General features: G+C 42.8%; 3 protein-coding genes across 6 annotated transcripts; all 3 read left to right on the top strand.

Annotated features, from left to right (window-relative positions):
• The first annotated feature begins 4,166 nt into the window (after positions 1-4,166).
• On the top strand, positions 4,167-13,288 carry PIGA (phosphatidylinositol glycan anchor biosynthesis class A). 2 transcript variants are annotated; one of them, XM_087757559.1, is made up of 6 exons: positions 4,167-4,198; positions 4,415-5,079; positions 5,509-5,641; positions 6,807-6,939; positions 8,176-8,382; positions 10,091-13,288. In XM_087757559.1, the coding sequence occupies exons 2-6, from the start codon at positions 4,428-4,430 to the stop codon at positions 10,352-10,354; spliced, it is 1,389 nt and encodes a 462-aa protein (XP_087613685.1). In that variant the 5' UTR covers positions 4,167-4,198; positions 4,415-4,427; the 3' UTR covers positions 10,355-13,288. The 2 variants fall into 2 exon arrangements, with proteins under 2 accessions (XP_087613685.1, XP_009474540.2); XM_009476265.2 differs by lacking the exon at positions 4,167-4,198 and having other exon boundaries at positions 4,388-5,079.
• A 3,954-nt stretch (positions 13,289-17,242) lies between these two features.
• ASB11 (ankyrin repeat and SOCS box containing 11) lies at positions 17,243-36,459 on the top strand. Its single transcript, XM_009476266.2, has 7 exons — positions 17,243-17,420; positions 20,430-20,509; positions 23,556-23,663; positions 26,524-26,674; positions 26,881-27,015; positions 27,942-28,133; positions 31,205-36,459. The coding sequence occupies exons 1-7, from the start codon at positions 17,243-17,245 to the stop codon at positions 31,327-31,329; spliced, it is 969 nt and encodes a 322-aa protein (XP_009474541.1). The 3' UTR covers positions 31,330-36,459.
• A 12,350-nt stretch (positions 36,460-48,809) lies between these two features.
• On the top strand, positions 48,810-67,460 carry ASB9 (ankyrin repeat and SOCS box containing 9). 3 transcript variants are annotated; one of them, XM_087758851.1, is made up of 8 exons: positions 48,810-49,141; positions 56,347-56,426; positions 57,601-57,708; positions 58,630-58,780; positions 59,339-59,473; positions 60,877-61,068; positions 64,437-64,602; positions 65,842-65,973. In XM_087758851.1, exons 1-7 carry the CDS (start codon positions 49,048-49,050, stop codon positions 64,559-64,561), a joined length of 885 nt encoding a protein of 294 aa, XP_087614977.1. In that variant the 5' UTR covers positions 48,810-49,047; the 3' UTR covers positions 64,562-64,602; positions 65,842-65,973. The 3 variants fall into 3 exon arrangements, with proteins under 3 accessions (XP_087614977.1, XP_087614976.1, XP_009474545.1); XM_087758850.1 differs by lacking the exon at positions 64,437-64,602 and having other exon boundaries at positions 65,842-67,460; XM_009476270.2 differs by having other exon boundaries at positions 64,437-65,973.
• Positions 67,461-71,014: the final 3,554 nt, after the last annotated feature.

The raw sequence follows: 71,014 nt of genomic DNA on the forward strand, positions 1-71,014 counted from the left end.
CAATGCACTGTGAGCAGCTGTCCTGTACTGGTAAGGACAGAGACGTGACCTGTGTGTCAGACCAGGGGACTGGACTATATACCCCCCGACTGCTCCCAAACCCTTGTGCTCCTCCCTACCTTCACCGCCCTGATCTGAGCGGGAAGGAAAGCTGGGCTGTGGGACGGGAGAGCGTTGTAGTACACAGAGGGCGACTGAGTGATCGAGACCTCGGGGCGTGCGTGAGGGGCACTGGTTAGATGTAGTAACACACATAGACCTGCCGATCAACTTCTCACTTCTGTTAGTAAATTCATCTGCCACAGATGAATTCCAACCTTCTTGGAAGGGAGACGCGCCTGTAAAATGGAAACTACCTTATTTTCTGGCATCTAAGAGAGAAATCTGGCTTAAAGAAAAGAAACCCTTTTTACAGATTGTATTTAATGGTCATTAAACACACACTGCAGTTTGTTAACCTTTCAACTTGAAACCTTTGTTTTAAAAGTACATTAACATGTCATTTCATCCAGCTTCTGTGGAATTTCACGAATACAGGAGAAAGACTGTAAGAAAACGTAGGTGCTTGAATAAGAAACGTATGATTTTTCTTGGCTGCTTTCTGGGTGGTATTGCAGCGAGATATGGGATTGGCTGTACGCAGTAGAAACCAGGCAAAACCAACCTTTTTAAGGTACTATAGAAACCTGTTACATCCTGGTTTTAAATCCTAGTACCAAAAATAACTGCTGAGGTAGGCAGTTGGGCCCTCACTCCCTCTTCGCAGGAGTCTTAAGAGAAGTAACAGGCTGTCCAGCCTTACCATATGAAAGTAAACCAAACAGAAAGACAGTTCATCCTTTCCTTCAGGACAAAGATTCCAAATATTGCTTTCCTCCTCATTTTGGAGCATATTTAATTCCAGCAGGATCAGAAACGGAAAACACTGTGGTTTTTCAAACAGGGTCTTGGGCTGTCTCTGGCTCTTTCCTGCTTGGTTTCACTAATCAATCTCGCTCTATGCTTGCACCCACAATTCTCCATCCGGCAGTACTATTTTTCACTGATGTTCTCCATTTGGGGCTTCCAACAGTTTCTGCTTTCCTGAATCCTAGGAGAGAAAATGTCCTTCACTGTGAGCCAGCTGTGCACTCTCACAGTCACTATTCCATGTCATGAGAGTTCTTCTCCAGGAACGCTGTGGCTCCCTCGCCGTGGCATCAGGCTCTGGAGCAGCACTGCTTCGCAGCTCTCTTGTGAATTACTTTGTGAACAACTGATCGCCTGTTTTTGCCCATTACTGATGTTTTGAAATAATAAATGTGCATGCTTTGGGCATATTAAATGTAAACAAATGCATTAATTTAATACACCAGCTTATTACACACAGCAAAGCCACTTCATCAAACTGATACTTTTTGCTCGACAGACATGCAATAGAAGCAACTTCGTCCACCAGGCTGGGGACAGAGTAGCAAACTCAGCATGAGAGGAGGCGGAGAGGGAGATGACAGAGCAGAGTACCTGGCAGAAAGATTTCCTGCCTTTTCAAGAACACCAAAGCGGCCTCCTTGAGGCAAGATGGCATATGCTACCAGAACAAAGCCACGGGAGTCTCTAAGTCTCCCTCATCTTCTCTCTCCATTAACTCGATTTATGAGGGTGCTTTAGGGAGTGATTGAGGACCAGGCTTGGAAGCAGTAATTACTCTGCTGTCACTGGTTTAATGTCTTTACTCTCTACTTTACATATCCCACAGTCTCACTCTGACTTTGTACGTGCTTTAAATGAGGGAGTGAATGCACCCAGTTCAGGCATGTAGAAAGGAAGAAAACTTGATTCTCTCTTCTGCTGTTGGTCCCTTCACAACAGCTTCACCTCAGACCAGGGCAGGACACACTCTGGGTCTGCCCAGACAGTGACAATTTTATGAATACACAACACAACAACACAGACAGCAAAAGGTGTGTGGTACCCCATCCTTGTGAACCAGCCGCAGACAGAAAATTTAGCAGCACCTTTGCCAGCTTCGCAGTGGCAAAGATTCCTTTCCTTTCCATTAAGGTTTTTCCTAGGCTTCTTGGTAGACAAATTTGCCAAGGTCATTTGAACATGACAACGGGAGGAGCCTGCTGATATAGAGGGACTGAGTTGGACTACTGACAGGTATGACATTAAGCACAACTAGACACGTTTAATGAGGAACACAGATGTCAGACCACCAAAGCTAACATGCCAGGCCAAAGGCAGGAAGACTTGGCCACAATACTTTTCCTGACCTCCTTCAGGAAAGATGTTCAGAGCCTATGGCCGGCTGCTGAAAAAGCACCAAGTCCTCTCTGAAGTTTAGATCAACATAGAGGGCCAAAAAATCACAACTGCTGTGGCATAAAAACACGTTTCTGAGATTAAGTGGCTCTGTCCTGTATAAGGTTTTGTAGGTCGGTGCCAGTATTCTGGATTTGCATAGTGGTTGGTCAACAGCTGCTTATGGAACATGCCAAATCCCACTTCTTTTCACTGAAGAGAGGGGCTGCTATGTTGTATAGCAGTTAAGATTTCTCTCTGGATTTTTTTAAGCTTGCATACCAAGAATTACAACCTCTCTAGACAGCACACAAGAAGAACTAGTCTAAAAAAAAATAAAATCATTTTCCAAATAGTTTAAACTATAAGCATTGTTCTTCTGACAGCTAAAATTGGAGTGACTAGGACAGCTTGAGGTCACCACCATCATTTACCAGCGATCACATCATGGGGTGCTGCAACTGAGAACCTCCAAGTGCTTTCCTCCTCCTCCTGGCACTACTTTGTTTTTTTTTTCCTAGATGGAACTTAAGGCAACTGCTTTACACCCAGGCTCCAGTTTCTGCTGAGCACTAGGATCCCTATGGCCCCCTGGTCCCCGGTCTCTTCTTCTTTCACAGCAGGATACCTGCCGCTGCAGGTGAGAAGCCTCCTCCCTTCTGGCCTCATACTCAGCTTCTCATCCGGAAATTCAGGTTCTTGCCACCCTGGAGGAGCACCTGATAATGAAGTCAGATTTGCCAATACTGGTCTCGCCTTTCTGAACATGAGAAAAACTCAAAAAACAAGCAGTGTTTTTCTTATTCAGCACACTAACATCTTTCACATCTTTCAGTCCCAGAATGAAAGGCCTGATTTCCCCCTTGATCCTTCTTGGGATCAGCACCTCCAAACCACATCTGGCCAAGCTTCAGCCTAACCAGGAATCCAGCCAGCACTGCAGCCTAGGTCAGCTTGTACTGTCACTCATGGCACACATATTTGCATAGGAGCGATGACAGAATCAAATCTGACAAAATTCGTATCAGAAATTTTGGCAAGGAGAAGTAGCTGCCAAACATAGTTTTGGGAACGTATAGAGAAGGCATGAACACCCCCAGCCTGGTGAGGTAACATCTTTTTTGGCGGTCACCAGCAGTCTGGCTGGTGCTGGAGCTGCTAACAGCTGATTGCAAAGCTCCTTGAGAAGACCAGCAATACACGGCCAAGCGATGCCAGCCTGGGGTGTCAGAGCACAACTCACGCAACCCAGCTGCATTTCTCTAAGTTCAAGCTCCTGGACTTTCTGTAAAAATCATGGTATTTTTACTTTCATTTAGAGAGAGCAAGCTTCCAGCACTTGTGGTGAGAGACTTGAGGACATTTTAGGAGTTCCAGCTGTGACTGACCCAAAGAGTACACCAGAAGAGCTTCTCCACCGGGGGCACGGCAAAGCCTGTGTAGTTTTAAGGCAATGCTATCACTTTACAGCACACAGCTCACTTTTTTCATCACGTTGGACTATGCTTTTTTGCATACAAGCTGGTTCTTTGGACAGCAAGCGGCCGAGGCGGCCTTCCCACGACAGCAAGGGCAGACAGAGCGGACAGCCCGCTGCTTGGCGGCCGTCATCACGGCCAGAGAACCACCAAGACGCCTGAGGCGAAGCCCGCCGCACCCACGCTCCCCGCCCCTTCTCAGCCCGGCTTTCGTCACGTCCCTTCACCCCGCAGCCGTTGCGATTGGCCGCTTCTTTTCCCGCGAGACGCGGCGCCGGCCGGCGATTGGCTCCGGGCTGGAGGCGGGAGCGGTCGTCTGCGGGGGGGAAGGGGAGGGCGGGGAAATAGCCGTGCGGTTGCCGTGGTGACCGGGCGCCCCTTCCCGGAAATGGGAGGGCGCCGGGAAGCGCCCGGGAAGCGCCGGCGGCCGGCAGGTACGTGCAGGCGCGCGCGCGCGTGGACGCAGGCGCCCCCGCCCCCCCCCCCCTTCGCCACCCCTCCCCCATTCCCTCAAGGAGGTCGCCGCGGGCCCTTTAAGCGGGCGATCGCCCCGATCGGGGCGATCGCCCGCTTAAAGGGCCCGCGGCGACCGCCCCCTGAGTGCGCTTTGCTTGCCGGCGAGTGATGGCGCCTTGTGGTTCCCCCGGCAGGAACGGGCCCGGGATGGCGGCGGGGGTCCCGGCGGGGAGAACGCACAACGTGTGTATGGTGTCGGACTTCTTCTACCCCAACATGGGGGGCGTGGAGAGCCACGTCTACCAGTTGTCGCAGTGCCTCATCGAGCGGGGCCACAAAGTCCTGGTGGTCACCCATGCCTACGGCCATCGGAAGGGCGTCCGCTACCTCACCAACGGGCTGAAAGTCTACTACTTGCCCCTGAAGGTCATGTACAACCAGTCCACGGCGACGACGCTCTTCCACAGCCTGCCCCTGCTCAGGTACATATTTGTGCGGGAGAGGGTCACCGTCGTCCACGCCCACAGCTCCTTCTCCGCCATGGCCCACGACGCCCTCTTCCACGCCAAGACCATGGGGCTGCGGACGGTCTTCACGGACCACTCCCTCTTTGGGTTTGCAGATGTCAGCTCGGTGCTTACCAACAAACTTCTGACGGTGTCCCTGTGCGATACGAACCATATTGTTTGTGTCTCCTACACAAGTAAGGAAAACACGGTGCTACGAGCAGCTTTGGACCCTCAGATAGTCTCTGTCATCCCCAATGCTGTTGACCCTACCGACTTCACTCCAGACCCGTCACGGAGGGATGACAGTACAATAACAATTGTTGTTGTCAGCAGACTTGTTTACAGAAAAGGTAATGGGGGCTAAAATGTAAGTTTTTGTTTATTTTTTTTTTCTTTAGGGTATGGTAAGAAAGGTCTTCGTTAGGTACCGCTTATGCTGTATCTGTGGTATGAATTGGACCTTAAATGGGAGTCATAAGGTGACAGTTCTGAGCTTTTATCTCTGTGCATTGAAGAAGAAGAAATGTATGTTTCAGTTGCGCCTGTTGGGTTCAGAGGTGTATTTCTTCTGTAATACTGAAGATATTTAAACTTGAAATTTGTAAAATGGAAGGTCTGGCTTATATTGGGGATATGATTTAGGCCCTAATCCATATATTCTGTTAGAAATGTTTTAACTGTTTTTTTATTTAATCAAGCTACAACAACTTAAGTGGGTTTTTTTGATAAGTTCTAAAATCAAATACAATAACGACTTGCCCTAAATCTTGTACTCTTAGGTATAGATTTGCTTAGTGGTATAATTCCTGAGCTCTGTCAGAAGTATCCAGAGTTACATTTCTTAGTTGGAGGAGAAGGACCAAAACGAATCATACTGGAAGAAGTCCGGGAAAGATACCAGCTCCATGACAGGTTTGTTCTGTGTATGTCTATGACCCTTCAATGTACTTTAGGGATGGGGAAAACAACATCAACACCCTTTCTGCCTGGCCCCCTCCCCCTAAAAAAACCCAAACCCCAAAAACTTGAGGCTGAAGAAGATGAGGACTGTTGAAGGCAAGGCAGATAGACCAGACACTAACTGAACACTTATGGAGTTGGACTATGATCCTGCAAGTTAATTCATAGAAACAGACCCTGTATGAACCTTCACTCGAGTCAGAGAAAAGCTGACTTTAGACATAAATTTATCATATTCCTCTCTGAAACTGTGATGCTTGGATCACATATTACCATATGGCATATGGTGTTAGACAGCTAGTTTGTGTCACTACTGCTTGTGAGGATCACTGCTAGAATTTATTTTATTATTTCAGCATGAAACTCTTCAGGGTAGTGCTTATCTAGTATGTGTTCTTGTGGTACTACGAACATGTTCCTTTGGTGCTACTGTGTTACCAAAATGTTTCTGTGATGCATATGTATTTGTGTATTTCTTTGGGGTTTTCTTCTTGTTCAAAGACAGTTTTATGTGGCAAGGACAAGGTTCTTAATTTTCCATTTCCTTTTCTCTGTTTTCTGTTGCCCGTTCTGTACTTCAGTCAGTGATTCTTCTGGATGGACAATAACGTTGTTTCTTAGTATCATTCTTATTTTGCCCTTTTCTGATTCCCAGTATGTCTTCAAAATAATAGGTCCTGATCATTGTACCTAAATACTTTCCCCTCAGCCCTCAGACTTTGAGATTGATCAGAACTCACCTTGAAAATTCAGATAATACATCTAAAGAAAGAAAGGATGACAAATCTTAATTATTAACTGCATGAAGCCGTGTTCTCTTACAGAACTAGAAAGCTCAGTAGTAATGTTTTGAAGGCAGTTGCCATCGAAACAAAGAAAGCAACTTCTCCCTCCAGCTTTATTTTCAGAAGTTTCTTTTAGTGTGAAAATAAGAAGCTGAGTCTTCTGTTTCTTCATTGCTGGAAAAATTTAGAGAAAATGGAGCAAACATGTCTGTGTTCCTTCTCTCGCTATCTAAGCATGAACCATTGGTACATTTTTCAGAATATGTGTAACATTATACAGCATTATTACAGTCCAAATCTAGTGAATGTCTGATTTTTTTTTTTATATGCAGGGTACGTCTCCTAGGAGCCTTGGAACACCAGGATGTTAGAGATGTTCTAGTCCAGGGGCACATTTTTCTCAACACTTCCTTAACTGAGGCCTTTTGTATGGCAATTGTGGAAGCAGCAAGCTGTGGTTTGCAGGTAATTAAAAAAAAAAAAAAAATCTCAACTATCTATAATGCATGTATCCAATTTAAACAAAGTTTATGATTAAATAATACGTGCTTGTAGCATTTGATTTCATCTGAGGCTTTGTCTTTATAAAGGTGAGAAATATTATCCCCATTTACAGATCACCTGGAAGATGAGACAGAAGGGTTAACTGAAACTGCTTAAGCTCCCAGAAGAAACTTGTGCAGAATTGGGAATAATATGTAGATCTGCTAACTCTCAGTTCTCTAAACTAACCAGACTGCCTCTCCAAAATGCTATTTTGTATGTCGTTTTCTTATATTAACTGAGGATGTATTTGCCTTACCATGTCAGGATTCAAGATAAGAGTTGGAGAGAGAAAAAACAGTAAAAGCCCTTTCTGGCTAATTTACAACTCAGATTGACAACTCAAAAAAAAAAAGTTACATCAACAGCCATAAAGAACTTAGATTCTCACATTAAAATATAAAGAAAATTTTTTAAAAATACAGACTGATAAGAGTATCTAGTATAAAAGAAGTATAGAAAATGTGAGGGACTTCTTTTTCCACTCCAATATCTTTTGACAGTAGTTACTACCTAGTTATGGTAGTTGTTCCTTTGTCATCTGTTTTCCTCTCTAGAGATGAGGAAGTTCTGCAGTTTTCTTATTGTTGCCTGCTGTTTAGAGGTGATTGCATAATGTAAGTCTTAGTGGTTTCTGATTTCCCTTTAAAAATAATAATTCAGATTAAAATTACTGAACTTCTAAAAAAAATCTTGTAAATGTTCAGTAGCCTAGAAAGCATAAATTAAAGGTGGATGTGGTAAAACTGTCCTCTCCAAGTAAAGGTAACAGTTTTTATGAGGGACTACAGAGAGGAAGTCCAAAATCTGGTTCCACAGATTTAGTTGTGTACTGTGACAAACACCTTTAGGAAAGATGTCTCATAAAACACTCATTAGACCAAGTCTTCTGCCTTATCATGCTGCCAAAGAATCATTCTGAGCATCGTTTAAGGTAATCTGCTGTGCTAGGTCTTTTCTAGGGCCTAGACCTTCAGGTCACATACAGGTAAAATTCCCAAAGCATGGTATCGTCTTTGCCTTCATGGCAACCACTCATTTTATTTTTTTTTCCCCCGATTCATCTTAAGTGCTGCATCTAAACAGTGTAATAGCACTGTCATCACTCTATTTTATTGTTATGCACCATATGTGCTATTTCTTTTGTTTCTTTCAAAGGTGGTGAGTACAAGAGTTGGCGGGATTCCTGAGGTGCTTCCAGAAAATCTCATTATTTTATGTGAACCCTCTGTGCAATCATTGTGTGATGGATTAGAAAAAGCTATTGGCCAGCTCAGATCAGGAACACTACCATCTCCAGAAACTGTTCATAATAAAGTAAAGACATTTTATACATGGAGGAATGTAGCCGAGAGAACTGAGAAAGTATGTATGACCACTTCTTTTAAATTGTCATAAAGTACATTTCGAAACAGCTGCTGCTTTGAAACATAACTATGTACGTTCTCTGTAATCTTTCAGTGTCATTTTTCAGCGTGTTTCCTGTCAAACACACATGGTTTAAAAAGGTTCAGAAAATACTTCCTTTTTTCCCCCCAAATACATCACTAGATAGGTGGGGTTTTTTTTCTGTTTGCATTTTTTTCTATTCCATAACTGTTGATAAATATTCTGAAGAGCAGTTTAGATCTTTAGTTACGTTTCTACTCATATATTTTTTTCCAATCTTCACATTAAGTGAACTTCGCTGGCATAACTTGAAAACATGCTGTATAAGATGTAGGAAAAGGAAAGGATAGAGTTCATGAGAAAGTTTTGTGTGCCACGTGCTAACAAGTGGTTTAAAATTATGAGAGGTAGTTTAATGCCGGTAGGCTGAACATAGCTGAATTTATATAAGCTATGGATGTAATGGAAATAAATGATCACACTTTAGAAATCGTATTTCAGAATTAGAACGGTGCTTCAGCATAAAAGCCCTGCCTCTAGTGAAGAAAGTTAACTGCAATAATGTTATAAATGCCTGAGGAGATCTGTTGCTTCTGACTTCGGCCCCTGTGTTTTAGGCAAGGGAGTAGCTGAATCACATGCCTCGTAATTACATTGTAGTGTACTCAGATATATATCTTTTCTAAGTCTCCTTGAAGTGTCATGTACGATCAGTTTATTGTTTTCAAGTACTGTTGGTACAATTCATTTTATGGTTTTGTAACTGCAAGCAACATTTCAATTGCAAAGTTTTTATAGAAGTTAGTTTACATTTCAGTTTCTTTTATAGCCCTTTCTTAAAAAAACAAAGAAACAAAAAACCCCTCTGTGAAGGAGAACATTGGAAGAAGTACGCATGGAACTTACATTGTACAAAAGACAGTTGTTTGTTAGCTCATTAAGTTACCCGTAGGATGAAGCCTGTAATGTTCTCAAGGAAAAAGCCCTGTATCCTCTAAGCCTTTTTTGAGCTGTGTGTATTGAGTATTTATGTTTCTGTTCTATGAAACACAGGACTATAATTTTTATTTTTCTTTTAGTGGTTGTGGTCAATAGGTATATTAAGTCACTAGTAGCATGTATTTGCTTTTCCCATTCATTGAATTTTAAGGATTTTACTAAGAATTACTAGTGTTTCTTTAAATAAAAATCAGTATCCTATTATGATTTGCTTGATTGTTCAAATACAGAGATTTGGAAGATTGCGAACTCATCTATGAGTTCATCCATCTTTGTGTTGAAAATCTAGTAATTGCATGTTCAGAGTCTTCCTATGACTGGTGTGAATATGAGATTAAAACCCACTAATTAATTAAAAAAACCCCAGCCCTCTCTGTATAACACTACATGAGAGACAAATTATGTAGCCTTCCTATTTAATGAAATGCTCTTGAGGTCTGTAAAAAAAAAAAAAAAGAAATAGAGCATTTATTTTCCTTTTTCTCCTTAAATTAATGACATTCCTAGAACAGTACTCATAAATCAACATTTAAAATCTGCAAAGCTTTTTTGCGGTAATATTTGTCCCATCTACTAGTTAGGAATAGATAATTTATTTTGCACACCGATGACAAAGTACTGCCTGATTTTTGAGGTAGAAGCAACATCGTTTTAAGATCTTACTTTCTGTCTCTTTTCCATTTAGGTGTATGACAGGGTTGCAGATGAAGTGGTTTTACCAATGGATGAGCGACTTAACAGACTAATGTCTCACTGTGGTCCAGTGACGGGGTGTATTTTTGCTCTTTTTGCTGTTCTGAACTTCCTTTTCTTGGCGTTTCTGAGGTGGATGACTCCAGATTCCGTTATTGATGTTGCAATAGATGCCACAGGACCTAAAGGTGCATGGACTAAACAGTATGTTTTTGGGAAAAAAGGAAGAGTTAAAGAAGAACTTCCAAGCTCCTAAAATGCTCAAATGGAGAGGAAAGAACGCATCAGTCACTAAAGGTTTTAATGCTTGCTGATAGAGACATTACTCTTAAAATTCTGCAGTTTCTTTCTGAAGTTCTTGGAAAGAAACTTGGTTAAACGTGCTACCTCAATTCAGGATTATGTTTTAATTTAGTTTTGGATTCATGCAAATTTATGGACATCTCTTTTGCACTTAAAGCTGGGAGGAGAACATGGGTTTTTACGTGGGTCAAAAGCCTTTGAGACAAAAATACAAGATTTTTCTCAACAACTTGAATATTACAGAAAGTGACTGTAAACTTTAGTGGTATTTCGGAAAGCAAAACACAAATTATTAGCTTGCAGTAGTCCCTGCTATTTCCTCATATTTACTGTGATTCTTACTTTGAGACCTATTTAAAAATATTTAATTAAAAACCCAACAAAACATACCTTTTCTCTCCTAAGATGAAAACAGCACTTGAAATTAGTCATGAAGTCCATTACCATGGAAATGTCAGAGACTTAGTTCTAGCAGTTGTGTCCCAGTGACAGTGTTTTACCTGCATAGCATTATTTTGAAGTTCTTCCCTAGTCAAAATTGGATCATCCTGTTGCTAAAAAAAACCTCCATAATGAATTTTTGATATTTTCAGAGGTGCTAAATTTGTCCTGTTCACTTACATGTGTGAAAGTGATGTAAAGCTTATGGTGTTTTCTTAAAGTACATAGGTGAAGACATTATATTATTTAGAGATAACATAGGCTTCAGAAACAGCTCAGGCCTGAAAACTCCTCCAGCAGACTATGCCAAAGTGTGAAGTAACACACGTGTGTGTTTGTGTGTGTGTGTGTATGCATGAGAGCGAGAGAGAAATCTGTGAAGGGCTTAACAAGCACCATTGTGCGCTCTTGCTCGCTCTCCTCTCCAACCTTCCCCTTTTTTTTCTCTCTTCCCTTCCCCACTAGTTATGACCAAAATGGCATTTCAGTCCATCTCGGGGAGGGACAGTGTTTAGTGTGCATGATTTCACTTAGAGCACATCAGAGACACTGTTAGGTAGGTTCTGCAAGTGAAATCTTGGGAAGGTATCCCTTAAATGCAAATAACCAACAGGTATGCTTTTCATGGAGAGAAGAAGAAAAAAAAAAAAGGGAAGTGGCTCCTTGCCTCTGTTAGCAGTCCTAAGTAATGTGTACCTGGGACAATAGGTGGCACCACACACGAATGTGTGAGAGGAGGCTTTTATCTCATTTATGTCAACCACCTCTAAACCCCCCCTGCCTAATGTACTGGGTTAATTTCTTTTTCAAGCATCACTGAAGACTAAAAATCTTAGGATTTTATGACTGACTATTACATAGTGTTGTACACTGTATTAATATTAAAACTGTGCAATACGAAAATACTGTTTCCAAACCCTTGAAGGGCAGTATTTAAAACACAACTTCTGTTGATATCATCTTGTTTGTATAGAGATGTAGTTACTCTAACATCTGACATTTTATAATTTCATTGAACATATTTTCATGAAACAGAGAAAGGCAATGTGAAATAAACGCCATATACAAAGTCTATTTTCTTTTACTACAATTTTTAGCCTTTGATATATAGTGTACAATATGCATTGTATTACAATTTGAATTTTTCAAACTCTACATTGAAAGTGGAGGTCAGCTAACATGGTGCCACACAGATTATGGATAAATGGGTGGAATTAAGGTAATATTTTACTTTTCAAAGTTACTTTTTTTTTTTTTTTTTTTAAATAACATTCAAGTTTGTAACAACTTTTTTAAAATACTGATTATCCTTCCAGGGAAATGTTAATATATATTTTTAATATTTTGTTGATTCTGGTTTATTTCTTTTTGGTTTCCTGCAACATCTACAAACAGAAATCACATTTTCAACAGGATTATGAGAATCTATTCAAAATACTTCTCACTTTTCTTTTGTGAAACACTGTGTACTTGTGAATACCATAACAAAACCTTGTTATAGTCTTGTTTACAAGACAGATTTACAGTTTATCTAAAAGTTTATTTACCTTTCCCTAAAGAATGGATATGTTTTATTAACATGTGGGAATATACAATTAGAAAGTACAGAAATGGACTCCATATTGCTGCTTCCCATCACTGATGGTTGGACTTCTTATGAGAAAGATGGTGATTAAAAAACATTCTGCACAAGCTGCCACAAAAATTTAATCCCTAACTGGTTTAACTACAAATATGCTGTTTCTCAAGTAATGAAGCTTGTATTGCACATAACTTTGTGGGACAGATTCACTCATCAGCCTTGTGCAGTGGAGTCAGGGATGATGTCACTGAGTCATTCACAGTTTTAAAAAGCATCAGTGGGTGGAATGGAAAAGTTAAAGTAATCACAATAATAAAAAAACCGAACAGAGATAATGGGTGTATTTTAGGAATATGTATTTAGAAATGTATAAAATAACTATTTAAGAAATCTAAAATGTTTCGGTTGTGCTTGTAGGTGACATTTGATCGTTGTGAAATACTAAGGAAATGTTACCAAAGAGAGAGTGATACCAGCTGAGTTATGTTTTGCACAGAGCAGAGCCTCCTGCGTGGGGGAGGAGGGAACGCCCCAAACCCTTCTGTTCAGAAGGTGTGTGTCTCCTTTCATAGAAGGGACCATTGATCTGCAATGAAGCCCCATCCCACAGGCACAAGGAGAAACTGTGTTTCCAATACATTATATGCAGACACTGTGAATTAAGGTATAGACAGCATGTTGGTAATTGAAAATTGCGTGTTAAACCTCAGCAAGTATCAAGTATGAATGTAAGATTCATCTTTCAGATTGTGTTCTAGGGGATGTGGGTAGATCTGTAAGACTGTAACTACACCGTAATGTACTTATTTTTGTGGTCCAGTTTTTCTGCATCTTTTTAAAATAAACTTATTTTTCCCCTTTTGATATTTATTTCTCTTCACTAGTCCTTTTTTTCACATATGCTTAGGCTTATAAACACATAATTGTACAATTGCATCTTTTTGATCCAGTAAAATACAGACTTTATGTAAACAGATACAAGAACAAGCAATCTCAAAAGAAAATGTTTTACAATCTTTTTTTTAAATTAAAAAATATTTAAGTATTTTAAATGCTTGGTTTACTATCATTAAACTATTCTTAGCATATTTGCTGTGCATCTTTTATGACACTCAGTAGTACATTGACTTCCACAGTTTTTCCTAATTGCTTTAGCATTGACATAGTTGGATAGAAGGTGGCTATTTTTTGTTAAGGGAAGAAAACTAAAGGCAAGGTGCGGTTATACATCTGAATTTACTGTTGCACCGAAATTATGCATTTTTCTGTAAACAGGTAGATTGGATTGTTTTCAGATTCTGACTTGCTTCAACACTGGCATAATTCTGGAGGTGGTACTTGTGGGGGGTTCACTGAACTTTAACCGTGCACGAGCTGGCTGTCTGGTAGACGCCAGTTCTTTAAGCTGGTTGTTTAATTGGGAGGGACTGATGGCATGCCTCTAGAGAAGGAGCCATCCCCTGCTAGCGCAGGCAGGCGTTGGAGGCAGGCAGGGGGAAGTTAACCACCTGCTGGAATTTGCCATCTTCTCGCCCAGGCAGCAGCAGGGGTTCAGATAGCCAGCCCTTAGGTGGTGCGATGGGCGGCGGATGGGTGAGATGAATCCCACATCGGCTTGTGTGAGAGCAAGCAGTGAGTCGCTGTACACACCCCTTTTTAAAAGCAGGAGTGTTTTAAGTGTGCTGACCTAAGGATGCAAATGAGGCAAGGCTCCTATAGGAAGTAGTGTCATTAGATCAAACTGATAGAGAAGAAATTGCTAGGCTCTCCGTATGTCTTTGTTCTGATCTCTTCCCTTCAAGATAAAGGGCTTCTCTCTCCTTTTCTTCCCCAGTTGTCTTACTTTGATTGAATACATTGGATACTCAAACTCTTGACTATATACACTAGAAACACACTGCTGTAATGCGGAGTGTCTAGTGTAAGAATAGACCAATACCTCTTCTAATCTCTTTGAGAAGAGGATCCCTCTAATCTTTATTTCTTTGCCAAATTCTTCAGGTCACATCTGACATTTCTCGCTGCTGGCTAAAGTTAAGGTGAGCCGTAGCGAAAATGAGTTGTCTTTTAAGCTGGACTGCCTTTTCTTTTGTGCTTATTCCTTGCATGTTTGTAAACTAAGGATATATAAATGTTAGCTTTCCAGTTCTTTGGAGGATCTAGCTAAACTACTTCTATTCATTCACCATCTCATGACTTTTTTATTGAAGGACTAATATATTTTCTGGATATTTTGATTTGACAATTTAGTAATTACTCTAGCTGAAAGCTAGAGTGATTCATGGAGTAGTTTGGGCACCCTGCAGAAGTTCTCAGTAAGGCATGTTTTTTCTCCAGAGGGCTGACTTGTTCACTCCAGTCTATCGATGGAGTTGCATAATCCATCTCATTCAGCTCACAACGATGCTGCCCAAAACAGCGGGAGAGGAAAGATGAGATTCCTGTTTCTGCGTTGTCATTGCTCTTCCGTTGTGTTATATCTGTTCTCATGCCTACGTTTTGTTGCTCACCTTTCTTTAGTTTCAGAAATACCAGACTTTTCTGAGTGATCACACCAGACCTTGCTACGGCTTACCTACCACCTTCACCATATTAATACTTCTCACCATGCTGTTCAGCCATCTTCCCACTGATTATTTTTTTTTAATCCACCACAGTAAATTTCCTAGTGTTCTTGTACACTAAAAGCAGATTAAGAGATTACATGAGCTTTTCTCAAATGACTCCATCATTTAACTAAAAATCTTTAGTTGTCTTGTTCTGAAGCCAGGAGGGTGATTTTGCTACTACACAAATGGAGCTTGTCCTTCTGGAAGAATCTTGTTCCTGTGACGGCTTCCAAGTGGTCAAAATTCCTCGTGTTTTTTTAGACCACCTGGAGAGCTCTTCAGTATTATTGGAATTCCACTGTCCTTTAGGGATAAGAGAATTTCAGTGGAAATCAACTGATCTCCAGTTTCTTGTATTTTTTCTGCAGGTTCTGGACTTGTACAATTCTACCTGTTATCTGGCAGGCTGATTGTGAAAGGAGATCAATGGACTTCCCTTGCAACCAAAAGTCTGTTTTCTGGTCTCTCTCTTAAAAGGTGCTGTTCCTTCTTGCTTACGTCCTATTGAGTGCTAGTTTTGTAGATCCTACATGAGAAAGATTTCTCCATCATTAGGCTGACCTTTTCTTTGTAATGATCTCTTTTTTTTTTTTTTTCTGTTTGTTCTTTTTCTCTGCATCCTACATTCTGTTCTATACACCTTTTGCTATTCCTCTGGCTTCGGGAGGAGTGTTTTCAGTATCTCACATTTTTCTAGGCCTAACTGATGATCGCTTTTGTTGGTCCTCCTTTGTTTGCTAAGCTCTCCTTTTTGTTTCCCAGTTGAGCAAACTTAACTGTTTTTCTCCGATTCCTTAACTGAACTTCTCTTGCCGTGTAATCCGTGTCTTCAGCTGTCTTGTCCTGTGGCAAACAGTGTTAAAGTGACTAAAAATAGGCAATTTTCCTCTTCTGGATTCATAGGTGTTATAGTTTCTACAGGCATATTATATTGCTGTGGAAGGAAAGGTGTACGTAATATTTATGTAAAGTGTTAAGTTATTGGTAAAAAAGTAATATCTTGGTTTAATGCAGAATTTTAGAGAAACTGGTTCACTTGAAGAATGAAAAAATAGCTTGGGGTGTTTTTTTCAGTCTGTCTGCATGCATTTTATATAGCATTCTAGGGCACCTGGGAGGGCCAAGTGCTGAAGACAGCAAGGTACTAAGCCAGCTGTATTGCTGAGAAACAAAACAAATTGCATCTAAAATGTCCAGAGAAATAATTTGCTGCAAAATTTCCTTCTGCATATCCACCATCTCCTTGGGATCTCTAAGAGAGGAGAGTCATCTTGCTCTTTCCCTTGACGGGTGTGTTATTGAAAGGTAAGAGAACCTGGTCATATAGGAAAATAGGAATCAAGAAAAGTTTAAATGAAAAGGAGATGGGGTATTCTACATAGAGTCAATTAATTACATGCAGAAAAAATACTCTGTTCTCTATGGAAGCCATGTGCCTTCAGAAACAAAAAAAGGCAGTTAAAGAAAGGGTACATCTTCTTCACTTTCAAATATTACACCTTTGAATCAATGATGGATAACGTAAAAATATTTCCATTCTTTCAAAATAGTAAGTTGCTGTTTGCAAGAGATATTAATGGACACCATTCTTTATCACTGAGTGATGGAAAATACCAGTATGTTATCACGTGTTTCTGATTACACATTTTCAATGTATTTTTTCCCCTCCTAGAATAACTTTGACTTCTTAGCCCTAGCTTTGAAAATATGTGGGTTTATTTCAGATTCTTTCATGCTAATGCTTTTCTTTGATATGCTTGCCTTTGTTCTGTATCTGAGCACCAGCAAGGCCTGTTACTAAGACAGGAAAGACAGAAAATTATTCTTTTTGCAGTATCTCTGAACAATTTCTGCAACTTTATCTATGCAGCCTTTGTAAATGGAAGTGCCACATTAAAGAATAAATATAATGTGGATGTATAGGTTTTCAGGTGCTATGGAGTCCATCTATCTGAAAATTTATTCCAATTCATGTGGGCTTGGAAAGGATTTTCTGTTTGTTTCCTGTATGGCACGGGATGTTCAAACTATCTTATCCTTGGTATTGTTATTTAGTATCAAATAGCCCATACCAAATAAAACCAGAATGTATTTTTGGTAACTGAGGAACAGCAGGTTCTGGAGGGTTTAAAATAGATGATATATGATACCAAGAATAGCCCGGTGCAACTTAGCCGAACCTGAGAAACTATTCAAAGAGCAAATCAAAATGGAGGGCAGTTCTATACTCCATGCTTTCACCAACATTTATTTTGCCATTTTTGCTTTGTTTTGCTTCAAGCTTTTAATTAAGATTTCCTTGGCTTTGCTGACCCATTTCTATATTGTTAAAGGCAACAGAAAAGAGGCTGCCAGGATAGCAGAAGAGATCTATGGAATAGTCCCAGGTAAAGTAAAAATATGGACACTCTAACATTTACATGTATATTTATTTGCTACATTTTTGTAACTTGAGGATTTAAATCATTGAGTTGCCATGAAATGAGGAATCTTGCTAAATGCACGGGTGAATGTTTTAACCTGAAGTGCCTTCCATTTCTGGGGTCTTTACAGTGTCAGTATGTGTTGGCATGATTTAGGTGTGCAAAATATGAGACTCCAGCAATTACCGAGCTAGAATGAGGACAACATTTGCTCAAGGCACTATGGTAAATAAAAAGATTGCTCTCGGAAGCAAGGCATTCTTTAGTGGGGGTTACGGATGGTTTAACTAAATAGCTAGCTTTACTGCCAGAGAATATTTAGGGAAAAGTTATAGCATGTTGATTTTCTGAAAGGAGATACTAGGAGGATATAACTAATGACTTTATGAATCCAAGCCAAGAACCTCTGTTTTGTTAAATCAGATTATAAAAATGAATGCAGCTAAAATTATTCAGAGAAATATATGGCATGGGAATATATTGTATTTAGTAGGCTATTTAGTAGGTCATTGATTTTTGGGTTTTTTTTCCAAGTGATTTTACTCCTTCACATCACTGCCATAATAATGAGTAGACACGTGTTTGCACGCCTGGTAATTCCACTAATTAAAATGACACAGTATTTTAAATTCACTATTAATGAGGACATATTTTCCCACTTGAAGATTATCAGCATTGTGACATCACAGATTTTTATGTGACTCATTTGTTGGGCACTTGCTTCATGATGAATAGTGCTGCCATGGACAGGCATGTGAACGTCATCAGAACATGGATGGTGCAAGGTGGCCACCCAAAGCAGAGAGACTGATCTGGCCAAGACAAATACTGCAGCAAAGCATTTTTTACAAAGCCTTTATATACAGGCATGTCTGGGTTATTAATTTATTTGTTATTCTCCAGAATAGAATTCCAATCATTTATTATTGTCATTTTTTCCCAAGTGTCTTCATGCAATTGTAGTCAGACATGTGGCAAACAGCAGTTTTTCCTTCATGCAAATTCTTATCGAAGTGCCTTGAAGTTTAGCAGACCGCAACATATTTTTATCTGCAAGTTGCCATTTGCAAAAAGCCACTAAGGATAATCTTACAAAACATAAGATCATGTGATACTGTTGCTGGGGCACTATATTGTATTACAGGTGGAGCTTCACAGCCTTTTCTCTTTGCAGTGAAGTAGCGCCGCAACAGCAACAGGGCTGCTTAATTTATCTGTAGACATTTAAAAAGACACAGTGTTTTCAGACATGTCGCTCACAGCTGTGAAGGGAAGATGTGCCCCGTATGGGAACTATATTTGCCACACGTTTCAGGGAGGTAGGTTGCTGTGGCTAGCATGGAAGTATGCAGCAGCATGTGTTTTCATGGTGAGGCATGTGTGTGCATACACATGCATTGTGAATGCGTGACATGCACTTGCACATGCTACACTATAAGCATAAAAGGTTAAATAAGGCACTGTAGCTCTGTAGTCTGAGTTACTTCTGAATCTTCCTGTTGTATAAGGGTCCTGGTTTTTGTCACTTGCAATGTCTTCTGACTTTCTGAACTGAGCTTGCCTATTTCAGTCACCAGCATGATGAGGGATGTGGGTTTTTTTGGATGTTTTCAGGAAAATGTTTCTCAGTCCCTACCTGGTTCCTGTTTCCATCATTTTGCCTGGGGCGCCCTACATGGTCCTTAGGAGCCTGGTTGTATATCGTGCCGGCTGGTCTTTCCACGCCACCTTCCCGCCTTAGGATCCCAGGAACAGCTCCTTAAATAAACGGAAACAAAAGTAATAACTATAGTTAAAACCATAAGCCCATGAGGTAAAGTGCATCGCCATTCTCGGGTAACAAAAGGAGACTCCCTTGGCCAAGACTGAAACCTCTGCTGCGTCCTTGGCCTCAAGTCCCAGGGGATGTGTCTGTGCCTCTCATTGATTTCTCCCTGCCTTGGGTAAACACCTGAAATGGAGATAAATCACCCTTTCCATTCTCTCTGGTGTGCGGTGTAGCTGAAAAAATTAAACAGGACAAGGGTTTCAAATACAGTGCTCAGGGGGCTGCTGTACAACAGAGCATGAATGCAAACACTGGTATTGCTTCTGTCCTGTGGCACTGTAAAGGCAGCTGGCCTTTGGAGAAATGCTTACTACACACTGTGTCACAGTATGGTTAAAAATTTTAATTTAGGACAAGTAAATTTGCACTCTACTTAAGTTGCAGGGATTTAACCTGGGCTGACTCACTCTGCCAGTAGGTAGTAGCTAGGCTAAGGAATTTTTTTTCTTGGCACATGAATAGATTAAGATAAGAAAAAGGGCAAGCTAGGCTATATGAAGAAGTCTGAACAGCTCAACAACTCAAAATGTTTAAGGAAGAAAAGTAAAGCCTCAGGCAGAATTTATTTTTCCATGTCTTTTCTGAAACCTTCCAGTGAGGAGGAGGATGAAACCTGTTACCTGGTAGTCTGAGCTAGAGGATATTATTTATGAAATTGTCAGTTCGAGAAATAAAACTGCCAGGGACATGCCAGAATTCATTTGATGGACATGTCATCCCCGCGTCTCCCTGCTATGAGTCTTTTATTGAAGTGCAAGAGAAGCTGGAATACGATTTGTGACAAAATCTCCCTAGGAAAGATGGAGGCTGAGATGGTTTTGAATAGGAGAATTGCAGGGCTCTGAAGTCCCCGGGTGAGTCCCAGCAGCACTAAACTCGTGGTCTCTGCTGAAGCCTGTTTTTAGCTGGTTTTGAAAGTTCTGCCAAGAAGCTTTTGTTTAGGTCCCTTAGCAAGCGGCCAGCTTTTTCAGGAGTGCTGAGCCCTCAGCTGCTCTGCTGAAATCAATTTATCAAACAGTTTTACCACTGACCCCACACTGATTTCAGTCCTGTTCTGCATTTACACGCAGCTGTTTTTTCGCTGTCCTCCCAGGATCTGCTTTTGCTGCTTACCTGAATTAACTTTTATGCGTTTGCTGTTTCAGGCAGCTGGGCAGACAGATCCCCTCTTCATGATGCTGCCTTCCAAGGACGCCTTCTGTCTTTGAAAACCTTGATTGCACAGGTAAAAGCCCACAGGTAAAGAAAAGGTTGGGAAGCAGCGTAGTTTCTGTTGAATTGCATCTGTGAGTTGGTGAGCTAGTAATAGACTGCAGCAGGGCATAAGAAATACAGTTGTATAAATAATATATCCACATGCACACCTTTGGGCATGTATTAGTTTGCTTAATTAGGATGCTGGGGACAAGTCCAGGACAAAGATTGTTACAGCTTGTAGCTTGCTCTATGATAAGCAATGATTCTTGGGTTTTTTCTCAATGATAAACCATGCAAACTGGGCTTGAGACTAGGGACAATATATATATATATATATATATATGTATCAACTATTTAAAAAAAAAAAAATGGTAGAAAGCTGTAAAAGTATATCTTTATAAAACAGCCAGCATGGTCTTCCCAAAGAGAGACCCGCCAGCCTGAAACCCTCCGCTCCAAACAAAACCAAGAGTTCAGGCAAAAGAGAGAGAGAGGAGGAAAGAATATACTAGAAAGGACAAGAAGCTGGATAAGAAAGTGGGCAGCTGCAAAGGGACAGGTTATGGTTCTTTGTGCTTTGCCAACCATCTTCCTTACCACCTTTGCTTAAACTCAATGGCCTCACCTGGCACGAATGAGCAACTGCCCCCCCCGCCCCCCAATCAAGACAACTGCAGGGAAATTAATTCCCTGAGTGTAAGCTCTGTGACTTGGCCATCAGACTTTTTATATACAAGGTAAATAACTTTTACCAGTGAGACCACAGCTCAAATGGACAACGTCCTCAAGGAGTGGAGCTGCCGGTGTGAAAGCCTCCACTCCAGACATCTATGGAGGCATGGCTGCAGCTAAAAGAGGTTGCTGTTTACAGCCAGTATTCCCCCTCCCATTTCCTGATCCTTCTTTCCTTCACCTGCTGATATCAAATTATTTTTATGGACAAGGAAGTGATGGAGGTTAGGGATAATAAGGAAGACAGCTTATTCATTCAGGGCTTTGCTGGTTTTCTGACCCCCTCTATCTCTATTTATGCTGACCTTACACCATCTTATTAGTGGGGCACCTGGCGTTATGGTTATACACTAGATGCCCCACTTATACACTGGTTATGGTTATACACTGCAGAAGCACCCGGTGTTGTTATACATCATTTAGTTAATCCACCCTTTCTCCTTCTCCTGAAGACATTTAATTTTGGGAGTGAAGGATGAGGGTCCTTGCTGATGAAAAGAGATCAAGGCAGCAATGTCTGTAGAGACTGAATTGGAGCAGATTCACCACAGCCGGAGAAATGTAGGGACAAAGCTGTTCATGGAGCAGCATAATCATTGCTCATTGCTTCTAATATAGTTACACTACTAGCCTAAAATTAGATATGGAGCTATACCTTAGGGTATATGTGGGACACTCAGAAGTCTTTGCCGTAGGACCATAGCTTTCAAGAAAGCCAGTAAGGCTTCTGCTCCCCAGGGGATGCCTGGACATAAGGGGATGATGGAGAGCTGGAGTTTTAAAATAGCTCAAGAACTCTCCAATGCCGCCTGTTCCAGCACTGAAAGAAGAGTTTGATTTTTCACATACATTGAAAACAAGGTTTAACATGAGAGATGTTTGGCAAACAGCTATAGTAAGATCTATAAGTCATTCATTCTCTATTCCATAATGGACGGGATTGCTGTTTTGCCCAAGATATCAGTACTTACTCTTTCTCTTGCAATGACTAAGTTTCATTTGTTAAATATGTATATCTGAACAATGATTGAGAATAGATCTCCTTATCAGGAGCCCCTAGAAGATGTTCCTCTTGAAGGAATATGCTAATCATTAAGCATGAAACATCTATACAATTAGAAAATGGAATAATGTCAACATTTTTTCAAGGTTTTATCTGTTCCCCTGGCACTGATATAATGTACAGGAAATTCTTAGTGACAGGTTTTACATTAATAATGCTTTCACATGACTGAGAAACAATTGTTTTTCTATCATACAATTTCTAGCTTAAAGTGATTACAGTGATTGCTTTTAACGCTCATTGCATCGGGACTGGTGACTTTTTTACAGTGCTACATTGCTCACAGATACTTACTTCTGTCCATCGCATTTTCTGCTGTGTACCAAAAAGTGCATTGCTGCCATCTTGTGAGCTGCCTGGTTTATAGCACATCAGGTAGAGACCAACTGCATTACGAAATATAAGACATCAAGTGGAAAATGGAGCTGCTTCCAGGCCTGTTCTCACACATGGTTGTAAAATCTTAATTACCAGGAGATTTAGCTGCATTCTGGGGAAAACACATATGACAATTGGTTTCTCCTTTGTGAATATGTCTGGTTTCTGATTGTGCAGGAATAGCTGTAAGAACTGTCATTTAGGGAAATACCTGTAATAAGGCATTTGTAAATCACAGTTCTTTCTTCCACTGTAAAACATTTCCTGGGTGGTCAAATAAGGAACTGATTTGTGGGTGGAATTTGTCTCATCTATCTTATGGGTTTACCAGGTACTTACTACCTTTGAGTGAAACACACAGGGCACCCCATATAGTCAGTGGAAGTATTTTTGGGATGCAATTCATCTGACCTACTAGAAATAGCGGGTTTAGCATGGAATGAATCATACCCTAGGGGAGTCTATTTCTCCCCACTGAAGGAGCTGAGGGCTCCAGCCAAGCTGCTGATAGCTGTGCCAGAGGCCTCCCCATTCAGGGAGGTGAATCCCACCAGCTGTATCTCCTGGTGCTGGACTTAATAGGGAAGGTAATACCACCCTTATAAGTTAAGGAAATGCAATGTCTTTCCTGTGATTGACCGTGCATTGTAAATAACTCGAAACAGAAGGCATAGCTTGTCCTTGCTTCCCCTTTAACCCCATCACCAGCTGCCGTCTTTGGGGACGAGCACTGAAGCACTGAACAGCATTAATCCAACACATGCACCTTCCCTGGACATGCACCCAGGGACATGGCTCTCCCCTGCCACAGTCCAACCTCCCTTTGCACCCGCGCCGGCCCTGGGGGAGCCGCGTGGTTTGGGCAGGGCTTTCCCCTCATGCCCCCCACCCTGCATTGCAGGGTTTCAACGTGAACCTCATGACGACGGACCGTGTGTCGGCTCTCCATGAGGCCTGCCTGGGCGGCCACATCGCCTGCGCAAAGGTGCTGCTGGAGAACGGCGCTCAGGTGAGTCCTGGGGACACCAGCGGGGACACGGGTGCCTGGGGCACGGATGCTCCCTGCATCAGCAGGGATGTTGGACGGGCTGCCCACGGGGCATGGCCAGGCTGCGGATGGACAGGAGCATCCCTGGCAGAAACAGGGAAAAATAAAACAGTGCTTTGTTTCCATGGGTAATGGATTTGCCTTCCCCCGGTGGTTCCTTGGGTCACCCTGTTATTCTGTTTTTTTTTCCCTCTGTATGTGAAATGTAGTCACGATTGATGGAAAAGGAATGAGAGATGCTAGGTGAAAATAACCTTCAAGAAAATTACTTATCCCTTTTTTCCCCCCTGTAACGATCACTGGAATTGCCTCCAGTTTCCTGTGGGATGGTTTGGGAGTCTCGTGTAAGTAAAAATAGATTTGCTTAAAGCAATGAAACATTTTATCTGCTAATAAAATAACATTTCCCCCAGTTGGACATAAGGTAGAATATATGTTAAAAATGGAGCTAGAGGAATAGATGAAATATATAAGAGTATATTTCATTCAGCTGGGTTTTCAAGTACAATTTATATGGCAAGAAACTGAGCAACACCATAACAGGCAATCAAGCTATCCTCTGTAGAAGAAAATACATTTGTGAACTTCCTAAACTGTATGCCAAATTTCAGTCCCTTAGAAAGATGAAAGGAAAACCGCTTTCTGCTCAGTTTTACTTGGTTTTGATATATACTTGACATTGCCTTTTTGTAAGTCAGAGAAATCAACTCTGAACTACCTGTTGCTTTCCTAAGAAATCAGTCTGTTCATGGTATAATATATAGCTCCAGTGTTTTTTTGGTTTTTGCTTTTCCCCTGCTCTCTGTTCATAAATAAAGTCAACAGGCTGTTGACTAACTTCTGGGAGAAAATGTGCCATTCTGTTGCTCTCCTTTATTGCTATGCTCTTCTTTATTTCCTTTTTTTACCAAACCATTTACTCCACAACAGCTGTCTTACCATTCTTTCCTCTTCTACCAGTTAAACCAATGCCCAGTAGAGAGGGAAAGCAAGGGAGTAATTTTTATTCTTCACTTATCTCCTTCCTTACCCTTGGTTATCAGCTTGCCTGAATGACTGGTCCTGTTGTGAAATAATGCTGATAGACCCCCAGTGCCTCCAGCACCTCCAGCCACATCTGCCTGATGAGACTGGGGAGAAGCGGGGGGGCAATGGTGGGCTGCTTGGCTGCAGCATGTAATCTGTCTGAAATACAGATACCCCCAAAGCATAAATATTTCTTTACTTTTGCTGTTTTAGAAGCTGTGCAGGATGAGGGATGGTGTAGCTCAGCAATTAGCAGGAGGGGAGGAAGATCAAGGAAGAGGCTGGGATCTGTAGTGATGATGCTGTTGAAACAGAGTCTTAGTTGGAGCCTTGCAATTTCAGCAAGAGCAAGCTGCCATTTGATTTCCAAAATCTGAGAAAACAGATGTCCCCCATGCTGTGGTACCTGGTATCTCCCCACACCATGCTGCCTTGCCCACCTCCTGGCCCTGTCACGATTATTTTCCAGCCAGGTCTGTTCCCCCCACTGGTTTTCCATGAAGATGAGCAAGCAGAGGAGGTACCAAGGAGCAGGGACTGCCTCCTCCAGTGTACCTGCCTAATCTGCAAGTGCAGCTTCACATGGGGGAGTGCGGCCTCGCGCTGGCTGCTGCACGGTGGGAGCTTGCTGAAGACCGCAAGGACTGAAATGCTGGAAAAGGCAAGGACTGGCTTGTAATTGTGGGAAAAGCACCTTGTGGAAAAAGTAGTTAACTCATACAGCATCGTAAACAAGTCAATAGTTGAAATGAACAAGGACAAATGATATCTAAGAAGGTATCAACTGCAGATGGTCCACTGCTGAATTACCCAGAATAAACCAATAGGTTCTTAAACATCACTGTCTTTCTCTACTTTAGAGGCAAAATACCTTGCTAGTTAAATTGTGTGGGCTAAGGTAGTTCTACCCTGGTGCCCCGATGCCTTTGCGATGCAGCTCCTGTGTTTGCACTGGTAGCAAAGTCCTCCAACTTCCCCGGTGGCCTGGGACTTCTCCAGCCCTTTCTCTCCCGTCTCTTTCCTCTTCTCCCTGATTTGGAAATCGCACAAATTGCCACGTGCTTGCATAATCCATTGCTCTTCTCTAGTGTGCCACAGAATTAAAGACATGCAGATTTGCTGAATAAATTGCCTCTGAGAGCTTGCTACGTAGTTAAACACAGCAGCTACGGCTCTGTGCACAACACAAGCCAGGGACTGTGCTGTCCCAGTGGGGAATGACGGATGGCGGTTCTTGCCAGGTCTTTACATCGGAGGTGGAGGAAGGAAATTCTTTCTCCCTTACACACACACATACACACACATGCATATGAACACAAACTTTCAAGCTCCCTTTCTGTTTGGGATTAAGACTATGTTTCTGTGAAAATTTCTTTTGCTGGAAATGTGTTTTCAGGTGAAAGTATTAAACATGAAGTAAATGTTTTCATTTAAAAAGCAAAGTCATTTTCATCTGAGCATATTCTGGCTTTGGGTTGGTGCAGAAGATACTCAAGTTCTCCACATAAAAAGAAATTAAAATCTGCATTTTCTGAGCAACTCTAGATGGAGCATTCATAGCAGGCAGTGTCGCTGCCTTATGGCACTAGCTCTCCCGGAAAGAAGGCAGACCTAAAAGGAGAATGTTATATATGTTGTGCCACAACATATAACTCTGAAAGTTGTTAACAAAATCAATTCTGAAATTAAACAAGACAAGCGTCTTTTTCTGGTGCATTTCTGGTATGCACATGAGGCACGCTGCAAGGACGTTCTGCTTAAATCGGATTATCCTGAGCATCTCTTGCTGTTCCAGGTCAACGCCGTCACCATCGATGGGATCACTCCTCTGTTTAACGCCTGCTGCAGTGGCAGTGTGGCCTGTGTCAACATGCTGCTGGAATTTGGAGCCAAGCCACAGCTCAGGAACCACCTTGCATCGCCCATTCACGAAGCGGTCAAGAGAGGTAACGTTCAGGCTGTGAGTGAAGCTAATAATAACTGAGGAATACATCTTTTATTAATGTTAAAATATTAAAAAAATAAACCAAACTTGTCTGTGCAGGTATGGATAAATGGGCTTGGCTTATTCCCAGCTCTTGTGCTTCATTGGTTGTATCTGTGTGTATTCTGCTCTGCAGCACTTCAGTGACGGTTCTTCTTCTCTCCACAGGCCACAGGGAGTGCATGGAGACCCTTCTGGCCCATGAGGTTGACATTGACCAAGAAGACCTGCAGCACGGGACCCCACTCTATGTGGCTTGCACGTACCAGAGGACAGACTGTGTCAAAAAGCTTTTGGAGCTAGGTACACCTGGAAAGGGGCCTGGGGGAGAGCTGTGGTGGTGTGAGCCAGCACTGCTGGTCTCTCTGGGCTGCCTCTCCGCTGCAAACGTCATGGGTTATTTCCACAAGAGGTGTTTGGGCAGCCTGAGTCTGTGAGACTTGTTTGAGGCTATTAAAAATTTCACCTGCGTTCATGAAGAATTTATGATTTCCTCAGCAGAAAAAGCCCTAATTACAGCGACCTCCCTGAGACTGTCTGATTTTGAAAATAAAATACTTTTAGTTTTCTTGAATGATAACAGGAAGCACAGACAACACTGGCTAATATTAGTGACCAAAATCAACTCTTGATTATGATAAACTGCCATGCTAAGCATTAACTTCACCTGCTTTGCAGTGGATGATGAAGACAGCAGTAAAACTGTTTAAAAGAATAATCACTGCAGGTCCAGGCACAGCCTATGAGCTAGCATAATGTTTGCTGTCAGTGTACATTAGCTGACTTACACCTGCTCGAAGTGTGGCCCTGCTGTGTCTGGAGAGCCCAGGGCAAGCATTTTGCTTGCTGTGCTCCCAGAGTTATTACAATAAGACACCTAAAGGGTCTTTTTTCCCCCAGAAATTAAATTAACATAAGCTATGTTAGATTTTATGTTATTAACAAATTTACAGAGCATATGGTAGGCTTTGAACACCTATTGGGTTGAAGGTCAAGCTGCTCCGTTCTGTCCATCGCAGACAGGGTTCAGTGGCTCAGAGGTCATTTATGCAGCAGGTATTTGACCTGCTGAGTTTTGCACTGCTGCTGTTGAGAGAAATGAGGGAGGCCTGTGTGCCATCCATCCCCTTCATTTATTGAGGCTACTGGTGGAAACCAGCCTGTGTGATGCGGGTTTGGACAGTTCCTGCTGCCTCCTGGATCTAACCGTGCGCTCTTGTTCACTCAAGGAGCCAACGTTAACGTGGGGAAGCGATTAGACACCCCCCTCCATGCGGCAGCAAGGAAATCCAGTGTGGAGATAGTTGTCTTGCTGACAGACTATGGTGCCAACCTGAAATGCAGAAATGCTGAACTCAAATGTGCTCTGGATCTTGCTGTACCCAACAGCAAAGTGGAGCAGGCGCTTCTGCTTCGGGAAGGTAATGGTTTCCTTTCTTCTTCTCTTTTTTTAAGTAGCACAGTATTTATTTCCTTTACCTAAGTACATTTTCTTAACTGTTTTTGTAAGTAATGTTCTATATAAGTTCTTTTGGCTTTTCTACTAATTTCAAGCCTGTAGCACATGACACAGAAACGAGTAAGAGATCTCTGGTTTGTTGTTAGATCTGCCACCAAGTGTCAGGGTTTTAGTGGGTAAATTGGTCAGTTGTTCTGTGCTTTCTTTTCCTGGCTACTGAAGGAAAATTATACTTATTTACCTACCAGGACTCTAAGGATTAAAAACTGCTATGAGAGTTTATTCATTGATAATATTTTAGTACCACCATCTTGTGCTCAATTTAGCACCATGGCTCAATGTCCTGCTCCCTGCAGAAAAAGCGGCATGAGGGTGTGTGCCCTTGCTCACCAGGAGAAAGCAGAGCTATTTGCCAGGTGGCTATTCAGCTTCACGCCACGCAGCTCTTCCGTGTGGCTTATGCGGCTGCAAACCCAGCAGTGCCCTTTGCAGATTACTTTCAGCCTTTCTACAATATTTCTGATTATCTTTCCAGTCTATTGGAAGAAATTTATGAGCAGAAATGAATCTAGATCTTCTTGTGCTGTTTTCACCTGTGCCACATGCAGCCAGAACTTGATGCATCCAATAGAAATATCCCTGAGATATGGACATGCTGAATTAAGTCATCCCCCTCTTCCTCTAAGCTCTGTGTTTACCAACTCACTGGTACCCTGTTAGTTGGTCTGTGCCCCGCGGGGCTTTGCTGGCAGGGAGGGTGAATGGTGCTTCCCCAGGTGGGCAGCCTGCCGCCTTCCCAGGCACAGCTCACTCCCCACCAAGAAGCAAAGCACGATGTACACAGAAAGCCTGCTTCCAGCTGCAAAATAGCTCTTGGATGGTAAATGAATATTGTCAATGATATGCATAAGCTTTGTGCTGGCCCTCCACACCCAAGTGGGTTTTATAGAGGAAACGAAACATTGGCTTAATATCCTTCTGTCCTGCTCCCTTTCTCCATGGCTTTTCATGCAGAGCTTTAATTTATCATGTCTAAAACCTTCTGGGAGGACTTTTTCTTGAATGCTTCTCACCTCCTGTGACTTCTGTCCCCGTATCTGAGATGTTCAGGGCTCAGCGATGGCAGGCTGCGTAAGCAAAGGCAGTGATTGCAGTTGTCCTGCTCCAGTTGCCCTGTGTGATTGAGACTTTGTGTAGATAAAGAAATATTCCAATATAAATAAATTTCTCTACCTGAACCTTCTTTTTCATTTTCACTTTCAGCTTGTCACCCTCTCCTCCCTTACAGTCAGAGACACTATAGGTCACTTCAGCTCCTGCTGGCTCTTCACTTTTCAGAAATGAAGTTTCCTCAGTTTCCTCACCTATCCCTTCAGTCCTGCTTTCAGATACTTTGCTGTATCTAACATCTGCAACTGCCCTTTTCCCCTACTTCTGTGTTTTCTGAGGCCCTTCTGTTTGAAATAAGCACCCCAGGGACTTCTCTTGAAAAGTTTTCTTCCTACCCCCTGACTTTTCTGCTGTGGTTACTTAGATGGCTCCCTTTAATTGCTCCTCTTCCTAGCTATTAAGTGATGTGAAACATAAAATGTTTCTGTTTTCCTAACTGTTTTGGGAGACAGTAGCTTCTTTCTTCACTTCCAGTGACAGCAGTACAAGTGCTCTTTTCTATATATCCCATAGTTTTCTATTAATTTCTTCTCAGAAGAGTCATTATCAGCCTGTTTAGGCTCCTAAATTTTCCTGTAGTAAAAGCACAGATGATGAAGCTTGCCTGGAAGATATAAGGACAGGCTTTTGAGCACACATCTCTACCCATTGCTTGCCAAACGCCGCTGTGATTGCTACTGTTTGGCCAGAAACCGGAGGGGCAGGGCTGATCCAGGGCTTGAAAACTGAGCACCTCTGAGCAGGTGTAAAGGTTCAACCTGGAGCAGCTCCAGCAAGAGGGAAGTGAAAGGGAGGCAGGGACACGTTCACTAGCAAGTTGCATTTGCATGTGCAAGCATGTGATTGCAGGTGCAATGGAGCCTCATTTCCAGTGGGTTTGTGGCTGGTGTGCCCCTCACCTGACCCGCGGTGGGGTGGGCTGGGGGCATCTGCCTCGTCACCCTGTGGGGAAGCCACCAGGACAGCACCGTGGTGTGCAGAGCTGTGCAAGCCACTGCCCAAGCCGGCCTCCCCGTTGTCCCAATGAGTCCTCTGACAGCTTTCCTACCAGTGGACACTCCAGTGTTTAAGAAGAATTTATCACGTGTCGACCTTTCCCTCAGGGCAAGGAAGGGCAAAAAGGCCTCTCTTGTTTTTATTCCTTTTTTTTTTTTTTTTTTATGCTGGGTGTCTTTTTGCACAAAACTTTTTGGGCCTTTCGATCTTCGAGATGTTTTCCTTTCAGTCAGGCTTAATTAAAATTGGATGACACATTAAGAAATGTTTTTGGGGAGCACTGATGATAGACTAAACTGACTGACATACCTAAATATTCAGAGACAGTGTGGTCATGTAAAAAGGCTGAGTTGCAGTTACTACTTGTACAGATACTTGCTGAGACAGCAGCGGCTGGAAGAAGCATGTTCTGTACATATGAACAACTAACTGTGTTTGCCATATCCACCCTGTTATGGCTGGTCTGCCCTGAGCACCTCTGCAGCTCCCTGTAATCCCTCTTGCCTTTATCCTCGTAACACTGCTGGGAGTTGTCTTACTTCCTTAGCAAGGGCTATGCATCCTGGTGCTCTCTCTCCAGTACAGACACCTTTGTGGTATTTTAAGTATTTGCTGAAGAAAAGATGCAGAAAAGACTAACCATGCATGCAGAAAAAGATTTTTAGTGCTCATAGTTTTCAAATTGCCCAACCAATTTTGACAACCTAAGTTAGATATGAACAATAATGTATTTAGCTCTCCCTGTCTTCAGCAAGTCATTGTCTAGTGCTTGATTTGCATTGCAAATCTTGCTGGTGTTTATTGCTTTCTGACTTATACTGGTGGTGGGGTTGGGGGTCCATGTTCTTGCCTTTGTTTTTTTTCCAGGTCCTGCCAGCCTTGCCCAGCTGTGCCGGTTGTGTATCAGAAAGCATCTCGGTCGGTCGTGCCTATATACAGTCCACAAGCTGCACCTGCCTGAGCCACTTGAGAACTTTCTCCTTTATCGATAAGTCTGTGACTATCTTTAAAGAAAGAGGGACAAATGGTTGTTTACTCCAAAATTATTATAACAAAGAAAAAAAATCAAAGACATCATTTACTGTCTACTGAGGATACCAAACACTAGCTGCTATGTGACAGCGCAAATTAGAAACACCTTTTTACAGACGGTGCATGATATTATGGATACTGCTCACGGTTTATTGCCACATCCACTTAGGCCTGCCTGAGAAGTTGTAATACATGATCAGCTCACTTGACATGTGTTTGTAGATGCACATGCACACATCCACCCACCCACAGACACACAGAGATTTCCCCTGCATTTAGTGTTATATTTATTACTGTAGTATCTGTGCAGCTTCTTGCTCTTGTCTATCCAATCTCACTGTCAAAACCAATGTAGTGGCTGTTATTCTTCCACTAAGTGTGAGAATGAAAGCCTTCAGAGCCCGATGTGAGCCATGTATAATGTATTGCACATCTTTTGTCAGCTTTGACTTGCATCCTGACACCTCTTTTCCATGGTCTAGTGGAGCCGTAGCAACTTCCAGCAGGCTCTGGCTGCCCAGCCACTGTACATCCCCTCACCCTGAGCCCAGCTGCCCGCAACGCTAACACATCTTGTCCTCTGAGGTGCAAGTGGTGTTATCAAAGCAGATGCAGATGGAGTAAGCCCACAAAAATGTGTGAAATTCTTAAAAAAAACCCTTCATCTCTTCTAAAAGAAGTCCTAAGCTGTATCACCTGAGATCTGGCTGTGTTCATTACATGACCTGTTTTTCTTAGCTGAATTCCAGGACAGAATTGCAAATGTTTTCATAGGCACAGTAGGTCAGCTTTCAATGTTGGTCCTTTGCAAGGTTTAAAGATAACCAAAGCGATGAGTTTCTTCTCTTCTTTTGGGCTTTGCATGCTTTGACGTTTCTCAAGATAAGTCCTCAGACTGCAGAGCGAGAGAGAAGCAGGGTCCCTAAGGATGGCTATGCATCACTGAAATGTTGTCCTTGCGGGATTTTGCTGACCAGGAGGGGAAGTTTGCAGGCTTGTTTGCTCCCTCATCCCCTACTCTAGAGGCTTTCATCACCTTCCTGTGAGAAGGGATTTTCCTGTGAGAAGGGATTTTGAGAGTGTTACGACTTTGCCCATTGTGGCATTAGTTTAAATATTGTCAGGGTTAGTAGCTTGGACACAGCAGAGTTAAAAATGTGCACCTCTTTGAGTTGAGAAATGTGGGATCCAGCGACTGGTGCAATGCCTGTGTGGCTCTGTAAAGGTTTGTTTATTTTTCCCATGGAGGTTGTTTTGAGGCGAGAAATGTTTCTTCAGACCTGAGTTTTAGTAAACTTCTGCCATGAGACAGGCAATGGTGTTTCACTAGTTGTAGTAAAATGGGAAATAGAGGTAAAAGGACAGTCTGTCTTCACTTAGCTCAACTTCACAGGTCTGAGAGGCCGATGACACATTTTCAGGCTATGAAATATGGTGGGTTTATTATGAGCTATGCATGCTGGTACCAATTTTCACTGTCCATTCATCTTAAGTCAGGGTGAACTGGCCTGCTGGCATCTTCCAGCAGCCCTGAGCTCCTGTCCCTGCTCCAGCAGCAGCAGCCTCTCTGGTTCAATGCTAATCCCTTCATTTCACCATGACAGTTTCCCTCTCTGAGACATAGGTCTAACGTTTTCCGTACTTTCTTACGATTAATTTAGCACAAGTAAGATAAATTGTGCTCCCAACAGTTCATGAGACTGGACTTGCAATGTTACAGCCAAAAATGAATGTGGTTTTCAGCCTGTGTTTGCACATATTGAATGCTATCTGACGGCAAGAACTATTGCCCATAAAGTTGTCAGTGACATGAATGACCTTGTATAGTACAGTATATAATGAATCTCAGAGATTTGAACTCTAAATTCTCAAGAGCCTCTGAAAATCAAATACTATCAAGAAAGAAATGTCTATATTAATCTGATGTCAGCAGATCTCTCTCAGTCTTATCTTTACTGCTAGCTCACCTGCTCTGTTTATAAGGTGGCAGTCAGAATACCATCTGCTATCTAAATAGAGAGACAGAGCCTCATCTGTGTGGGTTGTCAGACTTGCATTGCAATCAAGGAGCTATGGCAATTTATGGGATCTATTTCAGAATGTGTAATACTGAATTGATTTCCTACTGCAATCATCAATGAAAGCAGCATTTCACTTGCATAGGATTTTAAATTGAAAAAATGCATCTTCATTAAGGAAATGCAAAGTCTATTCAGCCTCTCAGAAAGGTTTATGTTAAGAAGCAGCAGAAGCTGCCCTATGTTTATTGCTGATATTAGCTTCCCATCAAAAAATCACCTCACCTTTGCTTCCTCCTGGAGACATCATTCTTCCTGAAATTCTGTGTATCAGAGTATGGAGGGAACAGAGCCTTAATAAATCAGAAGAGAAGCTCAGAAGTCTTGATGTTAAGAAATTTGACTAGAAACTTTATCTAGACTTTCTTGCTCTTATCTCAGAAAAGTTATCCATTTAATTTTCATTGACTCTGCTTTGTGTTGTAACAATGCACGGAAATTTTACTGAGGAAATAGCTGGAGGAGATATTTAATTTTTTTGCAAATATGCTGTCTCATGTGAGGGTAGGGAAGGACTGGGATAATTTGCTAGGAGACTACTGAATCTTGTTGGTGATTTTTCAGAATGAGTTTGAAAAACATCTGTCAGATGTGGATACAGCAGCTTTTCTCCAGGCAGGAGAAGGGCTAACTAATCTCACAAGGTCTCTTTCCTTCAAAATAGGTGGCATCTTCTCTGTCATTCTATGGTCGTTGACAGAAACCAGTTATTTGGGTAAAATATGTTTTTTCTTGGAACACAGACATTTTTCTGTGCTGCAATGTCCATTGCTATACCACATCTATATGACTTTACCCCAAACAACCGCCAGTGCTATCTGCTTCTGTGAAGAGTGCTGCATATCTCAACAGGAATAATTACACAATATCCTGGCTATTGGAAAAGTTTTTCTGAACCACAAACACTTACTGATTCTGAGTACAGACACTGACTTGCAGCGTAAAGCTTGGGCTATGGATGCTCACTAGCCATAAAGTCTTTGGTCCTGGGTATATTTTGCAAGAGCGGCTTAAATAGGTTACTCATGTACAGTATAAAACCAAAAGACTCCCTTTTATCATTCTCAATCTGTTGGGCCACTTTTCAGTTTTCTTATCCATCTATCATGAGACATCCAGTGTGGACTCAGAAATGCCAGTGATGAGGACCTCACAGATCTCAGCCTAATCAGATGTTGACTTCAAGCCATCATTAATTACTCAGTATATGTCTATCGTTGCTTATGATCCAAAGCAAAACAAAATTAAATACGCTTTTTATCGGCCCTGTCTTTATCTTTACTCTAAAATAAGCAGTCTTCATATCTACATTATTTCTACCAGTAGATACATTCCCATGTCTCAAAACATCTTTGCAATCCTTTTTTTCCCTCCACTGTATCTTTTCTCACACCACTAAGCTCCTATTCATAGGCATGTCTTTACTGATCACCTTTCTCCTGTATTCACATATTTCTCCTCTGTCACTAATAGTTTTTAGTTTCTTTCTTGAGTCTAACTTTTCAACAGCAGGCATTTTAGCCAAGGTCAACCTTGTCTCCTGTTGTCTGTGTTATTTCTCTTGCTCACCAGGCTGCTGTGTTGGGGTTCCCCCCCTCCGAACCTGCACATCTCAGCCCTCCCTAGCCCTGGGGGAGGGCACTGGTGTTCAGAGAGCCATCACCCCCGTGGTACGTGTCCTGCTCACAGCCTCCTCAGCTGGCGCATCCTTGTGGGAGCAGAACTGTACTGGCCACCGTGTTCATCCAGAGCTGGAGCAAGTAACTTTACCGTGCCAGGTGCTGTCTGGGCTAACTCCAGGCACAGCACTGCTACTTGCTGTCTGTCTGGCTGCACATATAGCCGGTTTTCTCTGTGTCTGAGACGCGCTGCTGTTGTTCACAGTTTGCATGAATTTGTAAAGACGGTTGTGGCAATGATCTTCTTGCTCTGCCCTTGTTGCTATCTCAGCACCCTGGCCCAAAACCTGGCTCCACAGGTTTCCTTGTAGCTTGAGAGCACTTTTTTCCAGAGTCTCATCTGCAAGCGATGTGGCTAATGGGCTACCTCCTCAGAGACATACAACAGTGGAAATAAATAGACCAACACATTTTGAAAGGGTTTAATGAACAATGTTCCTCACAGTCAGTAGGAAAAGAAAAGTTACATGCTAATTTGGCCCCTAAAAGATCCCTGTTTTGGTCTCCTGACGAACCTGTTGGGTTCAAGCTGACCTCTGTCTCCTGCAACGCAACTCTGCTATTGGCATTTAACAACCCTCCATCCTCTCTAGGACTCAACTTTCCATAGCAGATGTGCCAGTCCCTGATTTTCTGTCTGTCCAGCTGAATCTGACGTTCACAGAGTGAAATTAAAAAGGGGTGAAAATGCTAAGCTGCTGAAACATGCGGTCATACTGTAGGAGCTGAAATTCCCCATGTCTGCCTTGAGGTGCTGACATCCCACTTCCCTGGGCAGATGCAGGCTCAGAGGGAGGTTGTCCGTCCATCCATCCACCTGTGTGCTCCCTCTTCTTGTGACGGGACACGCCTGTGACACTTTGGACAATGGGACTGGCAGCTCATCTCCTCCCAACTCTGTCTTCCTCCAGGCAACTCGAGCCTGGTCAACATCCACCTCACAGCATTTAGACTTCTCGCCACCCGTGCTAGAAATTAGTGTTGTGCTGCCCCTGCGCAAACCCTTGCGAAGGGGTTCAGCATCCCCTCCCTCCCGCTCTGGGTCCTCCACTTGCTGCCTACTCTGCAGGGCAGGAGGCGCAGGGGCTGCCCGACACATTTCTGTCCCAAACCTGACCTCCATCTCCTGCAGCGCAACTCTGCTACTGACATTTAACAACGCTCCAGTCCTTATTGGACTGAAAATACTGGTGGTGTGTCCCAGCTAGGGCAAGTCTGATACTGATGAAAATGAAACACATTCATTGACTCTTGGTTGAAAAATCTGGCTGACCTATATGCTGGGCTGACAGTTTATGATGCCTTTGTACATTTTTTTTTTTCAGAAATTAACTTTTTTCACACACCAATTGCTCCTCTCTGTGATTTTTTTAATGTTCCACAAGAGATGTATAATATGTTAATGTCAAATACAGATTATTCCACACAGACCTTCCATCTAATTTGATTTTTGTTTCTTCAAAATTCCTTTGTCCGTAAATTCTATACCATTTGTAAGAACTCATGATGCATATTGCAAGTGAACAGAAAAATACATCGCGTTCGGAATTGAAAAATCTTCAGTGAAAGGTAACAGGAATTGTGGAAGAAAGCATAATTTGCATATTCATTTCAGAATAACATCTGGAAAGGGAGAGAGAGATGAATCATCAGAGCATGCCATTCTAGCATTTTATTTAACAAGTCAGCCAAAGCAACACATTTGCAAACTGTTGCCGATATTGTATATATTTACAAGCAATGGATAAAGTTTCATGTGTGTGAAAGATTTTGAACTTATTTTTCAGTTAATTAAACTTATATATCCAGAACTTTCATTCACAGCAATCAGAAGAAAACTACCGTAAATGCCAAAACCCAACACATTGTCAATATAGCAATTTCTGTCATTATGCACCTAGTCTGTGGTATTATCCTCTACAAGTCTGGGTTACCAGAATCACAAACACTAACTTGGCTCACTTTCATTCAAGCGCAAAACTGAGGCCTGAGAAATACAATTATGTTCCAACTATATAAAAAAAAAAATAAAAAAAATGTTGGTATTTATGGTAACAAGGTATTTAATGCTTTTAGCTACAAGATGTACCAAACTCAGTGGTGACTAGGAACAGGGCAAAAAATGAGACTCCCAAACCAGTCTTTGTGGGGAAGGGAGGGTTTGGGTTTAAACCCACGCTGTTTTGAAACAACCTAATGGAGTTTCTAGTTTCATCCTTTCCCCCAGATGTAGAGGTTCAGTGGAAAAGATCTGAAGATGGTGAGAGAAGAAATATCCTGCCCTTTAATAGCTGGAGGCTGCCGCTATTTCATCTGATCTGCTCCGTAACACAAGCCACAGGACCTGACCCAGTAACTTCACTAACCAGGACCGTGCTTTGGGCTACAGTGTGTTTTACAATACGTGGAGGTCAAGCAAGCTCCTCTGCGCAGCCGACCTCCCCGGGAGCCTCTCTGCCACTGTTAGTGCCCCAGCCCTGGGGAGGTGGTGGGATGGAGGGTTGTCTTCTTTGCATATGTCTGTTCTTGCCGAGAGCCAGGAGCTGCCACCATCCCTGCCACCAGCGAGACGGTGTGCCGTGCCGGAGTGTGGTGCCTGGCCAAAGCCTGCTGAGTTAGTGCCTGCGATTCTGGTAACCCAAATTTGTAGAAAATAAGACGAAAAATAAGGTCAGTAATGATAAAAACTGCTATATTGACTATGTGCTGGGTTTATCTGGCAGTTGGTAGGTGAATTTTGCAGCATCCTGCCATATTTTTAGCTGTATGTTGCCAGGAACTTGCTAGCAGTATGTTTTTGTGGTGGATGGTTCATTTTCTGCCAGGTCTACCTGCTGGCTATAGAGGTTAACATGCTGTGACAGTGTAGAAATTAGACAGGATGGGAAGGGAGGGAGATTTAGCGATTTCCAGAGAAAACTTGTACTAACATTTATTTTCTGTTCTATGAGTGTTTGTGAGTAAAACATGCTTTTTTCTTTTAGGAAGAGAAGAATTAAAGACCCCATAGGTCTTATGACTTACTCATTGTATGATGCCCATGTCATAATCCACCAACTTTGCAAACATTAATCCCAGCTTCTTTTTTTTTTTTCTGGGGTGGTGAGGAACATGCATTATGCTTTATATTTGGAGAAGGGAGATGTATGAACTTACTGAAGCCCAGAGAAAGTCAGTTTAGAGCTAGGATGTTAAAAATCTTTGTTCCCTGCACTTTTCTCACACTACATGCTGACTAAATACCTATTTTACTCTCGTCACAATGAACAAATGGTTATAGGTATGACAATGGCCCTGTGTTTCTTTGAAGGCTGGTGTAGCAGTCCCCATGAGGGTGATAGGTTTTATTAACAGTGGAAACAAGGCGTATTTTTTCACATTTTATGCACTAAGAAAAAAAAAGTATGCTGACTAGTTATGGCAACTAGGAGAGAAATATTAAATGAAAACTATTAATAGTAGCCTAACACTGGCTGAGGACAGGGAGGGTGATGGGGGCACAGAACAGGCAGTAACTAAAAACTTCAGCAATTTACTGCATTTTCAAATATTAGATCAGGGTATAGCTGTCCCCAAATATATTTCAAAGAGTATGTCCACTTTACAAATAGACCTTCGTGAATTGCTAACTGCTTAAAGATCATCCTCAAACTCTGCGTAAACAGAGCCACTACCGTTCCCTTTTCATGCTGTCTCCATTGCAATGTAAACTGAAATATTTTTAAGGACACTGGCCTTGAGGCACATCCTTTGCTTATTATTTGTATCTGATTATCCTGCAGAGAGATGCTTGCTTTTGGCATTTTCGGAAGGTGAGTTTCTGCTGCCTGTAGCCTGAGATGTGTACAAAGATACTTTGGCTTTGGCCCAGGAACTTGGTGCCTTTCATCACTGAGTACCTGTCAAAGACCACTCATCCCCAAATATCCAGAATGGCTCCTAATTAATGAGTGAGATAATTTTGGTTTGCTACTTGTGCTTTCAGTGTCACTACAGATTTACAGCAAGGCATATATATGAACCACGGCATCCTGAGTAACTACAGTTACTGAGGAACGGATTTTTTGGTCGGGGTTTTCCAAGACTTCAGTGAAAAGTTTCTTCTAAAACGATGCCAACAAGAAATGCCAGCTTGTTTCCACAAGCAGGTTCCCACAGGCTGTTTGTGTAGATAGGGCAAGAAATTTTACCCTAAGCCTGACACTGTTTTTTTGCTAGAAGTGCTTTCTGGTTCTGCCCCTGAAGCACTCCCCTCCCACCCTCTGCGAGCAGCCATGGTAGCAAGGCACCACAGCTGCTCTGCTGGGTGTCTGGGGGGACGGCAGCTTGTTTGACATTTATTAAAATCTTTGAGCTGAAATGACTCATTCTGTGCAGAAAATTTCCCTGTCTGCTACTCACCCATTGTAAATGGATGACAAATACCTGGGCTTTTCATGCTTGCAACAGCTTGGGAAGAAATATGTTTTTGCCACTGACCATGAAATCACTTGTTAGCAATTTTTTTTTTTTTTTTTTTTTTAATATGTCTTACGCATGGCAACTAAAAAGACTCATCCTTGGGACATTTTAACAGCTAATTCTCTTTGCCAGTATAAATCTCTAGCAAACTTAGTTGTCAGAAGAAACAATAAGCTGCGTGAGGAGGATGCTCCAGCTTTTCAGATGCCTGTCCCAATAGTGTCATGAAGAGAGGTGATGAGAAAATAATATCTGGGTGCAACCTGCTCACCTTTTCAAGATGGAGGATAATTTAGAGAACTCTTGCTTTGTGGTCTGCAGCTGCAGGCAACTTCCAGGTCTGCTCTGAAGAGGGTGAGTGCGGGGAGAACTGGCCGCTCCAAGCAGTCTGAAGGGGTACTCAGGCTGGGAGGACACGGGAGCACGTGGGTCTGGCCCCCAACACCTCCCTGCAGCACTGCCAGGGCGAGGGCTGGGTGCAGACCTTTTCCTCCCCACCACCAGCCAAAGAGCAGTCGGGGTCCTGGAGAGGCTCTGTTATTCCTGGTCTGGGACACAGTGGACGACCCCAGAACCTGGTGTGGAGTGGCCCACACGCCAGGTTAGGTGCAGCCTTCGGAGAGGTTGGCTGGAGCCTGCTGTGCACCAGGGATATCCCCACAGCTAGGGGAAGGGAAGGGCCAGGCGGTCCTGCCACACACTTTGGTCTTTATACTTCAGCTTCAGGTAAGCCTTGCACTCTGCACATCGGTTTCCAGAGGTACAACCTCTGGTACAACCGGTTTCTGCCACAACATCAGTTATTCAGATAAGTGGCCAAGCTGGATGGGTGGTAACTAGGACAAGCTTGTATACTTGCCACTGTGCTCGGATCATAATCCTTTAGGAAGGGAAACTCTTATTTCTACAATATCAGCATTGTGAATCAGCATCCGTTAGCTGTTTCAGAGGATTTCCAGCCTCATGCAAAACAAAAGCCAGGCTGTGTTTGGGGACAGCAAAGGAAACATCTACCTAGGCACACTACAGCTGTAGATGGCTGCTTATTGCAGTTCCAACTTTGCATTTTCAAGACAGATAATATGGATAGCTCCTGATCTGAGCAGCTAATCTGTCCCATACCAAGTGTGTGGATTTCTTATGTCTGAAGATAACATTGGGAACAGTTCAGATCCTATGGACTTGACTTAGGCTGTTCCACAAGCTCTCTTCTCCACAGCACCACATGCCATCTTCCAGGAGTGGGGCAGGGAGACAAATATGTTGTTCAGGAGAGTCTAGTAATTTCACCCACCTTAGTAGTTTGCTAATAATCTTTGCCAAAAGAAAATGAGAGCACTTGCTATGCCAGCAGGGTGCTGGAGGGAACAGAACCAGATGCAAGGTCCAGGGACATTTTCTATCTCTGCCCTTATTGCCCAAGCAGTTGAGCTGGCAGTGTAGTCTTCTGCAGGCCATTTTTGGAAGCCAACAGAAGCCCCAGTTCAGCACAAGTGTTCAAGGGATCACAGGCTAATTTTTGTGCAAGCCCACAAATTGCATTTTGCAGTAGTGACAAGCCGTTGGTAACTTTCCCCATGGGGAAGTCCTGGGAGGCCATGGTGGTGAGAACAGCTGGACCATGCTGGCTGTTTCCATCATAGCCAGGAGTGTGGAAAGATATGTTACATGAGGGAAATTTCTAGAGGTAAGTTCCAACAAGGTCTGGAAAGCAGCCCATGGGTGTGGGTGGAAAAGCTTATTGCAATGCAATGTGCCAGATGAGCAGTGAACATCTAACCCCAGGGAAACTGGGGAAGAGAAGCACTAGGGCAGAGGAGCCCCTTAATTAGATACCTCCATCCTATGAGCCTTTTATCACCCTCACTATCTGCCTTTCTGATACTCCTCACCTGTTACTGCTGTTGCCTCCTGGTGTTGATAGGCAGTGGGAAGAGAGAGCAACTAGGAGGAGATATGGAAAGTTGCTTAGTTTGGTAAGACCCACCACGGGCTTTTGGGCTTGGGAAGATGACGCGTTTGCTGGCAGTCTGCATACAGGGGAATGTGCTCTGAGTGGTACCTGCCACCACGAGCGCTGCTTAACAGGGGCAACACAGCTGACCTCTGTGGCACTGACTTTACTTGTGATACATTTGGGTTTTCTCCACGGAGGTCTAATCACTGGGATTGTTGGAAAACTATAATAACTTTTTTTTTTTTAAATGGAAATTGTTTTTCTGAACAAAATTAATGTGTTTGTGGAAATTGTTTTGCTTTCTTCAGAAGCGGTTATTTTACACGGGAAAGTTTGGGAACCAGAAAGATTTGCCAGCAAGTCAAAGAATTCCCACTGTTTTTCAAAATTAATAATGAGAAGTTAGAAAAGAGGAGGAAAGAGAAATTGAAATCTGCTCTATGCCTAGATTTGCTTAAATTCAGTATTGGACAAGACTACCTTACAGTTAGCCAAATTCTAGGAGATTGTGGTAAAAAACCACCACAGCTCTCAAGTACTAGGTTGAGGTTTTTGTTGTCGTTACACCTACCATTTGCATACTGGTGTGTACTTGTCACATGAGATCATTTCACCACACTAGTAACCTGGCAGTGTTGACAAAACCATGATTACAACCCATGAGACAGGACAAAAAAATCCCAATAAATGCTTGGAATTGCAATGATTTGAAGAAAACTCTCAGGGTTTGGATTCTTTTTGCATGGACTGTAGTGTACAAGTTTTAAAGCCAGTTCAGAAAGCAATGTGAAGATTTATTTTGTAGCATATGAAGACACTTATGCGGGTGTTCACTGAGAGACATTTGGCAGCAGATGATGAAAAAGAGAGTGTTTCTGCTCTTCTCTCTGTGAGAAGGATGCCCCTAGTCCCCTCTTTGCCACAAAGAAAATACAAGAAACTTGTGTGCAAGCTCATGCTAAGTTTGTCCTGCTCCCTGGGAAATCTTGGTGCTTCTGTATATCTGCAATGAGTTAAAGCACAGATCTAGGTGCTGCTGACACCAAGACGTGTTTGCTACTTCCTTCAGGATTTGTTGGCTTTTAGAGACTCTCCTGTTAAGTAGAACTGCCAACCTGCATAAGGGACCAACAGTTACTTGCAGAAGTCTGTTTGGTCCCCAACCAGGCTGACAGGATGTTTGCAAAGGGAAGTTTCTGTGAGGGTGAGAGGAAGGGAGAATGAAAACATTGGATGCTCAGAACAACTGTAAGAAAAGGAAAGCCTCTGGAGGAGCGACTTGATTTGAAGAAAAGAAATGAGGCATATAAGAACTGGACAATATTATGAATTTCTCCAAGGGAGAACTTCTTAACGCTGCGTCTGCTCAGAGATTTCACAGCAGCTTTCCAAAGAGAACCCAGGTACCTCAGGAAATGGTGCTGGTGATTTAGTACTCCTGCAGACAAGCTCTGGCAGATTTAACTGCTGTGATTTAAAACACGGCTGTCCCAGATGTTTGCCTTGCTTCTCGGCTGGAAATTACTGCCTTAGACGAGAATATGACATGTGCTAGTGTCTCAGGGCTCAAGTTTACAGGCTGGAGAAGAAAACTGCTTTTATGGGGTTTTGAGCTAACATAATGGACTATGTACTAAGAGAGTTGAGGCATCAGTTTGTGGCCAGTGCTGCCATCCCTTGTAAGGGTGTGCGTAATCTCTGCTGAAAGTGGGGAATGGGGCGGGGGGGCAGCAGCTTAGACCACTGCAGGCAAATCTGCCAGAGTTGTCTGTCAAAATCCTTCCCTCTGAGGTGTAGGTGCCCCAAAGTCAAGGTTTTGTAGTTCAGGCATTGCAACGCTGGCCTTCTGCTGGAGTGAGGGTGTTTCACCCTGAGCTGTTGCATCCAGAGGCTGTGCAGGAGAGAGTGCACAACAGCTCTGGCAGGTGGTCAGAGTCAGGTCACCTGGCTGTGAATTTAGCCATATTTTTAAGGTGGGTTTCAGCTGATTAAATGTACACACCTACATCTCTGCTCATCATTTAGGGCTCCCTTTTAGAGCTGGTGAAGGCTCACTCTAAAGGCCCAATTCATGTCCTTTCAGAGCAGACATCCAATATAGGTCACATGAATCATGGTCTTAAAAATACCTATTTTTCTTTGTTAGCTCTAAAGGAAAGCTAGGATTTCTGGCTTGGATTCTGAAGTTAAATTGAAAAAATCCCATGTTTTGTGTCCAATTTTCCAAACATTATCTGTAATTCTGTGGTTTGCATCCTCAGAAACAAATGCTGAATTTGCATGCCAAGACAGATTTACCAGAAGTGCATTTTCACTGTTTGTAGCAATCTTTGTGCTAATAAAAGTGAAAAAAAGTGTTATGCTTGTCCAAAATAGTAAATAATAATGAAGTATTTTCTGTGATGAATAATTGATGTGCCCAATTTAAAAACTGATTAGCAAGTGGGATAAAAAATCAAGACAGTAGAACATTTCATTGAATTGCTTATAAAAATTTAAATTTTTGAAGGAGAAAAAAAATGTGATTCCATTTATAAGATATGCTGTAAACAGAAAAAGTAGTATTGAGTGTCATAGGTTCAGCTTCACTGTGTACTTTTATCCACCGAGGATGGTTGCATTTGAATAACGATGAAGTGATTTCTGTAGCTAGCTCTGTTTATGTAGAACTTAGGGATGTAGGTGCTATTCAAATGGAAAATAGTATTGTAATGACTAAAAGCTTTGGTGTGTCTCTGTGTAAGCTGTTTCTGTTCTGTATTTGAAGTTGTGTGCTGTTTATCTTGAGATCCAGGTTGATGTTAAAACATGTTCCCTTGTTGCTGCAGAATTTTCTGCTTGCTTCCAAAAAAGATTTGCAACTAAGGAGGTTAAATGAATCAAAGCTTTCTTGCGTATTCCTGTCACCCAGCAAGGCTGTATAAACCCTATAGGAATCCCTTGACTTCAGGGTGTTTTATTTGGGGAGTTTCATTTAGCTTGATGATGCCATTCATATCATAGTGATGCTTATGAAGCAAGTAACTCTACATGGTAAAATAACATTATGGTAAACAATACTATTTGCCACACCAGGCCAAAGTCAGTACACTGTCTCTGTAGGTATGTCTGAGCTACCAGCTGAAGCAAGAGCTCAAGAGGCAATATCCATCAAACTCTTGGCCTATGTGTTTTCTAGCTACTCTCTGCTGTAATCTTGCTATATATCAGCATAAGGGCATCTACAGTATAACTCAGAGGAGCACGATTCTTGGTCAGCAGAGAAGGTGACTACACTCTCAGCTCTGAGCATGCCCCACACTTGCAAGAGGTGAAGGAGAACTTGAGCTCACACTAAAGCAATTATTTCAGGTCTTTAACCTTCTCTGTGAAGCTCCCTAGACCTCGCTGCTCCAGGGACTCACGCTTCGTTGCCAACGCAGGTATAACCAATAAGGCTTTAATCTTGGGACATAATGGTACGTGTCTTATAATGGAAGTTTTAGGAACCTCACATGCTGATTTCCTGGCTGCCCATACTCTCATGGGGAAAATTGCAGCAAAGAGAAAAGAATGCAATTGTGCAGTTGGGAACAAAAGCAGTGTTTCTTTCTTTTTCACTCTGTTCTCTGTGTCACTAATTCAGCCTTTTTACTCATTGTGGCTCTACTACAAACTCAGTTAGCAGAATTTAAAACTAGACTCCTTACAACTGTAAAAAGTACCAACCTTGTTAATGTGTGTAACACAGAAAATTCCTGAACGGTGAAATCTGGCCAAACAGAAAATAATTCTTTGAGGAGAAGGTATGCATGTGTTGGAGAGAAGCTGTGATGGACACCACACAGGACAAATACAAAATGTGGGGAGACCCAGGAACCTGCATTTTCACAAGCCACAAGAAAAATATTTATGGACCTATGATTTGAAAATAAGGTCTCATTCATCATGGGTGAGGACCACAAAAGCATCTCCAGAAGTGACAAAGCCTGCGAACTGCCACTGCAGCCACCAGCTGAAGAAAAAGAACATGAGCCAATGTTTCCTTCAGTTCTTTGGAGTCAGTCTGTAAATCCAAGTAGACCATCTTGTCCCTTAATAAGTGCAGAGGAAATTCTTGTTCTGCGTGTTGGGCTAAGGTGTTCACTTCTAACAGGTCCCTTAGCAGGTACTTTTCCTGGTCTCCCACCATGTGATGGGAGAAATTTGGTTTTAAATGAAATGGGTAGAAGATGTAATTTGGTTATATATGTGTACACAGACCTACACACACGCATACACACACAAATATACATACATATCTATCTGTATATATGTATGTACACACACACATATATACATGCATAGATACACATGCATATATATACACAGTATGAAATGAATCCCCAACTTGTGCAGAGCTCCCTGCCCCACCTAAATCCTAATGGACAAAGGGACCTGTGCTGGCCTCCCCCTGCACTGTCCTAACCCTGCAAAGACTGCTGTGCAAGATAGCAACATAGATGGGTCAGGCAGGGCTTGGGGGAGATCGAACCATGCGGTTCCAGGGACTGAAACATTTCTTTCAAATGGTGGCTTTCGCCCACTGTGTGCATAGAAGTAATACTCTCAACTCATCACTTACTAATTCCCTGAATTTCCCACCTAATAGCTCAACATAATCTATGCCTGTAGGGCCTTTAGGATGCAAAGACAGAATAAGTTGCCTTTTGAAATAAAAACAGTGTACTTGTTTGAAGACTTTGAGTGTGAGTTTTTTTTAATCTTATGAACTTTTTGTAGATTTGAAGTTATTAGCTGTGCTGTCTTCTTACCTCATACTCCTACCCAAAAGAGCCAGAGCCAGCTGAGTGCCTAATTTTGCACAGAATTGTTGCTAAGACTATTAATACCTGAAGAAATTCTGCTTCTGCAAGAAATGGGATGGATACATCCCAGGTAAGGGTCATTTTTCTCCAGTTTGTTAGCAGACAGGTAGGGTTTTGTAATGTAAGACATTTCCAGGCTGGAACAAAGATGGGGGAATCATCACAGGAACTGAAGGTACTCTGACTAAGCAAAGACTTCAGAACCAGCCCAGGGGACAGGTGTCTAGTTATTTGGGAATATACCATGATCCAAAGGGGGAATCATGCCCAAAGACTGAAATTACGAAGTATGGTCCTGTAGCCCTGAAAGGAGACCCAGTTCTAAGGAATGGATGTGGCAACGGGATCCTGCACTTGTTGTGGCTTTGCCCAGGTCTTTGCCTCTCTGGTGCTGTCAGAAGACAAGTATGATCAAACCAGAAACTCCTTTTGAGAACCCAATATCTATTTACTCCATGACATACAAATACATGTGGACCAGGACACCAACAGCCCAAGATAAAGTATGCCTGCGGGCTACCAACCTGCTGTGGGCATCTCAGAAACCCCTCTTTCAGCAAGGGTGATGGAGGGCAGGGATGTCTGCCCCCATGGGGAGGGCTGCAGGCTCATGGGCCCTGTTAGGTGCTCTGTGTGACCTTATCAGCCTCCAGGAGACGAGCCTACAGCTCATTTTTCAAGGCAGAGGTTTATGTAACGCAACATGACCAAAATATGTGTAACGAATACCAGACTATTGAAACGATTACCCTATCAGCCAGCAGGTCTCTCCGTCAAAGGACCAAAGGCCAAAGACTCCCTGTCCATGAGTGACTAGGGACTAAGGCACTTCTGTCTTGTGGGCTCCTTCTTAACTATGGTTGAATTTAAAGCTCTTAGCTAATGCTTCTTTGCTTATAACCCCTGTCATTGCCTATTTGGATGCATATGCTGATTCCTTTTAGTGGTGGAATTGCTGACATGTTTGCTAATACTGCTAAAGATATGATTATACATAAGATGTGGCAACCTAGCCCCTAAACTCAAGCAATACTAAAAGGGAAAAATGTTTTTTCCATTCCTCATTTTATGTGTTAATCATCAAAACCAATATTTGTGCCACTTTCTCCATTTACACATTTTCCCCCACAACATTTTAAATGCTGAAATTTCAATGGCTAAGACACAAATGTAATTTCCAGTCAGATCAAACTGCCAGCTTGCATCCAGCCGGGCCAAACCCAGGAGCCAGGAGGGCATTCAGCAGGGAGAGCCCTGGAAGCGGCAGGCCCTGTTCTCATCCATATTTCATCAGCAGTCGTGTGCTGGCATGTGAGCAGGTTACCTTCACAAATTCCCTGCTGGTGGGGTTTGTAGATGACGTTAAGTTGCTGTTTGTATCTTTTAACATAACTGATTGTTTTAAAGATGTGGACAAAGAAATCCTAAACATGATTCCAGATCTCTTGCATGTGTTACAAGTAGGAATAAAGATGAAACCCAGTTACTTAGGCTCAGTCAAGTTAGGATGAGAATTAGCCCAGGATTAGCAACTTTGTATCTCCAAATACACAAATGCAAATTCTGCTCTAGTAGACAAATTGAAAAAAACACCAACTTAATTTTTGTTTACATGGTTTAGATGGAAGTTCTGCCTACTTGCACTTGTACACAAATGAGCAAATATTCAAGGACAAAAAAGGGTTTTGCGCTTGTAAATTATAGTAATTTGGGAAGGAAAAAAGTGCAGATGGAGATGATCCATGAGAACAGAATTTTTGCAAACAGACCCAGAGAAATGATGTGGAGGTCCTCCTGAAAAAACCTAGCCATTTGTTCACTGCTAGGTTCACGATGTTTGTTTTAGACTGAGAAATTGCTTAAAAATAAAAGGGCACTACTCAGATACGAAACCCCTGGTGAGGCTGTGACTCAGTGAAATTGACTGAACTGGGGGGGAAGGAAATGATCCCGCACAGCACTGTGATTTCCACGCCATGGAGACAGCGCAGGGCCTCCAGTGGGAAGTGCAGCTCCCCAGACATGTGGTTTCAATATCCGTAGGGTATGCGGCGACCACTGCTGTGCAGCAGGCGTTCGGCTCTCCATTTCTTGCACGCTGTCAGGGCTTGGCAGATAAGAGGGTTGGTTTTGCAAAGTATACAGCATCCAGGGAGACGGGCGGCAAAGTTGCCTGCAAACAACTTGCTCAGGAGTGGTGCAGATCCCCACGTGCACTCATATCTCTGCGGGTTTTCTTTGCAAATCCCCTGCAGGCAGAGTTTGCTCAACTAGTTGAACTGGCTCTTTCTGTCTTTTTTTTTTTGGCAAACTAAGAATTTCCTTCCTGATAAAAACAGACGGCGGGCGCCCCGATTGGGCGCCACGTTGGAGAGGATGTGACATCAGGCACATCTCTCACTTTGCCGGATCACTGGCTGCCTCCCAGGGCAGCCAGGGAGCTGTTTTGTTAAATCCCAACCCAGGTACTCGAGTTTCTGCACAAAGTGCTGCCGGCACCACATCCCAGTCTGCTGCAAGGTCTGTTCGACTCGTGTGCGCAGAGTCTGCTTAATAGATTACTCCTACCGCTGGGGGCTTGCCGGGGACGATGGAATTTGAACTCTTGAGATTGACTGCGAAGTGAAAAAACAGAAATTGGACAGACGAGGCTGAGATGGATGATGAGAGAACAAATCAAAATGCCAGCAAATCGCAAGGAGCTGGAGGCCAGGCATCTGCAATGTCTCTATCAAACCCACTGATGAGGGGTAAGTAACTCTCCTGCCTCGCCACAAACCTTCACCTCTGCCAGCAGCAGCAAAGGGCAGGGTCAGGCTACGGTGGGGTGCTCATCTCGATGTCCTGCTTCCAGTGCAGGTCCACAGTCAGTCCCACACAATGTCCCCATGCCCTTGCACTTCAGAAGGGATTTTAATAAGCTGTTCCTATTTGATACTGAATTTTTGGTTGTTCTTTTGGTTCACCACAGAAAAGAGTGTCTGATTCTTTATTGCAGTTTGTACAAATGGAAACAAATGCAGCACTTAAACCACAGCACACTGAAAAAAAGTTGCAATGTGACATGTTTGACTTAAGATTAGTGCCAGCTGGAAGCTCAGCACTGGCTTAGTTCCTTTTTTCTTTTTCTTTCTTTTCCTTCCCTTCCTCCTTCCTTTCCTCCTTTCCTTTCTCCGTTCCTTTCTCCTTTCTTTTTTTCTTTTTCTTTTTCTTTTTCTTTTTCTTTTTCTTTTTCTTTTTCTTTTTCTTTTTCTTTTTCTTTTTCTTTTTCTTTTTCTTTTTCTTTTTCTTTTTCTTTTTCTTTTTCTTTTTCTTTTTCTTTTTCTTTTTCTCTTCTCTTTTTCTTTCTTTTTCTTCTTTTTCCTTTTCTTTTTATTTTTCCTTTTCTTTTTGCTTTCAGATGAGCAGACCTAAGTGTTGTTGCCCAGTCTGAGCCAACAACCCTATTGGTTTCTTCTGCAATGGCCAGGGTGTTGTGGTCAGTTGTGACCAATGATGTTGTGGTCACCAGCGAACAGTTATTCAGATGAATGGCCTCACTCTGATCATTGCTCTGTTGTCTGGCCCAGAGCCATTGAAAACATGACAAGGTGGAAAAAGACAATTTAAATTCACATAGTTTAGCTAGACATGTTCCCTGTAGCTCTGTTTTCTGAGAAGCCACTCCTTCAGCTCAAGGCGAGTGCAAAGGGAATGAGGTAAATTAAGATAACGTGACTTTACACTGTCCTCCCTCCGTTCCTGGGGTGTTTAGGGCACTTTCATTCATACCAAATAGGAAAATAAGACCCTAAAACTAGATGATCAGTATATCTGCTGTGTTGTCTGCCTCTCCTTATGTGTGTCACCTATGTACATACTGAGGCTGGGGTGGGAGGGAAGGGATGGCGATGTTATTAACAGTGTGAACTGAAGCAGGTCCACACTGGAGATGAGCTCCAGTAAAATGGAGGCTGGAAGGAAAGGAGCCTACATGCTGCACTGCTGCACACAGATCATTTGGTCCTTTGAAAATCTGAGTTCAGTCCATTTCTTTTGTGTCTGCTTGCTCCTTGGCAGAGTCAATAAGCTCTGCTGGCAACATACAGCAGGAATGTATTTGGCTCTGGCTGCATATATCACAAACTTTAGGGGAAAGCCTTAGAATATGAAAAATACCATTTGTAATACTGTTATATATAATGTCATAAGCATGTGTGTATGCAAATGTGTATGCAACAGCATACCTCTGCCGAAAGAACTTCAAAGCCCCTTGTGAGCTGCACCATGCGTGACCACCACGGAAGGAAACCAGCCTGGGGACAGGCCTGGAGCGTGCAAACACCCTCCACATGGTCAGAGGCTGGACAAAGGTACTTTCAGCCATCACTGCAAAAATGAGTGCTCTTCTAGAAAAGTCGTGTGAATGCTCTGTTGTGCATGGGGAGCAGTCAGGGTTTGCGTGATTGTGTGGTTATTGCTATAAAGCTTCCTCTGTATAGACCTTGCCAGTGTTCATGTGCCCAAGTGATGGCAGTGCAATGAAATATGACCAGAGGTTTAATGTAACCTCTGGGCTGGCTGAGATTTTCAGCAGTGAAAGGGGAGCTAGGTGATCCAATGCCACTGAAAGCCAGTGGGTTTTTGGATGTCTAGATGCTGAAGGTACTGAGGCCTGACTCAGCTTGCCTGTGGACTAAGGCGTGGGTAAATTTCAAATTTGGATAAATAAACAGTCTCGTTCCTCTGTGAGAGAGCAGTTGTACATATTTTTGGCAATTAGAAATACTTGTTGCTGTGGTGGTACATGCAGTGAACACAGCTGTGCCAGCCGTGTACACCAGACTTGCTCTTTAACAGGCAGCTCTTTCCTGAAAGTCACTATTCCATGATTTTAAAAGTCCATGGCCAGTTAGCATCGGCATTTGCTTAGGCTTTAATCAAAAGCCTGTATGTGGTATAAATACTGACCATTTATATTACTGATGGCATGCCTCCTGTGCTGTGCAGAAGGAGGGAGTGAGACCCCAACATCCACTGCAGCCTCCCTCCTCCTCCAGCTGAGAAACAGGAGCTCCAGCCTGGCGCAGGCAGAAAACGGAAACTTTGTGGTTTGCCAGAGGGCGATGCCCTGGGTGCAGGAACTGGGGAAATTTGCCTTCCCCTGCAGGGAGGCTGCCTCCCTGGCGTTGCTTCAGAGCGGAGGTGCTTGCTGCAAACAGAGCTGGGGCAGGAGAGATGGCAGCTCAGGGCCATGCTGTTCACGGTGGGAGATTTGGAAGTACATCATGGGAATTAGTCATCAGACAGGCTGTTAAACTCCCTTTTCCCAATGTATCTAAGGCTAATGTGAAGCTACGGTAGGCCTCCACTTCCATTCAGAATAAAAGCCTTGGTTCCTCTCAGTACAGAATTCCCGCCTGGATTACGATGTGTTGGCACATACCTCTTTTTATTTTCTACTCACATTTCGATGCTTATGTGGTCAATCTTTTAATTCGTTCTTAAGACTTGGCAAAATTGCAACCTAATGGTCAGTCCATAGCTGACTATGGTCTGGTCTGGCTCCTTTTTAGAGTCTCAGTACAAACCTTCATTTTCTCAAGCAAGCACTGAATGGATAAATTCTGCACATGGATGTGATGGCATGACCATGCACCTCCCTCTGTGTCACCAGAGTGCTCACACATTGATATAACAACTTGGTATTTTGCACAAAACCCCGCCTGTATTTGTGTGGCCAAAAAAAGATCTAGCTGCAGCTCATAAAACTTGTTCCTCAATCTAGATTTTTAGAATTACTGTAAACATGCTTCCTTTGCAACTCATGCAGATTGGGCAATGCCATTGGTTTCTAAATGGGAAAATCAAAAGACTTTTACAGAGCTTGGATACACAACCAATGGTAACACAGGCAGGATCAGCAAGAACAACAGCATGGTCAGATAAGCATCATTTGACACACAACACTTTTAAAGCACAGCTATTTTAGGCAATTAATAATACAGTGCTTTAATAATTGTAGCATAGTTTGGCTATCCTTATGAGACCAGAACCATAGATACTGGAAATGGCTGTCCATTTGCTAAAGGCAAAGGATGTTTGTGAACTTACTGGAACTACATGTTTGTTGTGGGACATGGCCCATGGAACATAGAAGGAGGCAGGCAGAGCTCAAATGATGCCAATAATAAAGAATACAATTGTTTTTAAAAACTGATTGAGGTACATTACCCAGATTTCCCGAGTTGATTCCTCTGTTCATTTCATGCACTTGGTACCGCCCATAAAGCGATATTAGGGTTACGTCTCTTCCCTCCTTTGGCCTTCTAATTTTGAGGTGTCTTCCAAATACAAAACATATCTGAACTGATGAATCTTTCTGTGCCTGTGAAGTTTGAGTTGCTTCTCAGTTTCTCATTTTTTTCCCTTTGACTTTTATAGTGAAAGTAATACAAGACTGGAAAAAATTACCTGACTCATAGAGACTTTTCTTCTGAGCTGTTTCTATATTGCTTAATAAAAGAGACTGGGACCATTTCTGTCTTTGAGACCAAATCGTGTAGACTGACTTGCCTTCACATCTTCACCTGCTTAAAGCTGAATGCTGAATTATCCTCCTGGTTTTCTTTACTTGGCAGTCCAGATTTACCTACCAAGTCTGCACAGTCTCTGACAGTGTCTCATAGTCACAGGCAACAGTGGAATAGATGGCATGTTTCAAAGTGTCCAGCAAACACCTAGTCTGTAGGCCATGGTCAATAGATTGCCAAACACCTTCTCAGTTCCCTGGCAACACACTTAGGGTCTGAAGGAAAAGACCCAAACCTACAGCTATAAAAAATACATGCCAATAGCAGGAGAAGGTGCCAAGCTTTCCCCCCGGGGAGAGTGCAGGAAGGAGACTGTGCCCCATGCTCAGAGGAGGCACAGCCCCAGGGCTGATGGTCCCTCCTAGCCTGCTCTCCAAAACATCTCTCCTTCAGAATTCAAAGCTGATAGTCATTTCAACTGCACCCATGAGAAGGATATACTGACCAGGTAACAGAAGCTCCAGCCACCAGATCTGCATCCTGTCTCTAGTCATGGTCAGTCTCCAGTGGACACAAAATAAACCTCCTTTCTGGCCCCAAGGGGTGCCCAGTGATAGCTTGGATCAAGTAAATATAAACCTAGCATAAACCAATGAATGATCTAGTATTTTATACAAGCCCTCCCCCCTTCCCTTCCCCTAACTAGGTAGCAGTCATAGCCAGAGACAGGAAAATGAGGAGAAATGGTGAAAATCATGAATCAGCTGCTTGTCCAATCATCCCCGTTGAGACCCCTGTTCCTAAGGGCCTTGTACTGCCCACAGCTGATTCCCTTCAGGCTTCAAACCAACCTTGAGGTTATTTCCAGGATGCTACTGGAATTGCCCTGTGAGCCAGGAGCATGCTGGAGCACTGTTAGGGAAGGATTCCCACAAGAGAAGGTGAGGTCTTGAGTATTCCACTAGATTTTTTTTAATTACTTCATTCAAATAAGAACCATCGTGAGGACAAATTGGGTTCCCTCTTGTGATGTGCATGACTACTACCAATTTGACTAGCTGCTTGTTTCAGAGACCTACAGCTTTTGTGTCCAAGAAGGGAAACACTAAAATTTACCCTAGTTTAGTCCATCAATGAGCCATTGTTCAGAGATGGTAAGATGCAATACGTACATACTTGCAAAAGTGTGCTATGCAGATAAGCATTGTGATGGACATCGAGTGGCTCAAAAATGCTGTATTGCGGTAGCAGAAATATCCTTTTCCCTACATGGACAACTCTAGACAAAGGTATTGCACAGTCATAAAAGAGTCTTGCAAGAATAACTAAATATATAGTAGACCTTTTGTGGCCACTATGCCCACAAAAAATCACCCCCTCCCACCTAACACAGCTATGCAGGCAAAGATCTTCTGTGTGTGATAGACACAACACATTTCAGATACCACCATCTTCAGGTCATGATTTACTTAGTGCAGAATTTTTCAATCACAAAACCATTGTAAGTCTTGCTATACTAGATCTTACCTTGTTTAAATTTGATGTCCTTTACTGAGCACACTTGAAGGTGAGAGAGCAACAGCCCAACAGGCTGAGTGATGGCTGACACAGTTGGTTATCACCCTGTCCCAGCACATCGTGGCATAGCCAGAAAGGGCAGGACATCAGCCATGAGAGGTTCAGCTCTCACATGCATGTTCGTACCTGAGACAAGGCAGGATCTGCAGATCTCGCATAAGCACTGACATCATCAGCTAATCTGTAAAAGTTATTTTAAAGAATTATGGTGGCTTATTAGGTTTTGTTGCTGAAGGCAGACTTCTCGCTATTAAGCATCCTATTCCATGCATATGATCTAGTCTAGTCCCTGAAAACATCAGCAACTTGTCCAAGTCGGTCGTTGGGGTTTTCTCTGTAGTTAGTGGAAGGAGAGTGGGACATCTCCAGAGAGCAGCAAAACGTGTTTCCAAAAGAAGCTGGGTGAAATGCCCTCTGGAAATGCTTCTCTTCCTTCCCAGGAGGAACCTGCGCCATTAACGTAGACCAGACACCGAGTTTTGAGGCAATGAATACCGAAGGAGGTAAATGTCTTCCAGAGGGATTGTTGCTGTCAGCTGGTCCTGAGCCATAAAATCTGTAATACTGAAGATCCTTCAATTAATATTTGTATGGTTCTCAGCACTAAGCTAGTTTATTTCACTATATTAAAATAAAGAACAAATACAGCAACCAGAGAAGTGAAATGTAAAAGTCATTAGCAGTAAGTATTTCCTCAGACCTTTATGTTACTCAGCATAATTGAGGAAAGATACGCATGTCTTGTAAAATGCATCAAATAATGCTTATGCCTGGCAAAAAGATATTTCAGAAAAGCAGTCTACATGACTTGACATGTTTGGTACTAAATTTAACCCTAAGGATTCCCTCCCATACCTCCTTGATCCAGCTGGAGCTATGCTGACTCATTTCCAGTAATTATTTTTGTCATGTGGTATTTTTCTGAACATCAAGCTTTATATATCAAGATTACTTGGGAACACTAGTTAAAATTCACTTTCTGACACAGGCCTTTCATGCCTCCTCAGTTGTCTGGCAAGGTGACCTGAAGTCAATCACCTTTCACATAAGACCTTATAAGAGCCAATATGAATGTTTGCTTTATATGGGCACTTAAAGTATCAGTGTATTTATCACGGTAGTAAGAACAGTTTCTTTATGACCTACTTCTCCCCTCACAGGCTGGGCCTGTGTCCTCATTGCCATGCAGCTTGTGTCCCATCCTATCCCCTCAGCTGCCCCTACAAGCTGAGGCAGACCCTTTCTTTGAGCTTCCCTCCATATGTGCTGTGTCTCACTTCGTGGTTTCTACAATGCAGAAATTAGCAATATTAGTAATAGCAATACAGCTATTACTTAAAATGCACCACTGCACAGGCTAACACCAAACACTGAAAACTGAGGAGCAAAATCAACAGGTAACACGATTTATCTCCTTGTACTTTGGTACCTTCTCTCGTTAGGTATTCTTGACTCTAGCCCAGCTCTGAGCAGGGGTAAATGACTGAGCAGCCGTACCCTTTTCAAAACGTAGTACTTTTTGAGCTAACGGGTAAAGTGTAATGAGCTTGTGAAAACAAAGGCACTGGAAAGAATTCAAAGTGAGGGACAAGCTCAGTCAGAGCAAGGTAATGTTCTGCAAATCCCTCTCGTCTTCTGATGGGGAGTGCAGCCAACACCAACATGGGATGAGCTAAAAACACACCCAGACTGAAGCTGTCCTCTTGTCTCACTCCCTCTCAGCAGCTGCTCCAAGGAAAACTTGGCAGCTCAAGTAATAAATTAGAAGAAGAAAGGTTTGCTGGGGTCACGCAGTTGAAGTAAAGTATGCTGATGAAACAGTCCATGGAGTTGTTAGCCTTTTTCCTGTCTTTCTCTTTATACAGACTTTGTTTCAGACTGGTCTCCTTTACATGATGCCTCTATCCATGGGCGTCTGCTTACTCTGAAGAAACTCATCAAACAGGTACCCCTCTGCTGGGTTCATATGATCTCTGCTGGGTTTGTTCAGTTGTTGAATGCAGTCTGTGCTTCACTCTGAAACTTCCAGGGTGAAAAAATCATGTTGACTAAAACGCAGCGAAATCTGTGTGTAACAGATTTTTTTTTCTACATGCGGTTCTTTGCCTAGCACAAGCTCTGTGCACTAAGCTGATGATGTATCAAAATACCCTGTGTCATACATTAATTCTGGTGTAGGTAATGGGACCTCAGTCACTGGGATCTCTGGGCAGGCGGGGGATTCCTTCTGCAGCTCCTGGGCCTGTGAGCAGTGTTTGGTGCCCCAGGTATGGGGCAGCTCCGGACCCAGGCAAGGCTTTGGTTGAGACTTCATTTCAGCCACCCACACATCTGTTTCTGAAATGCCTGAGGGTATCTGGGGCCCCTGCTCCCGCTGCAGAAGGGCATGGTTAGGGAGAAGCGATTTCCGAACGTCACTGCTCCGTTTCCTTGAAATTCTTGGATTTAGCCTGTGGAGGAGTTGACAGAAAGGGAAAGGTTATTGGAAAGTTGGAGAGTCTTCTAGCTTAACCTTCTGGAGCACCAAGATTGCTAGAAACAAAAGATCCTGTAGAATTAAACCAATGGTTTCTAATGCAGGGGGTGGCTTTCCTTCAGAGCGTGACACGCTCTGACCAGAGACCAGAAAACACCTCAAAAACATTTCAGGATTCGATCCAGTCAAACAGCTGCAGACTCAGAAGTCAGGAGGTCAGAATGCTTGAGCGGTGATGTAAAAAGGTGGCAGTCACAACCCTGCCAAGAACTCTACTAGCAATTTTTAATCTTTTTTTTTGTTTCAGAGTTTGTTATTCATGGTGTAGCAGAAATAAAATTATGCTGAGCTCCTAAAATGATGTCTGTATTGTCCCATCGGACAGTCCACTGCCTACAGCTTTCTGCACCGATTAGCAGTGTGTAGAAGGCATGACCTCTGGTACGCTGTGCCAGTATCCACTCCAGCCAAAGCACCACAGCTTCTTTCTCTGCTTACCTATTGAGATGAGCAACTCCAGGCAGTTGAGGAAGGTGTGATTATATAAAGCTTTAAAGGTCATTATAGAAAGGGTTGGGGGTTTTTTTGTTTGTGTGGGGGTTTTGGTAGTTGGTTGTAATGATATTTTCTATTAATTCATCAGGGGAGCGATGTGAACCTTGTTACAGCAGACCAGGTGTCTCCTCTCCATGAAGCCTGCCTAGGGGGTCATGCCGCTTGTGCCAGTGTCCTATTAAAACACGGTGCTCAGGTGAGTGCGTGATGGACAGACCGTTGTCTCTAGTGCAAGTATGTTGTATTATCACTTTTTAATGCTAGGTGATGTACTATTTCGTGACAGCATATTACTGTGATTTATGCTCCGTACTTAGCTCAGCTTAAAGTACATATGTTATAAAATGTTCTTGATAAAGCAATCCAAAAAGCACAGATCTAAACAACAGTTACTATTGTTCTTTAAATGAAGGTGCAATGTTCTCATCATTTACTGAAAGAATAAGGGGAAGTTCCTCTTGCAAAGGGTTTATAATCCTGCAACAATTAAGGGTGCATTTTATTTTCTGCACACGCTATCCCATTGGTGTCAATATGCAGAGTCTTAAGTAGAGGTGTAGGACTGTTAGGATCAACTGACAATAAAATGGGAAGAAAATGGAAACAACATGCAAGTATGATGGTGAAATGGGCGTGTCTCACAGCCAATGCTTTTTGAGCTAATGTTGAAATTATAGTGAATAAGAAAATTAACTCATTATACATATATTATCTTACAGATTAATTTTTTTTAAAAAAAAGAGGTGGCTGCACACTTTCAGCTTAAAAATGGACCATTTCAGGACAGGGCAATGGCCAAGTGTGTTTCAGCTGAGATAACTGACAAATGGGCACACCTTTAACTCAGTACCTTGGTAACTCCCGAGAGACCCTGGAGCGGCACTAGTTAGACATTCATTTGCAGGAGGAGAGACTTGGGGGCAATTTTTAAAAATATTTTTTAAGTTATCTTTTTAATAAAAACTTGTAATCCTCAGAAGCAGTAGGCAGTTTTTGCAAGGAATTAAATAAAAAGTATTGAGAACCTTATTTTCTGTTGAGAAACTAGATAATTTTAATCTATTTTGAAATATTGAGATGGCGAAGAAAAAGCCTGATTGTGTTTTTTTCCCCCCAGGTGAATGGAGTTACTGTCAACTGGCACACTCCGTTGTTCAGTGCTTGTGTCAGTGGCAGCGTGGCTTGCTTGAATTTATTGCTGCAGCACGGAGCCAGCCTACACCCGCCCTGTGACTTGGCATCTCCCATCCATGAAGCTGCTAAGAGAGGTAACCCCATGGGCATCAGCATCCCTTTCCATGTTACTGGCAACGTACTGAAGTGGAAAAGAGAGATGAAGAAGATAATTTTCTTGATTTGGGTCATGTGAAATACCTTCCTAGTTGGTCTTATCAGGGGCCGTGCAGTTCATCCCACCCCTAGTGCTCACCGAGGCCAGCTCAGCTGGGCTCTTGGGGCCTCTGAGTTCATGTGGTGACACCTGGAAGGAGCTGCGTTGTCCAAGCCAGTTGCCTACAATGTGGACCTTTGAGGGAGTCGTTTGGCTATCTTCAAAAGCCGTGGAGAGAAACACAGCGTGATTCATCTCATCTTCGGTAGACATCTAAAATGGGTCAGATAAAATGCGAGGACTTTAGCCTGTTTTGCTAACAGTGGCTTTGCAGCTCCTGTTTTCCAGGTTGGAAACACTGGAGTGGATGAAAATATTACACTACGATATCTTGACAAAACACTGAATCTTTGCCAAATTACACCACTGCAATAGAGAATTTGCTGAAAAAAATGCCTGATCTCTGTGAGTTGACTCTTCCTTTATCCCTTTTAAGGTCATGTGCAATGTGTTGAATTCCTCGCGTCCCGTGGGGTAAATATAGATCACAACATCAAGCATCTGGGTACTCCACTTTATGTAGCTTGTGAGAACCAGCAAATGAACTGTGCCAAGAAGCTGCTTGAGTCAGGTAAAAAGAAAAATAAAGGATGATGTACTTTCGTTTCCTGCAACATCTGTCTTCGGATTCTTTTTGCATCAAATATTTAGAGGAGCTCCTGCTCTGGGACCTGGATATGTTTTGCTCTTAATGGCAGCCCTCAGTTAAATGGGATAGCAGGGTCACCAGGGTCTTCTTGACCCAGGAACTCAGCTTTACAGCTCCCAACAAAATGATGGATGATCCTGGGTTTCACATGGATGGTGGTGCCTGGAACAAACACCATCCTTGCCTGTGTCTGTGTGTGTGATGCTGCAGTTATTTGAAGTGGGCAGGAAGAAATTTCCTTTTTTTCTTTTCCTCCCTCTTTACCCAAAACCTCTTTACCCAAACCCCAAAACTCAATCATTTTTACATAGAATTTCTGCAAACATGTTTTAATTCCCACTGAGTTCATAAAAATTTTGAAACATTTCCAACACAGAAAAACGTTCAGCACTATATACTTTGCATCAAACAAACCTAGCTATAAGTCTAAGCACTTGGATAACTATACAAGACCATTTCTTGTTATCTACAGCAGTGCATCTCTTCTAACCAAAGGGGCCATATAGCCTAAAGTAGCCACATAGCTAGTACAAAAACAATGGACCAACAAAGCCGCTTTGGAAAAAACAAGCAAACATCATGTAGATCACCTTATGCACTATTTAGCACAGTGATTTTTTTTGGAAGAAGTCAAATACAAATTAATCTAAATAGTAAATGTTTGGCTATTATTTTCTGTTTTCTGCCATTTTGTTTTTTGCTGCCTTCTACATATGAGAATGTGTACTATAAAAACATTATAAATGGTTTTGAATTAGTTCTGCAGCTCACCCTTCTTAGAGTGTTTTAGGAGCCATTAGCCCAGGGTAATGGATGAGGGAACACTCATCGGGGTGCTTGCTCATATCCTCCTCTACCAAGGACCGCTAGAACTTTTCCATCCTCACATTCTTTCCCCAACAAATGCTTTGGCATTTGGAAATCCCACCAGCTTAAGCCTCCAGTACAGAGCAGGTTGAAACCCTGCATGTGTTTTAAGGGAATGGGGCACTGGGATGGGGAGCAAAGGTGGGCTGTAGGTGGAACTACATCTTTGTCCTGCTTCAAGATATCCATAGGTTGGGTGGTGGATGAAGGACTTCCTCATGTACCGTTCCTCTGGGATCATTTTCTTAGTCACAACCCCACTCCTCCTTAACCAATATGTGAGTTGTGCATGTGCAAATTGTAGTACCAAGCCCCAGCATAAGGAAATCCACCTCTGGGTAGATGCTACGGCATTTATGGATTATTCGGAGCAATAGCAGCTAGTGCAGGAAATGGAAATAGTCTACTGTGTAGTCATTGTTCTTTGTCATAATGCTTTGTCATTTCTTGGTATTCAGGAGCAAATGTGAACAGTGGCAAGGGCCTGGACTCCCCTCTGCACGCAGCCGCCAGGAATTGCAGTGCAGAGCTGGTGACGCTGCTGATTGACTTTGGAGCGGACATTTGGGTGAAGAACGCTGAAAGCAAGAGGCCGATGGAGCTGGTTCCACCCGGAAGCCCTGTGGGCCGACTTTTCCTGCAGAAAGAAGGTGCCCCTTAGTGCTTGTTTTATTTGTTCACTTGGGATTCATTGGGGGAAAACCATGCAAACTGCTGCAAAAGGCCATGCTATTCCATGCTACAAGTGCCACAAAATTGAGAGTAACTTAGTTTACCTCCATTCGCTGACATATGGACACTATGTTTTCTAGGGTCAGAATATAGTGGCGCACTAACAGGGATAATGGTAGCAGTAATAACCCATCTTTCAGCCTCCAGGTTGTGAATCTATTGTATTGGGGAGCGATCGTATGGAGCTTGCAATATAATGCAAAATAGAGTTTAGGGTGAAAAAACAAGCAAAATGCTCCTTAGAAATTAATGGTGGCTTTTTCTGATTATCTAAAGTACTGAAGTCAGTGGGAGTCTCTCAGTTCGCATGTTTCTGAGATGGGAGTAGACACAGGAGTGTTATCTGGAGCGTGCCGACAAACGCAGGCAGAAAATAACCTCTGATGGGAGTTGAGGCTAGCTGGTGAGTGCTAGGTCTGGGATCTTTGGTTATGCAGTATGCTGACAGTCAGGTACATGCCAGATACCGGTCTTAGCATAAATGCAAAATTGCAACCGGAAAAATTTGAATATATGTTATACTGGGAAAAAAAAAAGTGTATTGAAACACTGATCTTCTAGTTCTTTGCCCTTTACTTTTATTGTTTGGCCAAGATCCTATATAGCTGCAAAAGTATCTTTAAAATTAAAGACTCTATGTTAGGGTTTTTTTTGTGGGGATTAAGGCAAATTGCACAACAATGATACAATGAATATATATGTATGCATATGCATTTATAAACTAGGGTTTTTTTTAAAGGCCAACATTATGTGCTGAATAATCCAGCAGTATCAAACCATAGGCTTAACCCTTAGGAAGTGCTTATTTTGTACCTGTAAATGAAACATTTTCAGATCCATTTTATTTTATTTTATTGGTTATGAATACTTTAATGAATTATGGAGAGAAATCTTACTTACCAGTCTTCAGGAAAATTAGAATAAGGTCTCTTGTGTCTAATTGTTGGTGTACTCCTGTTCTTCGTTAGATGTTATCATTCAGTCAGAAAACTATGCACATGACTAAATAATTTTCATTATTTTAAGCAAGTTGCTGATGGTGTGATCCATGATTTTATTATTTCAGTTACATGTCGATGTGATGCTTGTCATGAACAGATTTACACCAAGGTAAAACTGGAATAATAAAGTGATGAATCAGGCCCTACCTTGAAATAGTAATATCAAAATAATAGCACGAAAACAACTCTGCTGTGCACATTATGTATGAGCAACAGATATTTGGTTTCCCAGCCTAATCTATGGTGCACAGAGCGGTGATCTTTTCGAGCTCCAGTCCCTGCTGCATGAGACTCCTGACTCCCTTGGCACTGCGTGTGTCCTGTTTATTTGAGACAGAAAACCATTTCAGGCACACCCTGTGGAGCCGGCCCAAGAAGCGCTGCTCGGGCTGAACTTTTCTAAGTGAAATTCAGCAACTGAAATCAGAAATGATAAATGCCTGAAGGGCATTTTTCTGCTGAATAGTTTTTTTGTGATGTTCTCCGGCACACCCTTCTCTGAGTAGGGTCACGCCTGATGGGCAGCTGATGTCCAACTTCTTTGGCCGGCTGAACTGTTGCAACCTGGGGGAACAGTGCAAACATTACCCCTCGGGTTTCACAGGGAGGGTTGGCAGTGTGCTGCGGGGATCGGAGTCACCCTGCCAGCCCCATGGCCCCTCAGCACTGGCGCAGCTGAGCTGCTGCTCTCCTGCCCCGCTCCCACACACGGGTCCTCTCCCCCCATGCCGCAGATGCTGGGGGGCAGCAGCCCCGCGCCCACGGCCAGGGCGGGCTGGAAGGAGCATGTTTTTCCACCAGAGGTGAGTTGGTGAGTGTGCCAACCCAGGGTCGCCCTAGGACTAACCCAGAGCAGCTGTAGTACATGTGGTGGTTTCCCTCCCCAGGACTTCACCGTGCTGTCGGACCACTGCCTACCTTGCTTGTGTTGCAGGGAGAGTCCTTTGTGTGGGTGGGAGAATTAGCTAATGATCCAAAAATGGAGTTTTTTTGAAGAGTATGCTTGCAGTTCCTAAATATTTTTCAGCGCAGTGACACTGCTTGTGTCTTTAGTTTCTGAGGGTTTTTTTTTGTAAATTGAAGCTTTTTTAAAAGAGATGTTTACGGGCAGGGCATTTATCTGTGGGATCAGGGTGGCCAAACACACATGCAGTGTGATACTGCAATAGCCAGTCTTGCTTGCCCCATATCGGCTTGCCTTGTTGTCTTGTACGCAAGCAGAGGATAAATCTGACTCCTAGCAGGAGGGCGCAGCCCCTTGTTCAGCCCTTCAAATACTGCCAGCCTTGCAGAGCTGCTGGAAATGTGGTGGCATGCATGAGGAAAGACTAGAAGCTGATTAAAGCTGCCACATCACTGCATTTTTGCTGCAGCCCCCATTCCTTCCTGCTGCACTTCACCTCTCCACCAGCACTAACATTTCAGCCCTCTGGTGACCGCCAACTTATCCAACCAGTGGGCAGGCACGGCGGATGGCACCTAAACTGTCCCCTCCCGGCTCACTTACCTCCCTCTCGCTTTCCACTCTTGTCTCCTCCTCACTCCTAGCACCCAACCCCCAAGTTCACACTTGCTGCTGCCCCTGCTTTGCCCTTCTTATCTGCCCTCCCACAGCCCTCCCGGCACCCACGGCGCTTGTCACACTGGGGAGAAAATGATATGTTGAGGGGCTGAACGTTGAAAAGTGCCACAGTTAAAACATAACACAGGATCTACCTCTTTGTGAAAAGGATAAGCCCCCCAAGGAAGCATATGATGCCATTATACTTAAATAAAAAAAAAGCACCACAGATTCTTCAGAAGGGCTTGTATTTATCAGTATGGGACTGGTTAATCTGGAAGGTTTAAATAAAGGATTATGTAGTATTTCTTTTGCTATGCGTTTGTCACTATTATGAAATATGTCTCAAGAAAGCAGGGGGCTGCAAACTTGGACCTCACTGGGGGAGTCGGGGGGAAAGGACTTTGAAGGAAGCATCGATCATCTACTTCTCAGATGACACAAACCACTTCACATTTGTGCAGCTTAAAAGGGAAAGGCTGACGCTGCTAATGCTAATTGCAGCTGTGTAATGACAGGGAGTGACTAGGCTTGAATTGAATCTCAGGCGGGCTGATGTCCTTTGGTGGGCACAGGTCTGGCTTTTCACTGCTGAGCATCCTGGGGTGGCTGCACATCCCCCGCGCGAGATGGGGGGAGCGGTAATGCACAGCTGCCATTTCAGCTTTACAATTTTTGGGCAATAAAGCCACATGTGTAACCTCTTCCCCGGCTCTTTCTCCAGGCCCGCTGTCCTTGATGCAGTTGTGCCGCCTGTGCATCAGGAGGTGCTTTGGACACAAGCAGCATCAAAAAATAACTGGACTTCTCCTCCCGGATGAGCTGAAACATTTCCTTCTCCATGTTTAAGCCTTTCTTGTTCAAAATGGTGCCTTTAATAACACAGCAAGGTTCGTTGAGGAGCGACTCTTCTCATCAGTAGTGTTGCCAATGCCTGCAAAGTTAATTTATGATAGTTGCTGGCCCCTAGTAAAGCCCTGGGTCCAAGAAGCACAGGACTGACCAACTCACTCAGTGCTCACTGCCACCACCCCTCGCAAATCCATCACTTGCAAAGGAACAATTCCGCATGGTTGCATGATGAAGCTTGAAAATGTGACTCAAGAGCCCCCTAGAAAGTGTAGAAAATGAGCATAGTGTTTTAAAATAGATCTCTTGATTCTCTGTATCCTGGCACCGTTTCAGAGGGCTCATGGTTGACAGCCCCTTAGAAAGAAAACTCATATCCCAGCCCAGCACTAACAGCACTTCACATATATATTAAGGATACTAAGGATAGCTACACTTTGTCTGTAAGCAGCACTCATGTGCCTGTCATCTGTGAGGGCTGTACCCACATCAATGTACAGATAAGGAAAGGGAACCCAACTAAACCTAGCTGCAAAGCAAAAGAGGCCCTCTGGCAGATGTTATTTATTTGCTAAGTATATCACACTACGGATAGATGAGCACCAACCAACAATCATCTGCATTTAGGCCAGCATCTGAAACACGCGTTTCTGCCACGACATCAAGTAGGTCACTGGTGATGGCAGCCCCCTACAATGCAATAATAGTGGGGGGAAAGTTTTTAATCATCCATTAAAATCACTTATTCCTGATGCTTTGAGACATAAGGGATCCACACTTCAGTACTACATATTTTCTCCTTGTAGGATATTATTTTTCAAGGACACAGGCTAACAGGCTATCAGTGGCAGGCAATGAGTGTTCCCCTTTTCTGCCCTGAAAATCAGGTGATATTTCCAAAGCATTTCTCAGCATGCATCAGAAAAACTACAGGTACTATCCCCTTTCCCCACCCAAGAAAAGAGATCATCTTAAGACTGAGATAGTTTTTTTTCTTGGAGAGGTGCTACCTTATTCATAGCATTTTCCATGGGAGTGGTAATAATAACACCTCTAATGCAGGGTCATAAACCAAACAATGACAATACTGAAATTAAAGTCCATTCCAAATTAAAAAGATAATGGGTAATTTCTACCCCCTATTTGGTTGCTGAGCTGCTGGCTCAGTGTGTGTCTCTCAAACAAAAACGATATGTGTGGTTCTTATTCCACTGAGGTCGTAAGAACAATTATTTCCTCCAGTTGAACTTCAACACTGGGCGTTTTTCTTTCCCTCCCAGAAACACGTCCTGCTGCCACAAACCAAAGTGCGGTTACAACTGCTCTGTGCTCTCCCGGGCACTCCCCTGGGAATATCAGCTGCCCGACACATGTGGCAGAGAAGATGCTGAAGCTCTGGCTCCTCTGCCAGCCACCCTGTCCCCTCTCCAGCTCTGAACCATGGTTCATCTGCATCACCTGGGGAGCAGCAGCACATCCACTGCCTCCCCTGCGGGGCTACCGCCATGTCGCCCCTGTGTTGGAGGGGCAGACCAAGCACTTCAGCACTTTTGGAGATCCTTTTCTTCTTGACTTCTTATTGACTTCACTGTGAAGACTCCTGCAAGAGTGGGCTTGGTGTGTGAAACTGTGACAATATCATTAACGCCAGCAATGAGATGTGCCAAGTCCTCATCTCGTAAGTGGAGAGACCGGCAGCTTTCAAATACACAAACTTATTCTGATGTTCGCTAGTGTGCCAGTGTGCGCAGTGCAAGCCTTCCTTTCACATATGGGAAGTTAAAGAGGATGGATCAAATGCTACCTGGATGCTCATATTTCATGTAAATTACAATTCAAATCCTTGGCTGGTCAACATGACTGCTGGCTATAGGTATCCAGTATGATGGTTTGATTTTTTTGTGCTGATCAAATAGAGCAAGAGCAGTTCTGTTGGTTTTGTAGGATATTAATTGTACCCTAATGGGACAAAATGACAAACACAGCTAGAACCGTAACTCCCCTTGTGATAGAGACACCTAGAAATGTTCACTGATCTGACTCAATCCATCACACATAATTTGAGCCATGTGAAAATTCACTGACTGGTTTTGGATGGCCTTCTATATTCTTTCCCTCCTGCTGGGGAAGAAAAATCGACAGCTGTCTTTATACATGGAATAGAAACAGGCATCTTGGATAGGTGGATCCTTCTAAAATCAGTACCTTGGTTAAGTGGAATCTGCATTGAACAGGCAGGGAACAGACAACTAACCTAATGTTTAGCTTTTGAAGATTAAAGTATGAAGAATCCCAGCTTTGGTGACACATCTGAAAGCTGAAGATCCAGCTTATTATATCTTAGATGATGAAGAACCATTTTTTCACCTACTAGTTTTATTATTTACCTTTAAGCATCTTATTTTGTAACTTCTGCCAATGGGTTTGTAGGAGTAATGCTAACATGAGGAGAAAATTGCTCAAAGAAGGTGGTGAGAGTGTTGCTTTTAGATTGCTTTCCTTCTGGAAATTTCATAGTGTGACTCTGTTTACTTGAATCCCTCTGATCAAGTGTAATTAGGATGAATTCTGTATGCTCAGCTTGTATCATCTCAGTATATTTGCTTATTTATTTTAATACAAATTGTGATCAACACTGGCAAATTACAGCTCTATGCATCAACACTTATCCAGTTATAAACTGTAGAAGTTGTACAAGATGCAAACTGAATAAGCTCATTATAGGTGAGGTTTGGACCTTTTTTTGTATTTGAAATCATTCCAAACATAATGCAGGACTTGAAAGATTGTCAGGAATGTATTTTATCAATTACTTTGCTATTATTTTATTAGCAGTTTAATGGTAGTCAAGCCACAACTGTATAGGATATTGGCTCAAAAATAAATGGTTTATACCCTTTTTTTGATTTTTCATTCATTTTTAAATGATAGTAATAATTTTGTGGATTGTGTGATACTATGGAGTTTTGCACGGAACTCTAATTGTTTGCAATCCTGCTTACAAGCAGGTAGCATGCAGAATAATTCCTTTAAATAAACCTATAGTAAAGATAAGACTAAGATGCAAATACTGTGCAAATCTTGCCTTTTGCTGATATTTTAAGGTAGAATTGGATTCTTGCAATTATTTTTCTACTCACTTGAGGGTTAGTGAGAAGGAGCCTGAGATTTCAAGAAGTAGGAGAAGATGTAAATTAAGATGGTCACCATCTTTAGTTTGTTTTTTACTGATTTGCATCAGTTTGTTTCTTCTGTCTCCTCAGCAAGAGGCACATGTAATGATCTGGGTGCCCTTGTGTGTGCCTACGCAACAGGAACTCTTTACTGGAAGTGAACGTATGGAGATCCCTCTACGGTCAGAAGTCCAAGGGGACTTCCAGCATCCAGCGTGTCAGAAGTCCAAGGGGTGTCTGCCAGCATCCAGCATGTACACTGTGGGGCTGGAGAGATGTAGGCGGGCAGTAATTCCCTCTGCGTTAGATACATCTCTGGGTGTCTCTGCCCACAGGGATGAGCTGAAAGAGAGAGAGAAATGCCAGCAAATTGCTTTACAAGATGTTGTTTCTGCTGGATACAGAGCTGCTTAGGAAAACTGTGGAACTAAACAACCAACACCTCAACGAAAGAAGACAACTGATTTAAGCAGGAACATTCTCTTTTGATTTATTGAAAGATGTCTGATGCAACAAAACATTGCAAAGTGGTTTTGGCTCTTCAGCAGTTGTTAGGTGGGATCAGCCACATCCCAGGACTCAATTCTTCATTCTGCAGTCACATGCAAAGGTCCAGAGCTGCCCTGCCTGTTTCTCAACATTTCATTTTTTTCTCTTAACTGGAAACCACAGACATCCTAATCTAGTAAATACAATATACAGCTTTGGAGCCTATGCAGAGAATGTCCTCTCGCCTCTCCACTGGCATGAATTCATTTCAAGATGACTAAGAAGGAAATAAATTTTACTTTACTAGCTTAGCAAAATGGGACAGACCAGCTGCAAAATAGCAGATTAGTGGTACTAGAAGAGAGAAAAGAGAGTGCTTGTATCCCTAAATTGAGATATACTCATTTCCTCTCAGACTCATGTTCTTGAGAGCCACAGGTCTAGGACTGGATGCTCCTGAAGCCACTTTTTCTTGCTTAACACCTGCACTGTATCTGTCAAAATGGAGACTGCCTTGCCCTGCAGTCCCAACCAGAACCCTGCTGGCTTTGGATAAAAATTCCTGCGAGTTATTTCTCTGTATATAGAGCGATTATTTGTCATTCCTTGATACATTGCTCAGCTCACTGCTCCAAGGGATACTCACTTTCACACACACAGGCAACATTTGATGCAAAAGTGCTTTCTAGGATGCCTCGAGGAGTTCACTTTTCTTTAAAATGACAGCAGTGAACTATTGCTGAGAAGAGAAATGTTGCAAATTCTTATATCCCATTCAACATGGTAACCCTTATTGCAGCTCTACCTGAGTGCTTGCTCAGGTAGCACACCTGGACAATACCTGGGTAATGTCACCGTGCAATAAGGTTGTCTTTCTTTTCTATGCCAGGCAGGTGAAGCCTTTACTTTCTGAACTACTGCCCTTTGCATTTTTAAAGGATTTGAAACTCATTAATCATGACTGATTCAAGAGACACAGAACTAGATTCACGGCTTTAGCGCCTGTGAAGTAAAATTGAGTTTGTAATTTGTCAGCTGTGTCACTTCACAAATTAAACTGTGGAGTCTCTGCTGAGTCCGGGGCTTTTGAAATCCCCAGAGCTTTCCTTTCTGTGGTCTGAAAAATACAGCAGTAGCAGTTAAAGCAGCTCTTTGTCTTGTGAAAACACACTGACTCCCGAAGGTTCATACAGACCCTGGAAAGATATTATGAATACAACAAGTATAGGGTTGTTTCATTGTCATTGAAACTGCATTTTCTATTAACTTATTTTAGGGAATGGGAATTGTGTTGGTTTTGTCTTTGGTTAAATAATTGTCCCAAAACAGGAACTGTTAGTTTGCAAGCTTCTGCGTGGAGCAAAGCTCCCAGCAGCTCCCTTGCCCTCCCCAGTCCTCCCTGAAGGTGCGTCACCCCTGTACATGTCTCCCCTTTCGCACCCTCCTGACAAGCATGGGGGCTGAGGCTGACAAACTCTTTGTCGCTTCCAACTGTTTATATATCATTTTTCCTGAAGCTGGTAGGCGGCACCTCCACCTTTCCAAGTCTCTTCAATGAGAACTATAGACCTCCCTTTCTGAAATAACTACACTCATATTTATGGGTTCAGAATAGGCCACAAATGTATTTCTGCTCCTTAGCTAATCAGACCTCAGTGAGTGTAAGGTGTGAGCATGTCCCGACTTCCTTGGAGTTAGACTTATTAATTCATTCTATAGAAAAGGTGAAGCATTCCTCAGGCCCTGGGAGTACCAGCTTACTCTCTTTGCTCACTGATTGCTAGAGGGGGACAACTTTGCCCACAGTTCCCAGTCATTTTTTAGCCATATAGACACCCTACCCAAAACCTCTTCCTCATAGAGCAAAGGTTAAGAAGTAGCTTTTTCTCTCTTTTAAGCTATAATTACTTTTAATATTTCTGAGTCTAGAAAATAAACAAAACCAGCCCCAAACAGTTCAACCCAAATCAAGCAAATTGCTCATTTTTCTTGCAGGAACATGACAAAACATATGAAAAATATTATCCACCAGTTGGGATATTGGGACATATTCTTTAGAGGTGATGGAAGAAATTCAATCCCCTCCTAGAATGAAATAAATAGATTCAATTTCTATCTTTGCTATCCCTGGTGCTTTGGAGATAGATCCTCCTCGGTTTTGCTGAATCTAAGCCTCTCTCTCCCAATTTATCCAGCAAGACTGTCTGACTTGAATTCAGTAATAGTTTCTCACTGATAGTGCCTTGGTACATAATAGCCTAAGACTGGATGTTTGGATTAGGGCATCCCTGGGGTAGGGACTGGCAGCCCCGGGGGACTGAAATGGGATCCTGGGCCATGGGCAGGATTGGGGGGAGCCCTGGCAGACTGGCATGGGGCAGTAAGGGCTGGTGATGCCCTCAGGGCTTGGATATCTGGGTAGCCATGTAAATTCTCAGCATCCATGGCATCCTATAAAGAGGAGATCTGTAGCTCCACCACGTTTTGTGCATGTCTAATTCCCCCCATTTGTTCTGCAAGAGTTTCCAGCTAATTTTATCTAAGAAAATGAACAATTGTTCCTTACTCTCTTCTTGGTACTCCCTTGATAGTCCTCTATCTCATCGTTCCCTCATAGTGTCCTTTTTTCCCAGGCCAAAGACTCCCAGCCTCTGTAGCCACTCCTTGGACAGAAGCTGAGAGACCAAAATATTGTGATTCTATTTGTAAATAAAGTATCCTCTCCCCGCCAAAAAGAAAAAAAATGGCCAGAGCTATCTAATGCTTCCCGGCTGCTTTCCTTGTGTGCCCT

Source organism: Nipponia nippon, unplaced genomic scaffold, assembly GCF_047370975.1.
Source record: "Nipponia nippon isolate SJK-2023a ecotype South Korea unplaced genomic scaffold, ASM4737097v1 scaffold_2, whole genome shotgun sequence".
Lineage (NCBI taxonomy): Eukaryota > Metazoa > Chordata > Aves > Pelecaniformes > Threskiornithidae > Nipponia > Nipponia nippon.

Coding starts and splice junctions, on each gene's coding strand:
- PIGA (XM_009476265.2), top strand. CDS start 4,389: ATGGCGCCTTGTGGTTCCCCCGGCAGGAACGGGCCCGGGATGGCGGCG. Junction 5,080..5,508: donor CAGACTTGTTTACAGAAAAG/GTAATGGGGGCT, acceptor TTGTACTCTTAG/GTATAGATTTGCTTAGTGGT. Junction 6,940..8,175: donor CAGCAAGCTGTGGTTTGCAG/GTAATTAAAAAA, acceptor TTTCTTTCAAAG/GTGGTGAGTACAAGAGTTGG.
- ASB11 (XM_009476266.2), top strand. CDS start 17,243: ATGGAGGGCAGTTCTATACTCCATGCTTTCACCAACATTTATTTTGCC. Junction 23,664..26,523: donor TGCTGGAGAACGGCGCTCAG/GTGAGTCCTGGG, acceptor TTGCTGTTCCAG/GTCAACGCCGTCACCATCGA. Junction 27,016..27,941: donor CAAAAAGCTTTTGGAGCTAG/GTACACCTGGAA, acceptor TGTTCACTCAAG/GAGCCAACGTTAACGTGGGG.
- ASB9 (XM_087758850.1), top strand. CDS start 49,048: ATGGATGATGAGAGAACAAATCAAAATGCCAGCAAATCGCAAGGAGCT. Junction 49,142..56,346: donor ATCAAACCCACTGATGAGGG/GTAAGTAACTCT, acceptor CTCTTTATACAG/ACTTTGTTTCAGACTGGTCT. Junction 56,427..57,600: donor TGAAGAAACTCATCAAACAG/GTACCCCTCTGC, acceptor TTAATTCATCAG/GGGAGCGATGTGAACCTTGT.